Consider the following 72,089-nt stretch of genomic DNA (forward strand, 5'->3'; position numbering starts at 1 on the left):
GCATTCCCGTTAGTTTTTCCTGTTTATTGACCTTTTTGCCAGTTTATTACGAATAACTCATGCTGCTGGGGAAGAGTAAAGAATTTGAATCATTTTGATAAAAGAGGGTCTAAAACCAAATTTCTCAAGCACCACCCACAGATACCACTACTCAAGTCTGTCAAAAGCCTTTATAGCATCTAAGCTGAAAAGTGGCTGAGAACTATTTGCATTCCTGTTGCTGGCATCAATTACATGTAGGACGTGAGCCAACTATATCCCATAGCTCAAGCAGGAGCTCTGGAGGTATGCCACCAAGACCTGGATAGTTACACTTCTTCATTTAAGCTTCAGTGGATTTTAGTTTATTTAGTGTAATGGGGAATTCTAAGTGCTCTGCCTGGATAGTGGATATGGACAAGAGGTTTAAATGATCTAAGAATGAGTGTCTGTTAAGTCATCAGGGGCTTCAGATTTGTAAAGATCTTTTGTAAAAAAATATAAAATATTTAAAACCTATCAAATAAAAGACCTTTTTTACATGAGACTTATCAGAGACACTTTTGATAGCATCCACATATGCTAATCTCTCAGATTGTTTTAGTTTAAGAGCAAGAAGCTTGCTAGGCCTATCAGCCTCTCTAGATCTGAGTGATAAAAACTCATAGTACCTTATAGTAGAATTCAGCTTTTAAAGAATGTATGATAGAAACCTTGTGTAACCAAATTTGCGAATTTGCAGTGATTTTTGCTTCTAATGAAATTATTTTGTTCTCCTGCATTGTGGCAAGTGTGATGTAGCAAATGCAGTATAAACACTCTATACATCTCACAATTTAGAGAGTATGGACCGACGCACTGAATAACAATCAAGTAAATTAAGCACAAGTAAATTAAGCACACCAGAATAACTGGCAACACCCCCCCCATCCCGGCAATATAACTTAATGCAGAGTAAGAAGAAGACTGTTGAAAAGACTAAGAAAAGAACAAATAAACGTTAATGTAGATTTGATAGCTTGCTAGGAATAAATGTAAGATTTCTGCAAGCGCTAGCCAAAACACAATAGAAAAGCACATTCCTTGGAGTCCCCCCAAGATGGGGTTGCACAGCGACAGTCACTTTTACACTCCATAAATTATGATCTGTGAACAAACATTTTAGAAGTATTTTCTATCTGCATCATAAATGCTAAACTAAACTAATCTCATATAAATATTGCATATTTTCACAATCTGTAGCGATTTTCCAGGTCGAGGGCTCGGATGGGAGCTCGATCGGAAGCGACTGATGGCGCAGATGATCTGGTAGTGTGAGAGGAGAAACGAGTGAATCTGTAGACCTCCGATCGAACTCTGAAGTGATGGGCGGCTCTTCGATATTATCAAAAATGTTTGATCTTTGCAACTCAGAATGTTCAGAAGTCCTGTAGTGTGAGAAGGTCAGAGATTTACTCAATGAGTTATTCGAACAACAGCCAAGAAGAGCTAGAAGAGCAGAGAAAAAGGTGAAGAGACATGCGCGGAGACAGAGGAGCTGCGTGTAAAACACAGGCAAATAAGAACCATCATCATGTTTATAATATGTGGATCCAGCTGTCAGGTCACTCTCTTCACAATTTCAGCTCAGCTGCCACTTTGTAGTGAAATATTTCTTTAGCTCTCACTCTAATATCAGCATTTCTCCACCCCATATTAACTTTCACTTCGCGCAAAAGCACAAACAGGTCCAGTCCAGTAAGTTTGGCTTTTTTGCGTCATGTAATCTGAGGAGATCTGGGAGTTTGAGTTCTTATTCATAGCCCAAACTCATTACGTGTGTTATACTCTCTCTTTGCCTTGAGAGGCTGGGTCTGTTTTACTCCATGTGGCTGTTTTTCCGATTGAAGCTTCCAAAAATAAAGGATATTTAAACACTTCCATTTAAAAAAAAATCAAGCAGAGACATCAAGATTTTCCAAACGAAGAGCTGTTAGTCAAACATTTTGCTGCCATTGAAGCTAAACACAGCACCACTAGTGTGAGTGAGTTGGCAGACAGCCAGCACTACAGTAAAGAGATCCTCCCCTATGATTGAGATGAGGTATTTTGCAGACAAGCAAAAACAAAAGATAAGCAAAGCATGGGTCCCACTTTACCGACTCCTGGTCTAAAAGATCATGTGTGTTCTTTGTGAAATTAGTCAGTTTTCCTAAAATAGTAGAAATATTTGGTAACACTATGTAAAGGTTACTTAAATTAAATATTAAATAATGTATTTAGAAAGTAAAACTTATTGATGAACAGCTTGGAACTTGCAAGGCTGAGATAAGAGCACTATATATTCATTCTGTATATTTCTACAGGCCTTTTATGTCAATACAGTGTTAATTACTTCATAAAACATTCAAACCTAGTTTGAACTGTAGATATATAGAAAAAAATGTATAAGAAATATTCGACCAAAACACCAAGGATGTTTTGAATTTTAGTGTGAGGGAATGTTTTTGGTAGCGCTTACTTTACAGATGTAATAAGTGCATTATTATATGGTAATATAATGGCAACAAGTTGTACTAACCTAAAAAGTACATGATAATTGTGAAGTTGTTACTTAATAATAAGATAGTAATGAAAAAATGTAACACATTCTTAATAAAAATGAAAAATGATAACAGTACTACGCTGTACCAACCTACAAATGATATGCTAATTTTCTACTTTGTCAATAAGTAATAAAAAGTTAAGGTAATGTAAGATAAAGAAAGATAAACATGTTGTATAAAGATCTGTGGTGTGATTTGAATTTGTATCTATTTGGATTCTTTTGCCAGATATTAACAACTTATAATTGTTAATTAATAATATTAACAACTTCTTACTGCTACCATATTTTAACAAGCCTGACATCTGGAATATAATTTCCATTAGAATGAATATGGGAAACAATGCAGGATGAAATCATTTTTTCTGAATAATCCTCACAAAGTTAATGCTTTATTGACCAAACAGTGTCACTGTTTTGTTGCATTATTTACAGTAGAAATGGGACTGAAGAGTTTGCGTTACATGCACCATGTTTCCAGGGAATCACCGTCTAGACTTCTCAGAATGAAACCAAGGGTCGGCTAATTTAGGCACATTCTGCAAAGCATGGGTTTGACCTGGCCCTCCTACAACCACAAAACCTCACACAGCAGATCACCAGATTAGTACATTACCTATGCAGCAAAGCCACTTTTACCAGCACAAAATAAAGCCCCCCAGAATTCATTTGGACCCTGTAGTGGGGTAGTGTGTTGCTGTGAGCAGGAGAGAAAATCTGGGTTTGTGTTGACAGTTTGCACAAACACACCCAGGTGCTTTTCTTTTATTAAGTGTTCATAAATCCATCATAAAGAAAGTATTTCCTACTACTGCTCAGTCTGTCACGTTTACCCATCTGGAAGCTGAAAGGCTGCCCAGACAAATATGCACTTAGGCTCCCTCGAGCTCACTACACTCAACGTAACACCCCCCCACCCCACCCACACCCTGCCATGTCCTACTTTATACACTTAGCCCAGTCTTATTCGAGTCTGGAATAAACCAAAACAGGAAAAAGAGTTTTCCATCATTAAATTATCTACACATAATTTTTTGTTAGTAAATAAACACTGTAGTTAGTATTTACAAGGCCATGTGCTGGTTGATGTTCCTCCCCTTCCAGGATCACTGTGGCACCAACCAGCCCCTAGAAGAAGACACAAACAACTCTGCCACCATTTCTATGGAGTTATGCTAGCATACCTTTTAGCTTTTAGCTACAGGTTTCCAACCCCTTCCCTGCCCATTTTAATGTTTTTTTCTGGTTCCCAACACACCCACTTCACATCATGAATGGCTTGTTAATTAACTGATCAGTTGGATCAAGTGAGCTGGGAGCAGAGTAGGGCAGGGGTACTCCAGAACCAGGGTTGGGAACTACTGCTTTTAGCTATAGAGTCCTGCATCAATGTACTATTGACTGTCAAGTAAAGAATAATGTTGGTCATTTAATTAAAAAGTTAATTAAAAAAAACTTTTGCTTTTCCTCAGTCGGACTTCAGCTGGGCGTAAATATATAGAAAAAAGCTGACTTCAAATGATCCCTCCAACCAACCTCACTTTAGCTCTGCCTGAAAGAATACCTACGAGCAGACAAGCTAGCATTTTGTCACATGCTGCCCAGCAGAGTGTGTTTCTTTGGGATACTGCATGAGCTAGTCCAAACTAGCCAGCAAATGGTGTTATGTACTTTATTTACACTGGTCATAAAGATAAAAGGCTGCCAACTCTCATGGATTGGCCATGAGGTCACATCTCATGGTCTCACGCTACATGACATTTTCTCATGAAACTACTCCAGCTTTCACTCCAGCAGTAGTGGTCTTCTGTGAAGGAGATTACACTAAGTATTTAATCACTGCCAGTCCACATGTATTTCAGATGAATGAGGGATGTCTGCATAATGACAAATCACGTTTTCGATGAGCAAATGGAACATTTTCACAAACCTTGAAAAACCTTTGCTAAAAGCATGCCAAATGGACAAGAACTGTCTGAAAATGAAAAAGGCAAATAGCAAGACTTTGTTGTAAACTAAACATCAACAAGAAGATGAAACGAAATGATTGTAAAACCAAGAGCAATGTTCCTGGCAACACAGAGCAACATAGTTTATGATGCAAAATTAAAGCAACTCTGTTTAACTAGATATACTTACAAGCCAAACAGTAACCAATGGTAAAAGTAGGCTATCCTTACCCATTTTCGCCGTGTAGTTATTTTCTTTGAAATACAGGGCAATCAATTAAAGACTTTGAGAGTGCTGCACCAATGCTGTTAACTAACTCTCTTTATCTGGTCTATATTCAGTATTTGCCCCAATAGAGTAGGCTGACCAGGTTAGTGGAGAGCTAACAACAAATTATGTGACAGAACAGTTTGTTGAGTAGCAAGCAAAACTCAGATTATATATATTTTATCTTAATTTTATCTTTACAAGGATAACAGCTCTGAGTCTTCTCCTATAATGCTTAATGAGAGTGGAGAACACATGGTAAATGAAATGAGACCATTCCTCCAAACAGAACCGCTCTAGATCCTTGAGATTCTGGGGCCCATGCTTGTGAACTCTTCAGCTCATCCCACAAGTTTTCCACGGAGTTTAGGTCAGGGGATAGAAATAACCATGGTAAAACCTTGATTCTGTGGTCAGCCTCTTTGGTTTTATGGTGTGCTTTGGATTATTCTCCCACAGGAAGTTCCCATGACCCAGTTTAAGCTTCCTGGCTGAGGAAGTCCATGTCTCTGAACAAGTTATCTAGGGCCTTTGGAAGAAAAACAGCACCACAACATCACAGATCCACTACCACAGTGGGGATGAGTTAAGAGCTAGCTTCTTATTCGAATTTCTAGTTCCACCTTAAGCTTTGGAGCAGTGACATTCTGGTGTATTTAGGCATCAGAACATGATGAACATTTAATGTGGAGCGTGAAATTTATTGGCACCAGAATGTAACTGTTGCATTGTTTAAGGTGGAACAAAACATTTAAAAAAAGGCAGTTCTAGATCAAACACAGACATTTGAATCTGCTAAAAGTTCAAGAATTTAAAGTCAAATTCAAATTTATTAATATACATTTTACACAGGCATTATCACAAAGCAGCTTTACAGAAGATCCAGGTTCAAGCCCTGCAAGCCAAGGGCAACAGTGGCAAGGAAAAACTCCCTATGCGCAAGAGAAGAAGAACTGAGGTCAACCAATGATAACCAATGACTACTGTTAGATGCTTGTATAGAACAATTAATACCAGTCAGTGTCACCAGTAAAAACCAGTGACTGCTGTTAGGAGAGAATAACAATGAAAAAAAAAAGTGTTACAATACAATAATGATCTGTTAGTATGAAAATGAGAAAAGCTCAGAGTACTGTGAGACAGTGGAAGCCTATAATTAAGTAGTTTCTGTGGAAGGTGAAGCACTGTGGTCAGACTGCTTCAGAAGGCGGGCGAGCAGAGGAACATGATCAAAGCAGATGGAGCAACAGCATCAGACCGCACAGGATGGGCAGCCATTCAACTTGGCAAAGAAACACACAGAGTTAGTTCTGTTAAGAGAAGTGCTTACGGTATATAGTGTTACAGAGTGCAGCAGAGACTCCAGCAGGCCGAGCTATTACAACCTAACTAAAAGGGAGAGCCAGGATGTAACAGAGACATAAGGGCTCCCTGAGATGTCAGTTGAGTGAGCATGTGAAAGCAGTGGGACAACAGCACCAACACTCCCAGTTTACCATAATATTCTATCTCCATGAACCTCAGCTAACAGGAAAAAACATATTACTCACAGCTTGACTAAACAAGTAGATGTGGTCAAAGAACTGTTCCGGTCAAACTTTCTAGGTCTTGTAAGGACTCTGGCTGCAGCATTCTGGACTTACTGAAGTTTTTTAAAGCTTTTCCTGGAACATCCAGACAGCAGGGCTTTAGAGTAATCCAGGCTTGAGGTAATAAATGCATGAACTAACTTTTCTGCATCCCTTAGAGACTGTGCATTTCTTAATTTTGCAATATTGTAAAGATGCAGTAAAGCTATTCTCGTAATATTGGTTATATGTGCATCGAAGGGCAGATCGGGATCAATCATGACTCCAAGTTTTTTTTTTACAGATGTACCTGATGCAACTGAGAAAGAATTAAGTTTAATGTTAAATTAGATAGCAGCTTTTGGACCAACAGAAGAATCTCTGTTTTGTCAGAGTTGAGTAGGAGGAAATGACCTGACATCCACTCATTTGTGTCTTTTACACAGTCCTTAACCTTAAGATGGAATTTATCATCTGGTTTGGTCGATATATACAATTGTGTATCATCAGTGTAGCAGTGGAAATTTATGCCACGTTTGTTGACAATGGTACCCAGTGATAGCAAATATAATGTAAACAATAGAGATCCTAAAACAGAGCTATGTGGAATGCCGAACTTTATTTTTGTAAGAACAGGTGTTTCCCCGTTTACATTCACAAACAGATAGCCATCAGTCAGGTAAGATCTGAACCAGGAAAGAGCTTAGTTTATTGTTGTGAAAAGAGGCTTGGTAATATCTGGTAAAATTTCTAGTATGCAAGTAGAAGTTTGCGCGGAGAGGATCATTGTAATCAGCTCTGTTTGTTGAAGTAAGGTAATGGATTCTAACCACTCTGCAGTAATTACAATATACTCAAGATCTGGATTAGCTTTGTAGGGCAGCAGGTTTGTAGTGGTTAATTGTGCATTTTTATTTTTTTTTGCCTGTTTAATTTTATTATTGAAGAAATTCATAAAATCATTGCTTCCATAGGTCGATGGTACAGTATCTGGAGTTCAGTAGCTCTATTTGTCTGACAGTGACCGTCTGCTTTACAGCATGGGTATCATCATTGTACTAAGGGGCAAGGTTTTTCTGCCTTATTCTTTACTTTTACTTTAACATTTACTTATACTTTAGCCTGTGGAAATCTATGGTAGATCTGCACAGCATCTCATCACTCAAGATGTGCGTAGTTCTTGCAAAAACGCCACATAATCAGGAGAGAATCAACAGGAGAGCCACATTTATAGTGCTTTTTTTTACCATTTGACACAACAGAAGCATGTAAAAAAGTGATAGATTTATTAGGACATGGCAATTAGTTGGAAGGGCACTGTCCCATTAAATGACCTCTCTGACCTATTATTATAATACAGAGATTAGGAAATAGCTCAGTATAGTGTAAGTAAAGTGGTTATGCCACTTATACATTAAATATTTTTTTTTTATACTGTGGGACTGTAGTTTAAACTGGATTGAGCTCCTCCTCTCTTCCACTGTACTTTAGTAGCTCCAATATTTCCTATGTTTCGAGTGGTTTGAGGTTTAATGCTGTGATTATTCATGAAGTTTTTTATTACACTACCCTGTGTACTTCAAGACAACAAAGGATATGATTTTCAATGCTCCAAACTCTTCGGAATGTTTACTATGCTGACAGGAAACTGCTGTGAAGCCCTAACTGGTCAGCCTGTTGATTGACCCATCCGCAACATGGAGAATTCAGCATTAATGCACCTGTGTTTGCTCTCAGAACTTTGATATGTTGTTTCCTTTGGATAAAAATTGGACTTGGTGTAAAGTCTTCTAATCACCACACATTTCACAACCAGAACGAATGCGGTTGCATTCGTTCAGCATTGGGACACATCCAACAGAAAGATGGTAAAGATCATAAATAGGAAAGCAGAAACAGTAAAACAGTAATTAAAGTGAAATAAAGGCGGCAGAAAAGTTATAAACAAAAACAAAAATAAACAGCTTGTACTTAATGATCATTTCGACTAGAATAAAGAAAGTATTGTGTGTGCTAATTTGTTGATGGGTTAAAAGTGTGAGATAAACAATGTACACTCTTTTGAACAAAAGAAGCTTTTGGATGTTTGTGGTTGGAGGCTTACTTGTAATTGGAAGCTGTTTTATTCATCCTACAAGTCTTAACCAGTATCACTGTTGCTGTTTGGAAATGAGGCAGAAAGCCTGGTTTTATTTCAGGTCCAACCGGTTGATAAAAGTGAATTCAACCAGCCTGCTGGATGAGAAAAACCTTCCACAGCTTCTGTTTAAGAGAAAGGATGATTGCATATCAGCAAACATCAGTTTGATATAGATACAGAACAAACTGACAGCTTCTTCTAGAAGTAAACAGAGTGAGATGTTCAAAGTGGATGCAATTCAGTCAGGTTGGCTATTCAGTCCACATCAAACATAATCTTGAAAAAGCAAATACTAAACTAGTAAAACAAGTGACTGCAATGTTGGCACCCTTTTGAGACAGTGGGCCAGATTTATAAAACTTTATATTGGCATGCAAAGAGTGCATCATGGTAAAAAAGAGTCATTCATAAAGCCACTGTGATGTGATTAGCGCACCAGTGTCTTTTGGTGGGCTTTTCACCAGGGTCCTAGGCAAGAGCCAATCAGATTCCACATGTAAATGAGGTCATACTTATTAAAGATCCACCAAGTGAAGCTGCGGTCGGCTGCCAAAACAAACAAAACTAAAGAAACAATGAAAACCACAATTCTCAGAAACAGAGCCACGAATTGTAAGGAAAGAAGTTCTGACACATAGTAGTAAACTGTTTAGTAAAGATGCTTTTAACTTTACATGAAGAAACAAAGCTAAGTTGTATCTGATTATACTCTGTCAACTCCTTCAGGAGGGTAGATGTTGTAGGACTGACAAAGTTGTTTGTTTGTTTGATAGTAAACATTGCTTGCCCAAATGTGATCTGCACGGAAATGATCTGTGATCTCCTCACAAATGTTACTGTCTGAAGTAAGCAAAATAACCCACAGATGAGCCAGAGGTGTTTTTGGAAGTAAGTGCTTATGATTGATAAAAACCTGAACTCTTTGGCCACAATCACTAAAGGTATGTTTGGAGAAAAAAGAAGCAGCATTTGATGAATAGAACACCTTGCCAACTGTTAAGCACAGAGGTGGATCTATCAGGCATTGGGGTTGAGTGGCAGCTACAGGCACAGAAACACTGCATAGGTAGATGAAAGAGTCGATTATACTAAACATTCAGAAATTCTGTAAGCAAATGTGACACAGTCAGGAAACTGTAGCTGAAAAGAGGCTTGCTTCTACAACAGGACAATGAGGACAAATCCACCATGTGCTACTTCAAGTAATGCAGGCTGAAGCTTTTGGAATGACCCTTGCAGTCCCCTGTCTGATGTTAAAAACCTGTGGGCAGATCAAGGAAAACTGACACAACAGAAGCATGTACAAAATGGTAGATTTATTAGGGCATGGCAATTAGTTGGAAGGGCATTGCCCCATAAAATGACCTCTCTGACCTATTATTATAACACTGAGATTAGGAAATAGTTCAGTATGGTTATGTAAAGTCTTTGTCACTTCAACATTTTTTTTTTTTTTTCTGAGACTGTAGTTTAAACTGGATTGAGCTCCTCCTCTCTCCCACTCTCCTTTATTAGCTCCAATATTTCCCATGTTTTGAGTGGTTTGAGGTGTAATGCTGGGATTATTCACGAGGTTTATATGGGCCCACGCTTTGTATTTCTGGACAACAAAGGATATAATTTTCAAAACTCTTCAGCATTTTTTACTATACTAACAGGAAACTGCAGCAACGCCCTAATTGGTCAGCCTGTTGATTGACCCATCTGAAACATGCAGAATTCAGCATTAATGCTCCTGTGTCTGTTTTCAGAACTTTGACATGTTATTTCCTTTGGATAAAAACTGGATGTGGTGCAAAGTTTTCTAATCACCACACATTTCACAACCAGAACAAATGCAACCACAGCATTGGGACACATCCAATAGTGTGAGAAATGCTGGTAAAGATCATAAGTAGCAAAGCAGAAACAGTAAAACAGTAACAAAAATGAATAAAGATGGCAGAAAACAAACAAACAAACAAAACAAAAACAAAAATAAGTAGCTTGTGCTTAAAGATCATTTTGACTAGAAATTGAATAAAGGAAGTTCTACCAGAAAGACTCCAGAGACGAACGTGAAGGAAGGAAAAATAGTTTAATCTAATAGTATTTAACAATTCCAAAGATAACAAGATTTTGTAAGTTAAAGTCTTTGGCGCGGGCCCCGTCATCAGCCCAGGTACTTCAACGTGTAGAGCTTCGCAGATCCTGCCATACAGGGACGGCAGGGGGCGGAGCATACCCCCTGGGCAACCGAGCGGGGACCAACTGGTGGCGGCGGGGAGGAAGGAGAGGAGCGAAGAAACGTCAGCATCTGAAAGCAGCAAAGCAGGTGTGTAAGTCAAGTCATTTTAAAGACAGATGGAAGCTTGTGATTGGTCAGAGTAATGAGTGACAAGCATTGGAGTCTCCCTGGCAGAACTTGCGCTAAAGCTTTCATTACTGTATGTGCTAATTTGTTGTTGGGTTAAAAGTGTGAAATAAACAATGCATACTCTTCTTTTGAACACTAGAAGCGTTTGTGGTTAGAGGCTTACTTGTAATTGGAAGCTCTTTTTATCGTCTTTCAGGTCTTAACCATTATCATTTTGCTGTTTTGTGGAAAAAGCCTGGTTTTATTTCAGGTCCAACCGGTTACTAAAAGTGAATTCAACCAGACTGCTGCATGAGAACAACCTTCCACAGCATCTGATTACGAGAAAGGATGATTGCATATCAGCAAACATCAAGATGAAGAACAAACTGACAGCGTCTTCTAGAAGTAAACAGAGTGAGATGTTCAAAGTGGATGCAATTCAATCAGGTTGGCTAATCAGTCCACATCAAACCTAATCTTGAACCAGAAAACGTTCAGAAAAAAAAGGATGTCCAGCAAAACCACATAATATGAGTCCTTCACAAATAGACCTACCAGACTGTAGTGCACCAATCCTACAAACACGTCTAAGAAACCCTAAGAATCTCAAATACTCTTTCAAGTTTGGCAAGTTGTTAGGTTTACACAATGTCATCAGGGCCTGTGGGATGTTGTAAATAAAATATGTGTGAATAAACACATCACACTTGATTTAGCCAAGCTAGCCGAACTGCAGTTCAAGTGACCGCAATGGCATGCATGGTTAATAAAAGAGCCACGCATAAAGTCACTGTGATGATGATTAGTGCACCAGTGTGTTTTAGTGGTATTTTTACCAGTGTCGTAGGAAAGATCCAATCAGATTGCACATGTAAATGAGGTTATACACCGATCAGGCATAACTTTATGACCACCTCCTTGTTTTTATGCTCATTGTCCATTTTATCAGCTCCACTTACTATATAGGTGCCCTTTGTAGTTCTGCAATTACAGACTGTAGTCCATCTGTTTCTCTGCATACTTTGTTAGGCCCCTTTTACCCTGTTCTTCAGTGGTCAGGACCCCCATGGACCCCCACAGAGCAGGTACTATTTGGGTGGTGGATCATTCTCAGCACTGCAGTAACACTGATGTGGTGGTGGTGTGTTAGTGTGTGTTGCGCTGGTCTGAGTGGATCAGACACAGCAGTGCTGCTGGAGTTTTTAAACACCTCAGTGTCACTGCTGGACTGAGAATAGCCCACCAACCAAAAATATCCAGCCAACAGCGTCCTGGGGGCAGCGTCCTGAGACCACTGATGAAGGACTAGAGGATGACTAACACAAACTGTGCAGCAGCAGATGAGCTATCGTCTCTGACTTTACATCTACAAGGTGGACTGACAAGGAGGGTCTAATAGAGAGGACAGTGAGTGGACACAGTGTTTATGGAAATATTTGTGGAAATAAGTGCTTGTGGACTGATAAAAACCTGAACTCTTTGGCCACAATCACCAAAGGTATGTTTGGAGAAAAAAGAAGCAGCATTTGATGAATAGAACACCTTGCCAACTGTTAAGCACAGAGGTGGATCTATTAGGCATTGGGGTTGAGGGGCAGCTACAGGCACAGAAACACTGCATAGGTAGATGCATGTAGGAATTTGCCAATTTGCCATGATGATGTAGCCTAGTAAAAAGTGATGCATTATTGTGAGACAGAAGATCCAGGACTGGACTATGATTAAAGAACTCCTGCTTGGTGATACATTCCCTTGTTTCTTAACTCCAGTATAAATGTTCCTGCTTTTATGTTTTTGTTTCTTTCTGAAGCCTTGTATCAACTGCTGTGCCTTTCCCCATCTTGTTTCTTCAAAATGTTTTGCACCTGATTTTCTTTTATCTGACCTTCTTATTAAACTCATGCCTTTTATTTCTTATATTCTGTTCATGGATTCCTGTATTAGAAACATATGGACTTGATTCGATTCTACTGAAGCAATAAATAAGGTGCTAAACAGTTTTTATTCTACCTTCCAGCAATGATGTACCATGTTTCTCCAAAAGCCAAAAAAATCAAATGGTTTATCGGATTCCTCTCCGTCTACATCCTGATCCACAGCCAAATTCCTTAAAATAGGAATGAGTCAGCAGGGCTGTAGGCTGTTTAGGCTGGATCTACAACAAGGCTGGATTGGCTTCTTATTAGCTTCTTGGAATTTGTCTTTCTGCAGCATTTCAGGTGGAATGCTGGTGCTGGAATTTGATCACAAAATGAGTACGTTTTAAAGGTGACCTCATGAGTCACTAATATAGAGGTTTAAGAAAATGTTGAAACTTTCAGCATGTAGTGGGTGGCTTTTAAGTAAACTTTGGGATGGAGATTATTGTTGGACCTGGCAATCCTGCCCCTGTAGTGCCTGCTGCTTTCAGTTTATGTCATAAGACAATGCTAGTGGACTTCAGAATTTTCAGTATCATTAGCTAAAGTTTCACAATGCGAGATATGTTGCTCTTACTTGTTATGTATACATTACAGAAGCAAAAATCAGTTGATACCAATATCAAGACTCACATATTTTCATGGCATTTAAGTCAGGTTTATGGCCAGGTTTGGCCAAAGCTTTGGTGGTGAGCTAGACACTGTCTTCATACATTGTTTTCGAGTCTTTGGGAGTATATCATTGTCAGGTGAACATGTTTTCACAGTATGCCAAGAAAGGACAGTAACCAAATTTGCTGTCTATCATATCAAAGCCACATGCTATACAGGGTTGCAATGTTATGAAATTCAAGTATTCAGAATAAATATTCAGAACACAGAAATTAAGTATCTGTGTTCATCCTAAGTTACATTTTGTAAAAGCAATATTCACTTTTTACATTTTAACTTTTAGAATGCTTTTGAAATATTTACCCACTAAATAAAAAATGTAGAACAGAAAGAAACACCATAAATAGTTCTTATGAGCTATTTTAAAATTAGCGCACAGCTTGTAGCAAGCATGCTCATTAGACAAACTCTAAAGAGGACCTCAATTAACAGCTTCTTTACAAATACTGAAGTTTCTGCTAAAGCCTGAGTAGACTGATAAATTGATGTGATTGTTATTAATCTCGGTGTTACTGGGCTCACCTAAAGCCTGAGTAGACTGATAAATCAATGGTATCATCAATTATTTATCTCTTAAGTAGTGGAGATGCTTGTGAGTGATACGCCTAGCATCTGAGTTGTACTGGACTCATGCTTGTGGGATTGTTGGAGCAGCATCAAACTGAAGCAGGTGACATGAAAAAGAAAAAAAAGAGATTTCGGAACTTTTTGCTGCCTCTGGAAGCAACATCAGTACAAGAACTGTGCATTAGGAGATTCATAAAGTGGATTTCCATGGATGAGCAGCTTCACCAAACCTAAGATCACTATGCACAATGCCAAGTGTTGGCTGGCTTGGTGTAGAGCATGCCGTCACTGGACTCTATAGAAGTGGAAATGCGTTTTCTGGAGTGATGAATCACACTTCATTAACTGGATTTGGCGGATAGCTGGAGAATGCTACCTACCAGAAGGCATAGTGCCAGCCTGTTTGGGCTGTCAGTTCCAATGCAGAGTAATGTTAATGTTACGCACACAAAGACATTTGATAAAAGATAAAAGATAATTATATGCTTCCAAATTTGTGCAAACAGTTTGGGAAAAAGCCCTTTCCTGTTCCAGCATGACTGTGCCACTGTGCACAAAGCTAGGTTCCTAAAGATGTCATTCGTTGAGTTTGTTTTTTGACTGAACTGGCACAAATTTCCACAGACATACTCCAAAATCTTGGAAAGTCTTCCCAGAAGAGTGGAGGCTGTTATAACTGCAAAGAGAACAGCAACTCCATATTAATTTCATGGTTTTTGGCAGATCTTCCAAGCACCAATGGCGACTGGACACAACTTAACTATATGTGCATAGTTACAAAGAAAATAAAGGTACAATATATGTGTTCTCATCTCCACCATGAACACTTTGCAAGTCAAAGGGTTTATAAATTACAGGACTGTTTGCCTTAATAACACTTTCTCATTACTTTCAAATACTCCCTAGACATGTAAATGCTCTCTAAAATGGTCAACAACAAGCTTGTCCACTAGAAAGTACATAACACTGTCTGCTAAAAGCATGTTTTTGTATTTTGCCAGACCTGATCCATTGTCGCCTGGGTTCGATTCCCGGCCAGGTGACCTGGGATCCTTTCTGTGTGGAGTATGTTCTCCCCGTGTCTGCGTGGGTTTCCTCTGGGTGCTCCGGTTTCCTCCCACAGTCCAAAGACAAACAGTCGGGTCAATTGGACATGCTAAATTGCCCCTAGGTGTGAATGTGTATGTGTGTCTGTCTGTCTGCCCTGCGATGGACTGGCGGCCTGTCCAAGGTGTACCCTGCCTTCCACCCAATGACCGCTGGGATAGGCTCCAGCTCCCCCTGCGATCCAGAAGGATAAGCGGCTTAGAAAGTGTGTGTGTTCTCAAATGGGTTATCAAAGACTGGCAGGCCATCTGTGTACAGCCTGACAAATGAAACACTTAAACATGTTTTAACCTAGTTGAAGAATTTTGCTTGAAACTCACAAACTATTGGAGACTCATCTGTCGTTTTAATATCGATGTTGTAGATTGCTGTCTGCATGAAAGTAAACAGCTGGACCAGGGACAGGTTGAACACATAGTGGGAGTTCCCATAGTTCTGTTGCTGGTTTGGCTGCTGCTGCTCATCCAGATCCTTCTTTGTTTGTTTTATCCTTGTTGTTTGATTTATGGAATACTAAGGTCAGGACCTTAAGCTGAAATCATGGTAATCTTCAAAATGCTGCTATGGATTATACTTTCAGCCATGATATCCTCCATTGCCACTATGAATCGACTGAAATAGTCACCAGATGAACTATTCTGACTAGAAACCTCCAAGAGAACTCCAGTTCCATCAAGATATTTTTATTCAGCGTCCAAGGTATATTCACCGTGGATCCCGCTGTAACTTCAGTTTTAGTGGTGGCTATGCTGGGACTGTCTGGTCCTTCAGGTCTGCAGGTTCACAGCATCCAAAAAAGCTCTCATCAGACCATAGCGCGCTAAATCAGCTGTGAGCATGCACACAACTTGTGAAAATTTGCTCTTTACAACATCCGACCTGTCACTGTCTTTATCATTATTATTATTATTATAAACTGGATTATTTACGTTTTACGGAAAACTGTCAGCCACAGATTACAGCTAAAGCAGTTTTATCTGGATTTGTTTACATATGCAAGCCCCATTCTTCAAGTAAAGAAGGCAGCTTCGCAAGAGTGTAAAACTAATGCAATTCTCTCTACTTGATGTACTTGACAGTATGTCAGTTTTACTACCCACATTAAGGGCCATATACTTGATTTACTTTGATGCTCTGGCATTACACCAAATATTACTACTGTTGAACTCCCCATTTTGGACCATAAAGCTATGCTATTCAACACCAAGCTACTGTTTGGTAAATCAAAGGTGCACTGTATGATGTTATACTGCAATATCCGGCATGGTCATCCTGAGGATTTCATCAGTTTATTTATCTCATACCCCATTCCTGTTCCCATCCCCTCATTTATGGACCTAGTGGACTACTATAGTAATAGTTTATCCTCTGCAGTTGATACCTTAGCCCCTGGGAAAACACAGGTCGTCTCATTTGCCCATACTGCTCCTTGGTACACACCTGAATTACATCAGCTCAAGGCTTTAGGTTGATGCCTGAAGAGGCTATACAGTAAGACTAGACTTGCTGTTCATGGACAGATGTATTTTGATCATATATTTCATTACAAAAATGTCCTTCAACAGCTAAAGCACCAGCTGTATTATGGAATATCATTAGTATAGGTGAAAGGAATATTAGAACTGTTTTCTCTACAGTGAAACCAAACCATGTAAAACAAATATCACTAGTAAGCTCTCTATTGAACATTGTTCTGTTTCTCAACTCCAAAATTAGTACAATTCATGAGGGTCTGGCTTCTGATAACAGTAAGCACCAATAATCTGATCAGTAAGCACCAATAAATTGTCCCCATCTACTGCCTGAACTGAAAAAAATCTCATTTAATTTTATTATTTTTTTTTAGAATTTTTATTAAGTCTAATAACTCCTCATGCCATTTGGATTCTATCCCCTACAACCCTAATCAAAGCATGCCTGCTTTCGATTATTTCCAAGAAAATCTTAAGTATTAATTCTTCTTTAACCACTGGTACAGTTCCTTCTTAACAGAAGGTTTCTGAAATCCGACCAACTTTAAAAAAAAAGCTGGTTTAGATTCTAGTGGCCTAAGTAATTACTGGCATAGTAAGTAACAATTCCATGCCAGGAATGGCAAAAACCAGAAAATCCATCCGCACCCACAAGACATGTACAAAATAAATCCCAGGTCAAAGAAATTTCTAGGCACACCATCTTAAGAGAAGTATAAAAAGCCTTTATTGAAACATGTCAATATGTATAAATATGTGCTGATACCTTGCGGCCTAGCAATGGCATAGCAATAGAAACCACCTAATTACTGGCCTATTTCTAATTTAGCATTCATTTCTGAAATTTTTGAGAAGGTAGTTGCAGCTCAACTCCAGACCTACCTTGATAACAATAATCTTTTTGAACAATGCCAATTTGGTTTTTGTCCTGAATATACTACAGAAACAGCTCTGGTAAAGAGCACCAATACCTCCTCCATGCAGCTGATTCAGGTCTGCTTTCTATCCTCATCCTCCTTGACCTGATTGCAGCCTTTGATAGTATCATATCAGCTCCTAAGGGATCATTTGGCTAGCATCAGACTGTGCATCAGTGGTTTGCTTCCTACCTTGCACACATGACTCAATTTGTACAGATTCAGAATTATTGGTCAAAAGGCTCCACAGTTCATCATGGAGTTCCACAGAGTTCAGTCTTGGGGCCACTCCTATTCATCATTCACCTCCTCGCTCTTGGCAATATTTTCTGGCACTATGGTATCTATTTTCACTGTTATTGCATCAATATAACTGAAAAAAACTGGCTTATTTTATTTTAAAAGATGAAACGGTAACACTTTCTATGAATGTCACCTTTGTAAGCATCTATAAACACATTCATAACATGTTATAATGCATTCATAAGACATTATAAACATAGCTATAAATATTTATAAAAATGCATTATACGTTATAGCCATGTTTATTATGCATTATGAATTGTTAACATAATACATTATAAGTACTGATCATAACAAATTATAAGAGCTCATAAGTCGTATTTGTCCGCTCTAAGTAAAGTGAAGCATACTGTACTAAAGCCTCCTCCAGTGTTAAGAGTGACGCTTCAAGCTGAAGTATTTACTAAAGGATTTACTGAAACACTAAAACATTCACAATAAAGCACATTACAGGCTTCAAATGTCAGAGTTTAAACTAGAGCTGCCATCAGTGTTTTACCCAATGTGGGAAAGTCAATGTACACCACCGTTAGCCTGGTATTTGTTTTTACTTTACGCTCTCCAAGCTGGGACTGACTTCTTTGCCACTGACATTATAACATGTTATTAACACTATTTATAATGCATTATATAAACAATTCATAATGTATAATAAACATGGCTACAACGTGTAATTCAGTGTAATTCTTTTTTATAAATATTTATAACCGTGTTTATAATGCCTTATGAATTAATTATAACATGTTATAAATATGTTTATAGATGCTTACAAATGCGACATTCCTAGAAAGTGTTACCGATGAAACATACATACCTTATGAAAGTGCACCATTTTGTCTACTGCATCACTGGGGACTTATTTTGATTGCTTTCCATCCAGGTCTGTACAGGCCTGGTAATGAATGCTCGCACCTGCCCGATTAAACTGCTAATCATGTGTGCATTCTCCCGCACAATCTAGTGTGATTTTGCCCACACCCGTCCTCTTTAACCACACGCCATGATCACCCACACCTGCCTAGTTTGTGCTGTGCTGGTGATCCTCGACCACTCCCTATTGTGTTTGTTTATATCCACTCCACTTGTGCAGGATGTGTCCCGGCAAACCTTGCAACACGGCGGAGCCTCCAGACCCATCATACCTCCATACATCCAGCAGCAAAAGTAAACGTTTCAATGTTGCATAAAAAAGTTTAGATTTTGTGCATTTTTAAGTTCATCAAAGCCATGTGAAATTGTACGTGGTACCAAACAATAAGCGTTGTATCATGTGACTTCACTGTTGACAGACAAGGGCGGTGCCACAGCTGAAAAAAAGAAAACAGTGTAGCAGCTTATTTTTGCTACTAACATTATTTTTATCTATATCAGCAATATTAGATAATTACTCCATAAGACTTCAACAAGTTAGCTACAATTAAAGCCAAAACAGGGGCTTAGGTGTGCCACAATACAGGTTAAACAGCCAAAAGAGTTGTCATGGAAAGAAATCTGATTTTGAGCGAAAGTTATTTACTGGATGTGCTATAGCTTCATGTGTTTTGCTGCTTGTGATTACTAACATGTTTTTCTCTGCACCACTCTCGGAGCTAATTTGTTGCTTACTTGTTTACATCTACAAGCAGGAAATGATTGCCCATGCCCACCCACGAGCCCGCAACCTGTTGGCTGTTTACCTGCCATGAACACAGTGCTTTATATGGAATCCTGCCTACAAATTATTTAGCAGATCAAGTGGGAGACGTGGGTGAACCTGCCTTGTGCAGGCCTCTACTGTGGGTGGCAAAAAGTAGAGGAGCAGCAGAGAAGCCATGTTTCTGTTCCAGTCTGTCAGAAGGAAAAACAAGTCATTAGGATCTACTTCAAATGCACAGAGGAAATGACACTAGCTATTTGGAATATAAACCAAGTATGTCATGTAGCTTACTGGTGTCTTTATTATTTTTTGCAAGTTTCTTAGCAGCTTTTAGATGTCGTTGCAGTTTGGTTGACTGATTTGATAAACTTGAATGCCATGTTCCACTTCTCAAGCACCCTAAAGGTTGTTTCAGTGCCAAACAGCAGCAGGAAGTCTTGGTTCAGCTGTTGATTACATACACATGCAAATACATCAAGACAATGGAATGTTTTCAAGACATTTGTGGTTCTCTGTGGGTCATGCACTAGGTTCGGACAGTGTTGCAAGGTCATCTTCATCTTCTGAAACATACTTGCTTCATCAGGAAAGTGAAGAAGAAATGATATAGCCCCCCAGCAGGCACCTATGTCAAGCTGCTGAGGCACTGGCTGCTGATGTTTGTAGAGTAAAATCATCTGAACAACAATACCTCCGAACTTGCCTCTTCGAACTAAGGGTAAAAGTAAGGTTAAGAGTAAGAATTTCACAGAGTGTGATCATACATACATACATACATACATCATCTAAACCGCTTATCCTTCTGGGTCGCGGTGGGGTGCTGGAGCCTATCCCAGCTGTCATTGGGCAGAAGGCAGGATACACCCTGGACAGGTTGCCAGTCCATCGCAGGGCAGACAGACGGACATACACATTCACACACTCACACCTAGGGGCAATTTAGCATGTCCAATTGGCCTGACTGCATGTTTTTGGACTGTGGGAGGAAACCGGAGTACCCGGAGGAAACCCACGCAGACACAGGGAGAACATGCAAACTCCACACAGAAATGACCCCGGTCGCCCGGCCGGGAGTTGAACCCAGGCCATTCTTGCTGTGAGGCGACAGCGCTACCCACTGCGCCACCGTGCCGCCCCAGAGTGTGATCAGTAAAACTATATTACATTAAATTACATTCACTGCATCAGATAAAGGTCAAAAAGAGCAGTGCTGCAAAAGACAAAAAGGCAGGTAAAGCAGCAAATTGCTAAAACTTTTCATTGATAATGAGTCAGGTCAAAAGCCAAAATAAGTAGTATAGTCTGGTTTCAACTACTGACTACCTGTCAACCAAATACACTACCAGCCTTGCAGAAGAGAAGTGTCCATTCAATGTATGTAAATGGTATAATAAATGTGTTTGGAAAGAAAAGTTACATAAGACAGGGCAGCACTACAGGTAAACTCCAGGTTCATTTGTACATCCTCACTAAATGAAGTTTCCTAACTTTCTCAATCTGGCATTTATCATTCTAAATGTCCAAATACTCTATTTAGTGAAAATCTCTATTTTGTTTGAAACTTTATTGATTATGTTGTGAGTCAAATTGTAAACAATATTGTGCCAGGTACCCCTCACTTGGGCACCAATAACAGCCACAAAAGGTGGCAGGAGGAGGACATCAGTTGTGAAAAACAGCAGGAGGACCACAAGAGACGGCGGAAAGATGACGACAGTTGCGAGTGGTGTGGTAACAATGCCTGTGCTGAGAGCCCTGCCTCCTGGGCATCACCTCCTGTCCCGCAGCGAGGCCACTCTAACAGACTTGTTTGATGTTTGATCCCGGTGGCCGAGCCAAGTATGTATTCCTGCACCCTGGACCAACTCCAAATAGTAGGGATTTAACTTAGCTCTTAGCTCTAAAAGGGTGGGCGTTCTGTTACATGCTTTATCATTAGTCTAAAACAAATGTAGCAAACAGACTTAACTCTAGCAGGTCCGCACTCTTTGCAACGTTTTGTGTTTGACTTGTTTAAAACTCAGTGCTTATCTCAGTGCTATGAAATGGCTTGGCTCTCCAAAAAAATCCCAAAATGAGTCTCAAAAACAATAAGGCTAAATTAATGCTACAGAACAGAATGACTAAACTAAACTCAGGCATGCCTTGATGCCACGATATGAATAGTTTTCTATGAATTAAATATAAAACAACAATGTTGCATGAAATGACAATATTTTCTGATGTAAAAATGAGCCCTGTCTGATCTTTAAATGTGACCTTACCACCAACAAGATTAAAAACATGTCTGGGTGAAAATCGGATGGCCCGATGAACGAAAAAAGTTATGATCTCGTGAGCCCTTTGTTGACTGAGGATAATTGATCACTGAAATAATATGAAAACGGTCATTGTTTCTAATGAATATGTGAGAATAGAACCAATTATCAGCATCACTGGACCAGCTTAGACCCTCATCTATAAATTATTAATTACATTTTTATCTGAAAAAAGTGAATCTGCCAGAAACACCTTTAAGTTCGGTTGATGTAAGAGCGGAAGAGCTGGTAGAATAAGTCATTTCAGTATTCATACAAATGCATATCCACTTGACTTTTAGACAGTTAACTAAATTTCAACAGCATCATTCTGCTTTTCAATCAGCCAGCAGGAACACCGAATCTGCAACACAGTCCCAACAAACGTCTAAACAACCAATAATGGAGCATTCTGAGTCTAACTGCTCTCATCTGGGGCTATGGCCTTAATGAAAGCCAGCTGACACAGATTCGGCTATGGATGCCTTTAAAAGAAGCAGAGAGGAAAAACACAGTGAGAGAGAGGGGGATGTGCGGTAGACACAGAAGCCTGACATGCTGGAAAACGTGTGTAGCTGCAAGGGAATAAAAAGTCTAGCTTTGAAGCCACTGAAAAGTGGCCAGCTTTCGTTTTCATTTATTATTTGGTTTTGGTTTGTGCTGTCGTTTCCCCTGCCTGCCATGTCCTTCCTCCTCCTGGTGTAGCACAGGCTGTGCTACAAATATCCACTGCTGTCATAGTGCTACAAATATCCACTGGTCTCAAGTACCTCTTTTGCAGCTTCTCCCTTAGAAATCTGTGTGGTAGACTTCATGACTTCAGAGCTGAATACATTTCTGCCTGTTGAAATCGCCTGTTCTCATTGAGTGGAGAAGTCATTGCCACTTGAAGGAAGTGACATTATGTTTGTGAGGGTGCCCTGCTAGAAATATGCTATTCAGGGGTGCCACAGAGATGACTTGATAATCATTCAGGTGTTTCATCCAGTCCCATTGAGACAGGTGTATAAAATCAAGCACCTAGCCATGCAGTCTGCCTTTAAAAAACATCTGTGAAAGAATGGGTCATTTTAAAGAGCTCACTGAATTCGAGCGTAGTGTTGTGAAAAGATGCCACCATTGCAACTAGTTTGCAAAATTTCTCCTAGATATCCCACGATCAACTGCGAGTGGTGTTATTGAAAAGTGGAAGCTTTTAGGAACCACAGCAACTCAGCCACAAAGTGGCAAGCGACGTAAAGTTACAGAGTGGGGTCCCGGGGTGCATAAAAGTCACCAAAGCTCAGCTGACTCAGTGACTGCAGAGTTCCAAACCTCCTCTGGCATTAACATCAGCACAAAAACTGTGTGCCAGGAGCTTCATGGAATGGGTTTCCATGGCAGAGCACCTGCATGCAAGTCTTACATCACTAATGCCAAGCATCGGATGGAGTGGTGTAAAGCACGCCACCACTGGACTCCGGAGCAGCGGAAACATATTCTGTGGAGTGACAAATCATACTTCTCTATCTAATGGTCTCATGGGCGAGTCTGGGTTTGGCAATTGCCAGGAGAACATTACCTGCTTGACTTCATTGTGCCAGCTGTAAAGTTTGGTGGAGGAGGGATAATGCTATGAGGGTGTTTTTCAGGGGGTTGGTTTAGTTCCCTTAGTTCCAGTGAAAGAAATCTTAAAGCTTCAGCTTAACAAGACATTTTGGGGAATTGTATGCTTGTATACTATAACTATGTTTGAACAGTTTGGGGGGAGGCCCTTTTCTGTTCCAGCATGACTGAGCCCCAGTTCACAAAGCAAGGTCCATAAAGACATTGTTGGGTGAGTTTGGTGCGGAAGAGCTTGAGTGGCCTGCACCTCAACCTTATCAAACACCTTTGGGATGAACTAGAATGGAGATTGTGAGCCAGGCCCTCTCATCCAACATCAGTGTCTGACCTTACAAATGCTTTTCTGGGTGAATGGGCAAACATTCCCACAGACACACTACAGAATCTTGTAGAAAGCTTCCCAGAAGAGTGGAAGCTGTTATAGCTGCAAAGGGGGACCAACTCCATATTAATGCCTATGGATTTAGAATGGGATGTCATAAATGCTCATGTAGGCGTAATGTGTAGGTGTCCCAATACCTTTGTCCATAATGTACCTGAAGCAGGTTTAAAACTGCACATAATGAATGACTGATGAACCAATTTAACTCTAAACTAATCTAAAATTGTACATTCCTTTCACTTGTTAGAAGCAGTATTGTGATATAACAGTTTGGTCATTACAGTATACAAGACAAAAGAGTAACTTTTACATGCGAGTTGAACACTAGAAGTGCCACTAGTCGTTGGTTTAACTGCTACTGTTTCTTGCTGCAATGGCAAAAACTATTTCAAAAGTTCTCAAGTATAGAAACACATTCATTTTAAGCCAAACAACCAAGAAGCAAAAGAATTCAGATGAAGGAATTTGAAAACTGTCTCATGAAGTAACATACAAATATTCATTTTGAAATAGTTTTTCTGTGTATTTTGGATGTCAAAATAAACCAAATAGGCATGCAGCAAGAAGCACACTGCCCTGTAGTGACTAACACTGGTAATACTACTGTCAACAGTCAAAAGACAGAAATCACCACTAGTACAATAATAATATTAATACATTATTACAATCTAATGTTCCAATACACCATGCACAGCACAAAAAAGCTTGAAATAACTATGCCAAGTGAAAACTTGTGCTACACAAGATAGCTACTCACCTTTAGTGATGAATTCCAAACAGTTGAAACCTGATTGCAATCTGATGTACTTCTTGGTACTCTAGTATTTTATCTCCAGCAACATGATAACATCTTACAAAAACTGCACACAGTGGGGAAACCTAGTTTAACTTTTACAGGTGCAAGGAGTTTCAATTTCAGCCAAATTACACTAAAAAGGCTATTTCAATACTAATGTTAACCCAATGCTAGATCTGCCCTCCAACACTGGATATGTTTGACCTCACCACTATGAGCTCCAAGCTATTTTTGGTGCCAGTATGCCACTGGGTAAAAAGGGTCATCAGTGACCACTGTTTGTCAGACTCTCTAAAGATTAAAATGTCAATAAACAGCTAAATATCCGGGTCACAAAATCTTAATTTCAGTCGAACAAACTGCACTTATCTGAAAAAAATGTGGCTATTACCTATATTAACCCACTGACTTTACATCCCCTGGCTTTTTCTTCTCCATCCAGCAGCTTTGTGGAGGCAGTTAAAATAATTTGATGATGTTCGATAGCTAGCAGTTAGCTATGTTCTCTTAACCTAGCGCCAACATTTGCCTAAAACCTTAGTTAAATAATCCACCATTAGGTGAAAAAGTGATGTGTTAAGTAACTTTAGTGTTAAATTAACAAGCTAGTAATGTTACAAAGTACATTGAAACACACCATAAAAAGTTCAGCTGTACATTTAATGTTCTATGGGAGAAAAACATGCCCCTTATTAATTGACCAATGTACTGTTAACTGCTAGTTAGCTAGCTAGCATGCAAACCTAAATTAATATTAGCTAGTATTCACCAGCTTCAATGATACATCAATCGTGGCACAACCCCCGCCCCCCACTTGACGCTGACCGATAATTTAATATAACAATTAATGACCTGTAAAAGTCAATGTATTTGGTTCTTAGATTTTTTTTTCAATCATATATTCCAGAAACTTTCCTCAGCCTTCACTGTGAGTTCAAGACCGGTTAAAACCGGTTGTGTAATCTACTCAGTCAGGAGTGTATGCACTCAACTTCACCACCCCCACAGTCATTTTGGCCCAGCAGGTACTCAAATGACACCCAAATCAACACCCATCAACACAACATAATTTTCACTGGAAAATTAACACCAATACATCTACAGATGTTTGCTGTGTACTATCGCAGCCTTAATGGAATTGGGTTTGTAATTGGGTTTGTAGGACTCAAATGGCATCCCAGTTGAGGAATCTTCCTGCCAATCAATTGTAAATACCCATTTTTTTAGGACTAGCTGGGTCTGTTAGAGCTCAAGGGCTGGTGTGGGAAAGTGGACCTTCACATGTGTTTCTTATTATAAAACGTTTCATACTGAAACCGAAAGTAAAAAAAAAATTGCTTTTATTTTGTTTGTATTGAAACATCCCTATTGCATACAGTACATGTCTTTCAACAATGAAAAGTGACATTAAAAGTATAGTCATTTGAATTGGACTGGGTTGCTTCCAAGGAATGGCAATGTGTCAGTGCAAATGCAGCTGTGACAAAAGACTTACTGGTTCAACTGAGGTACTCTGGACTCAGCCCAACAGACCAAGTGAAAGGGAGTGGAATCTTCAGTCTAAATGCTCCCCTATCCCAAGGTTGGGAGGGGGGGAGGGGGTATGAGCTGGGAGGAGTTATTGTTGGGAGTAAAGCCCCTGCAAATTATACAAGCACTGCAGACTTGTACTTCAAGCTTCTGAAACGAAACACCACAGGCTGCTTCTCTCAGACTTGGTTCATTTGCCTGAGGTAAGAAGATCTTTGTGCTTGGTTTGTTGCATGTAAGGTCAAAAAAGCATCCTAACTGAGCTTGGAGACACTTTACTTGAACATTGCTACATTGTCTTTACATCATAATAGCGTTTAAACATCATGCCAGAATATGTCTAGTCAGAAAACAGTGTCATATTACCAGTACTGGGAACAGTCATGACATACATTTGTGCAAATGTCTGGGCAGCCTATGAAACATGGCACATTTTATGTACCATTGACAAAGAAAATGGCATTTGAGTGTATTTAATATGTATTTAAGTGTATTTAATATGAGACGTTGTTTACACTTTAAACATGTTCTAACACATCCTGAATGTATTAATTTGGAAAGACATACAGGAAAATGTGTTTAAATTGTACTTTGACTAAGTATATTTTAAATGCATTGTTTGCTTTATAGAGTTTAAGCTGCACTAAAGTAGATTTAAGGATGTAATTTGTGGACATTACTAATGCATTACTCAGAGAGTGAAAGTTTTACTTTAGAAATATACTGAAAAATACAGAAAAAAACATGTTTGAGGTTAAATTTCCATAAAATACCTGAAATAAAAAATTACTTTTATTATTCTTACATATACTCCAAGTGTACAATTGATGTACTTAAGTGTGCTTCTTTTTTCACATGGGATGGCATGTTTATTGGAAGATTACGTCAATGTTGTGTAGCGGGGTTTCGAGTAAAGTGTTACCCAGGGCTTTATGTCACACTAACACTGTAGATATCTCTGGGCTAAAGTTCATCTGAGGTGACTGACGCAATGTGGAAATGTGTATTGTGGTCAAGCTTTTCAATTGTTTATGGAGATAATAATCTCTGGGCTAAAGTTGTAAATGACAATCCTGATTATTACAAAAGTCTGTCATGGTATGGCGGTGGGTTAGTGTCAAAGGTAAGCTTCACATCTGTGAAAGCACCTTTATTGGTGCACTCTTAATGGTTGAGTGCTTCATACACATTTTGGAGCAACATGTACTGAAATACGGACTATATGTTTTTCAGCAAGACAATGCCAAACCACATTCTGCACATGTTACAAGAGGACATGCCTACAGTCCAGACCTGTCACTCATTAAAAAATATGTGGTGCATTATGAAGTGCAACTGAGGACAGCCTATGAGAAGCTTAAGTGTTAAATCAAGAACAATAGGATAATTACTTTGCAATCATCTGCAATAATTGTTGTCAATTCCCCAAAACAATTACTAAATATTGTTAAAAGGAAAGGTGACATAACACAGTGGCAAATATGCTTCTGTACCAACCTTTTTGGAACAAATGTATAAAATTTAATATATAAAACAACAATAAAATGTAGTAGTTGTAACATTAAATATCTTCTCTTTGTTATGTTGCAGGTCTAAAAGGACTTGCAAATCATTGCTGTTGTTTTTTCACTTGCAGTTTATTTACTGTCCCAATTTTTTTCAAATTGAAATCCTGTTAACGAATAAAATATGTGTGTAAAATATGTATTCTTTTGCTAAAGGCCAATTTGCAGTGAGCTGAAGCAAATCTGAAAATGTTCACATTTCTAAAACAAATGTGCCTGTCATGTGACTTTGCCAAAACGAAACCAGAGCAACATGATGAATTCACCTGATTTAAATGCAAATACCCTCAAATTAGAGCTGAAATTCTCACATATGCTTGATTAGAATGAAATCTGGGGAATTTGGAGGCCAGGGCAACACCTTAAACTCTGCTGAAATAGGCAGGGACAACCATTGCAATGAATATACCTTGTCCACAAAGACACTTAGGTATGTGGCATGTGTCAAACTGACGTCCAGATAAATGTCTGGACCCAGGGCTTCCCAGCAGAAATTTCCAAGAGACTCCCTCCACTGGCTTTTCTTCTTCATACAGTGCATCCCTGGTGCCATCACTTCCCCAGGTAAACGCTGCACATGTACCTGGCCATCCAAGTGGTGTAAAAGAAAACAAGACTCATCAGATCAGGCAACCTTCTGCCATTGCTCCGAGGTCCAGTTCCGATACTCGCTTACTAATTGCACACACTTTCAACAGTGAACGGGGGTTAGCATGGAAACTCTGACCAGTTTACAGTACTGTGTGATGTAACACATTCTTCCCGTAAACACCACTAAAAATGTCCGTGACTTGTGCCAAGTCTCACCAAGGAACGTTTTAGGCATTTTGCAGATTGCATGTTTACCTGAGAACTGAGATTGTGTCCAAAATGTGTTCAGCAGATGTTAGAATTTGCTTTTGTTTCCTCTTTCCATGTACCCTGTGATAACTTCTGCATAACTCTGTCATTAAGATGTAGCCTAAGTTATTCAGAGTAATTTGAGGTGTCCTGTTCAAAGAGTTTAAAGAGGATTTCCACCGATATCTCAAATGTTCTGCATTAATAAATGCCTAAGACATATAAACAAAGTTATCCAGAGTGGTTTGAAGTGTCATTCTAGAGAAATCCTTTTTAGTCAGAACTGTTCACAGTGGTGGTGATAAGAGCCAGACGTCTGAAGAGTTTTAATTCCAATGATATTCCATATGTTCTGCATGAATAAATGCTCAAGACATAATCAAAGTAATTCAGAGTGGTTTAGTGTCAAATGTTCCATTTCAGAGAAACGTACCAACTCTGAAGTGTTCACAGTAATGGTAGGAACCAGACCTCTGAAGAGTTGAATGTCTCTAAAAGCTCCCTCACATAAAGATACGGTTATTAATAAGCTACCTGTTGTCTGAGGCATTGTTGTATGATGGTTTTGAAAAGGATGTCGCATAAAACATGTCGTTCTAAAAATGCTTCCATTGGCAAAATAGTGAAAGACTTTGTTGACTGGTGTAAGCTGAACCAGCTGCAGCTAAACATCAGTAAGACTAAGGAGATGGTGCTGGACTTTAGGAAGTCCAAACCTGTGTTGTCACCAGTCACTATTGATGGAGTTGATGTGGAGGTGGTCGGGACCTACAAATATCTGGGTGTGCACTTTGACAACAAGCTGGACTGGAACTGTAACACTCTCATGGTGTACAAGAGAGGCCAAAGCCGTCTCTACTTCCTGAGGAGGCTGAGGTCTTTTGGTGTGTGCACTAAGCTCCTATGGACATTCTACCAGTCTGTTGTAGAGAGTGCTCTATTCTATGCTGTTGTGTGCTGGAGCAGCAGCATTAACAAAAGTGCTCTGGACAAAGTGAACAAACTTATTAGGAAGGCTGGCTCTGTTGTAGGAGTCAAGCTGGACTCTTTGGAGGTTGTGGCAGAACAGAGGACAACCCCTCACACTCTCTGCATGCTACACTAGATAAACAGAGAAGAACATTCAGTGGCTGGCTGTTACAGCTGCGCTGTATTAAAGAGTGCTGTGTGAGATCATTCTTACCCACTGCTATAAGGCTCTACAATGAGTCTCCTTACCACAGAGATGGTACTGATCTCTGCTATCTGAACTGTGCTGAACCATATCCCTGTATCTCCTCTCTGATTAATACACACTGTGCAATATATCACAACTATTACTGTAATGACATTTTCACTATGCACTTTACACTGTAATATTGATGCAACTCAGAGTTAGTTATGTCTATAATATGTGCTATCTACTAAAGCACATAGCATGTAAAAATCACCATTACCTGAAATAATGAATCATGCTTCACTGTGTTTGGTAGATGCCAGGAGAGTGCTACCAACTAAAATGCATAGTCCCAACAGTAAAGTTTGGTGGAGGAGGGATAATGATCAACAGCTGCTTTTGAGTGTTTGGGTCCCTTAACATTACTGTTCATTGCAACTAATGCTACAAAGACTAAAATGTCTTTGTGTGCTGTAGCATTAATATTACCATTGGAACTCTAAAATTGTCTACAATGACAATTGCATGCTTCCAACTTTATGGCAACAGTTTGGGGAAGGCCCTTGTGCAAAAACCGAGGTCAATAAAGACATGGTTTGATGAGTTTGGTGTGGAGGAACTCCAGTGGCCTGCACAGAGCCTGGACCTCAACCCCACTGAACACCTTTATGATGAATTGGTGAGCCAGGCCTTCTCGTCCAACATCTCTGTCAGACCTCACAAATGCTCTTTTGACTGAATGGGCACAGATTCCCAGAGACACACTCCCAGAGATGTTCAAAAAGCTCATACAGGTGTGACGGTCAGGTGTCCACATACTTTTGGTCATGTAGTGTATAACTTGTGCATTTTAACCATATTTTTCTGACATGCTGTTTGTATGGAAGTCCACTGGTCTCCGGCAGGAAGTGCACCAAAATAGTGCACCAAAATTTGAAGCGCATTAATTAGTGTACTATTGGGCACAGTCCAGTAGGTCAAACTGTAACTCATTATGTTGATATAATGACTTATTTTCTTGAGGTATTGATTTAGAATAATGACTAACAACTAAAGAAGAAATTATTACTTTTTGAAATAGTGTGTGATTATTTTGACAGTATGGAAAATAATATATTATTTCAACATAATAAATACAAAATTGAGACAAAAACATTTTTTTTTGGTGCCAAGTGCAATTAGCATTTGTGTGATATTGTAAAGTTCCTGTTTACTTTCACTGACAGCTTCCCACTATGTTGAGAATTATATGATTTGAACGTTTGGTAAGGTAGTAAATCTGCCCCGAGACTAATGACAGTGTTCTGGAACAGCTAAAAGACACTAATTTGTCCCACTTACATGTTTGCATTACCTTTTTCAGACTTCCCAAGATGGACTCCAATATGACAGACTACACTTATGATGAATTAGCGGGTCCGAGTGAAAGCCCTAAAGTACAGACTGTGTTCCTAAACCACATCAGGATGCAATACGTCATTGTGTACGTCATCGTTTGCACCCTCGGCGTGACTCTCAACTGTTACGTGATTATCACAGGCTGCTACATGTACCATAAGGTTCAGAAGTCCACACCCAGCGTGTGGATCCTTGCCCTGGCCGTGACCCACCTGGTCTTCTCTGCATTCCTGGTGCTGCAGTTCCTCTATGCTTGGCACCACTTCAACTGGCACTATGGAATGGCTCTGTGCAAGATCTCATCCTACATTATCTACGCCAGCATGTTCTCCACAGCTGCTCTGCTCAGCCTGTGGAGTGTCAGCAGCAGCATCGGCAGCTGCTGTATGGGGCTTTGTGGTAAATGCAGCCGACATGGCACGTCCCTGGTCCTGGTTCTGAGTTCCTGGACATTCGGGGCTGTCCTTAGCAGCCCGTCTCTGCTCTCCCGAGAGCTTCGCTATACTGAACTTGGAGAGGAGTGCATCGATGACTATGATATGGACAAACAGAAGACAACAGACTATGGCATGAAAAACTTCACCATTGTTGTTCTCAGCAGGTTCCTGCTAGGGATTTTGCTTCCAGCGTTCATGATGACCATGAGTGCCTGTCTGGCACGACGGCAGAGTCGTGATCTGGATGGGAGCCTGAAAAGGGTCACCTGTGCAATAAAGGTGGCTTACTTCATCTGCTGGATGCCCCTGCTTTTTCTGGGGCTTCTTCAGATTACTGGAAAAAAATATGAATTTTTCAAATATGGATTACCAACCGCGACTGTGCTGGCTGCAGCTCATTCTTTCATCAACCCAGTGATCTATCTTTTCCTGGGATGCAAAATGAATATGCAGTGGATGGCCCCAGGTTACACTGACCAAGAATATAACTCTGGTCAAGGCATGGCACTGAACACCACAAGGCTGGATCCGGGTATGTCATAAACAAACCTTTAGGGAAACATTTTCTGTTTCATCACAAAGAAATGGTCATACACGGACAGTCCAGCACCTGAAGAGGTCACTAGGAGACACATCCCATTTTCAGAAGCGAGTCCATAATCCAGGATATTGGGTCTGAACAGAATTCATGAACAGAATCATCTTCCTGTGGTGGCTTGTGACCAGAATTTAAAACAAAAAAAGACTTTCCGAATGACTCATTCACTTCTAGTTCAGGAGAATTCACACATAATCTCATCTTTCATCAGATGGATTCACTAGATAGAAGAGGCCACATGTGGAAGAGTCCAAAATGAATGAGCTTTTTCCTGCTTCTCACAGTTAATCACATATGTAATCACAAGTAATTACAATTACACATTTAAACCTTACTCCATATCTCAAATGTTCATGTTTGCTGTTCTAGTGTATTTTTTTTTTCTTAGTAATGGTTTCTTGATGGGTACTCATCCTTTCAGACCCACAGCACTGACTTGTCTTCACACAGTGGAAGGATGGACAGAAACACCTGTGGAGTCTTTCAGACCCGAAGCAAGAGTGGAGCTTGATTTTATTCTCTCTTAGAAAGATGAAAGCTTTAAGTGCTGTTTATCTAATGATGACAGTTTTGATGGTCTTCCATTTTCTCTGTATTTTGTAATAACTTTTTGAACTTTGCACTTATTTTCTTGAAATTTATCCTCCATTTAAATATCTTACTGTATATATACATCGTGTGCAAATACTTACATATAAGAAAGACAAAACATTAGAAACATAACAAGTGGCCTGTGCAAAAGTTATTTTGCACTAAAATCTTCAGAAAAATTACAGATTTAAATTCAAACTAACCCTGGTCATCATATATTATATTAAATGCCTCCAGCACATCATAGTACACCTCGTTTTGTATATTGAATATGACTGTTTGGGGCCTGTTGGACTGACAGTTTCAAGAATTCAGTTGGTTAGGCTTATGCTTACATGGGATTCTTCAAAAATGTGACATTCCGAGCCCACTTGAAGTTTTGGTGAATACCTGAAGGAAGTAGGGGCGACACAAACACATTTAGGTTTTGGCTAAATAATTAAAGATAGTCAGGCTAAAGTACAGCCTCCACATGGTGGAAAAAGGGGGGGGGGCACTTTTGGAAGGTTTTATGTAAATATTCATCTAAAACATACTATACATATGATGTAAATAAAATATATTTGAGTGTTATGTGGTGATTTGATTGTTTTACTTTGAACATGATTAATTTGTTACTGATCACACTTACCACATTTGTCATGAGGAATAACCCTTTCTATGAAACATGTATTTTTAAATAGTTATAAATGTGCTTATAACTGCCTGTAGGTTAGCACAGGTGGGCTAGATTGGGGTTGGAAAAAAAAATACTACAAAGTTCTCTTGGAACCATAGAAGAACAATGTTTGGTTCCCTAAAGAGCCATCTTAAAAAAGAATAGATGTGCAAGTGTGCATATATTTTCCAAGGTTTAAAAAACTTTAACAAACTGGAAAAGTTGTAACCCAAATTGAATGGTTTTTCCCAGAACCTTAACATCATGTGTTTTTTTTTAAACTTTAAAAAAAGTTCCTTACACACATCTCATTAATAAAAAAAGTTCTCTGCTTCAAGGTTTTTTAGAGAACCTAAAATGGTTCTTTGACTGCATCACATAAGGAACTTATTTTTCTCCAGGACCAGGATTGAGCACCACTGGCCTAGCAGGAAAGGTACTAATTGTACCCAGATCCAAGTTAGTCTCCACTCTTGGAAAAAAAAATACCACAAAGTTCTCTTGGAACCATAGAAGAACAATGTTTGGTTCCCTAAAGAGCCATCTTAAAAAAGAATAGATGTGCAAGTGTGCATATATTTTCCAAGGTTTAAAAAACTTTAACAAACTGGAAAAGTTGTAACCCAAATTAAATGGTTTTTCCCAGTGGAAAAATCACCAATCAGGAATTGTTTTTCTCTATGGTATCTGGGCAGATATTGCCAAGCTACCTTTCCTGTTGGTTAGAACTTCAAGAGCTGAAGAGAAATCATAACACATAGGCCTGGGTCATCAAGTTATGGGCACTTATGGGCACCAAACACAAATGTTTGGTGGGCCCCTACCTGGCTACCTTTTTGGCTGGTCCTTGATTTTGTTATCACAGAAAGTTAAAGAAGGCCTATGAAGCACCACAATGGCAGCATATTAACCACAGTTTTGGCAAATCACCATTATAAGAACGTTTTTTTTCCAGTCAAGATGAAACAGTAGCAAGATCACGCACACACTAATGAGAACCCGGGTTAACATGAACCCAACAAAATGCAACATTTACCTTATGAAGCATGCATCCATTCTTGACAAGCAAAACATGAACCCCAATGAAGACTACATAAAAATCAGGCAGCTGAAATGTGCATAAAGAAAAAAAAGTAGCAAACTTAAAAACCCAAACTGTCTAGCAGCCTAGCTAGAGCATACTGCCACAGTGGGCATGGAAATGTTTGGGGGTTATTTAGCATTTTTATCTTACCTTTGATGACACAGATAATTGCTAACAAGGACAAATCAGCTCAAGTCAGTCAAGGTACATTCACATGGAAGCTAGCTCCCTGCTAAAACCTTAAAGGTTGATAATGAGGGATAGTGTACTAAGCAGTGATTAAAGGAGAAAAGTAAACTGATGTTTAGGAAAGATGTGGAAAAGCACCAGGATTATGAGTGTAACACAAAATTATGTAACACTTTATTCATCTTACAAAAACACTTCATAACATGGCCATGAATGTTTGAATCAATGTTTATAAAGTATACTTGCTTTGCATTATTTTACTATGAACTGCTGTGTCATTTTACTGAGATATGTATTTCAAAATAGAAGTCCTCTTTTTTATTTAAAAAAAAGTATATTATTTTCTGTAAAATGCCTAATTTCTGGACAGTCAAAATAAAAATGACCTCACTTTATTCCTTTGGTCATTGAGTGCTTTGACACTGAGGCATGTTTCATGTACAATTTTCGACTTCTTTTTATTAGTTTTTTCTTAAGAATATGGACAGTAAATTACTCATAAATACGCTAAGAACAGTCATTCAACTGAATCTTAGTATGGTGGTGATGAAGGAATTTTACAGGGCGATAATACTCATCCATTCCCTGTAGATGCGAGATAGTCACATGAATTTAAGTACACTACTTTGCAGTAACACGCATTTCAGACTTTTTAGCTTTCATCACTTTTGCAGATAAGGCTAAACAGAATTTAGCAATCTTTGGGATAACAGTGCCACATTTAACCTCAAAGAGTGTCAATTAAATATGATAACCAATGCAACTACTTATATAATATATTAATACCAATAATAGTGCTAGCATTTAACCCCTTTAAACTTAGGATAAAAAAAACATTTTCCTCAAAAAATTATAGACTGTTGAATGAACCCTTTGGCACAAAAGAATTTAAAGAAGACATGGAGTAAAAAGGGGAAAGAATAATAAAGTGCAAAATGCAAATGCTTAAGAAGAAGCAAGATAATTCATTTATTTAATGTCCACATATTTTCAGTTTGTAAGTCAAACAATCTTGCAGGTTCAACTGTTTATGAGTGTAGGCAGCATATTTGTAAATGTTTTTAAATAATCACAGCGGGTACATTGGTTAAAAAAATCTGAAATCAAATACACTCGTTACATAAGTGTCAATGCCTGGTATTGATCATCATAATTTCATGCGTTGTTTGCAATGCAAAACTTCTCCCTTGTCTCGTTTCCATTTGATTAATGGTCAGATAAAATCAGAAAGAAAATAGAAACTGAAAGAAATATGTATTATTATTATTATTATTATTATTAATAATAATAATAATAATAAAGAAGAATAATAATAATAAAGAAGGCAAAGAAAAATACTAACAATTCCAATTGAGTTCCACAGCACACTTGGTGCTTGGACCCCTAATAACTTAATGTGTTTGGGAAACAAACTGAATGCATTTCATTAAAAGAATAGTGGGTTCAGTATAGGGGAACATTATAATGCCCTAGAAATGCCCTTATTCAACCTTAACAAGCCAGTAGCTGATAGTTAAGTAGTTGCTTATTACTACTTTATAAAGCAATGTAAAAATCTAAACTGAATCAAGCACTTTCCAGAGAACATTTGTTTGTATATAATTAAACATAATACTTTGCACAGAATATTATGTGTATGTTATTCTGCCCTCATTAAACCTAATAAAGCTAACAGTGGGTAACTTGTGAAGCAAATTAATATTTTATAATTTAGTGACTAGTAAATTAAACACATTCCACTTTTATTTGTATGTTAGGAGATCATAAAGAATGTATGAAACCCTTTCCCTTGGAATATGGAATGCTCTTATTAATGAACTAAAAATTACACCATGCCCTAACAGCAAGTGAGCATTCAAACATAGTATTGCCTCATAAGGCCTGCAGGCCTGAAAATTCAGTGTGTGACAAAATATAAACACACTTCAGACTCTCAAAAGAAAGCTGCTTTACTGACACAGCTGTCCAGCTGTTTAAAATACTCATGTGAATTGTTGTTAGTACTGACAAACTACTAGAATCCAGAAGTTAGCATTATCACTGAGGTGGGTTTTTTCCTCGTGTTTCAACTGTGTTTTGACATTTATAGCCCAAACTCAAGGATTGGCTCTAAGAGTCACAGTCTGTTACTAAATGCAATCATATGGCATCATCACAGTGCGACAATGGCAGCCTACCAGTGGATGTTTTTCACTTTAGAGTAGAGGAGGCAGTTTTTATTTAGAGATAATAGTTGATTTGCTATTGAGGTACTGATAAGAATCTAAATAAAACACTAAACTAGAAAAAAAGTAACTAATTAGGTAGCTCATTAATAAGCTTATTCTATAGAAACCCAAAGGAAAGTGTTGCATACAATGTTATCATGTATAATAAACAAATAAAAATGCTTAATTAACAAGTCAGTGCTTAATAAAGTACTTACTTAATTTGCTTTATATGTTACCCACTATTAGCTTTATTAGGCTTCATAAGGGCACATCAACATACACATAAAATGCTGTGCAAAGTATTATGTTTAATCATATACAAACAGATCTTCTCTGGAAAATTCTTGATTGAACTTGGATATTCCTTTATAAAGTAGTAATAAGTAGCTACTTAACTACCAGCTACTGGCTTGTTAAGGTTTAATAAAGGCTTTTCAAGTTAAATGCATTCAGTTTGTTTCCCTCACACATTTACTTATTAGGGGTCCAAGCACCAAATATGCTAAAGACCTTTATTGCAATTTCTGATATTTTTTTTCTTCTTCTTCTTCATTGTTATTATTATTATTATTATTATTATTAAATGTTTCCTTCTGTTTCTATTTTCTTTCTGATATTATCTGAACTTTAAGTCAAATGGAGACCAGACAAGGGAGAATTTTTTACATTACAAACAACACATAAAGTTATGATGATCAATATCAGTCATTGACAACTATGTAATGAGTCTATTTGATTTCGGATTTTTTAACCAATATATCCACTGTGTTTATTTACAAAACATTTTAAAATGTGCAGCCTATACTCAAAAACAGTTGAACCTGCACGACTGTTTGACTTACAAACTGAAAATATGTGGCCATTAAACAAATGAATTATGTTGCCTTTAAGTAACTGATTTTACATAAAACAGCATTGACTGATGTTTATTAATAGTTTGAAAACTATTTACAGATGTATTCTCCTCTGTCCCCTTAACACATTTCCTGGTTTTGTGTTTGCCTTGTTTCCCTCACAGTGCTATGTATTTGAGCTGCCAATGTTTTGTCCTTTTAATTGTTTTGTTCCTGATCGGAAGTGCATTGTTTATCATCTTTGTCCCATCTTGTGAGCTGGAACATTTTTTTGTTTCAGCCCTCTGGCAATGAGTAATAATAATAGTTTTATTTATCTTTTTAGCAAAAATCTTTCATGCTTTCTCTAAAACTAAAAACGTTTTTGTTTGTTTACAAGAGTTGAACAAGTGTGTATTAAAATTTTGGCAAAAATAGTAAAAAAAAAAAACTTTTTAGAAACATATAAATTTAGGTTGACCAAAACTAGTAATAACTTAATAACCTGATTTATAATTTTCACCATTATAGTCAGTGAGATTGTATGGGTTTGCCAATTTCAGAATAAACATATATTTATACAAAAAAAATTATAAGGTAAATCATTACATATGTTTTCATTCAAATACAGGTTAACATGGATTTCTAAATTACTTTGCATTTTATCTACTGTCCTGACTTTTTTTGGAATTAGGGTTTGCATATAAAAGTTGGTAACACTTTCTATGAATGTCACGTTTGTAAGCATCTATAAACACATTTATAACATGTTATAATGCCTTTATATGGCATTATAAACATGATTATAAACATTTAAAAAAATGAATTACACTGGATTACCCTTTAGATAGCACTTTCTATGAATGTCACCTTTGTAAGCATCTATAAACACATTCATAACATGTTATAATGCATTCATAAGGCATTATAAACATGGCTATAAATATTTATAAAAATGCATTACACGTTATAGCCATGCTTATTATGCATTATGAATTGTTAATATAATACATCATAAGTACTGTCCATAACACATTATAAGAGCTCATAAGTGGTATTTGTCCGCTCTAAGTAAAGTGTAGCGTACTGTACTAAAGCCTCCTCCAGTGTTAAGAGTGAGGCTTCAAGTTGAAGTATTTATTGAAGGATTTACTGAAACACTAAAACATACCTAATAAAGCACATTACAGGCTTCAAATGTCAAAGTTTAAACTAGAGCTGCAATTAGTATTTTACCCAATATGGGAAAGTCAATGTACACCACCGTTAGCCTGGCACTATAAGCATTACTGTACTGTATAGTGTTGCAGAGTGAAGGGTTCTAGCGCTTGATGTAAGAACCAGTGAGGGAACAAATTACAATGACAGCACTCTACTATCTCACCTCTCCCTCTCCAGCCCTTCACTCCACAGTGACCTCACGCTCAGTGTGATGTCAGAGGGGGTTCAGGGGAGGGGCTTGGTTTGCTGTGACGTAATGTAACATTAAGTGAGAGCTCTGGTTAAGGAAAGCACATTGTAGCAGTAATTCTAGGCTGGACAGCCTGTTTGGAGCATCTGAATATTCAGGATTGAAGCCCAGAAGATGCAGCCCAAACAGCACCAGCAGTGAAAAATAAAATACTGGAAATCTCAGGGCATAAATAAACCGTGTATTTGTCTTTACTTTAAACTCTCCAAGCCGGGACTGACTTCTTTGGCACTGACAGTATAACATGTTATTAACACTATTTATAATGCATTATATTAACAATTCATAATGTATAATAAACATGGCTATAAAGTGTAATTCAGTGTAATTCATTTTTATAAATATTTATAGCCATGTTTATAATGCCATAAAAATGCATTATAACATGTTATAAATGAGTTTATAGATGCTTACAAACATGACATTCATAGAAAATGTTACCGTTATTTCTAATAATATATTTAAGTTTGTACTTTGCTGCATAAAAGTCGTCCTGAATGCATGTTTTATATGTTGAATGTATTTAAGTGTACTTAATGATATTGAAATCTCATTGAAGTGCATTTTAGTTGCAGCATAACTCATTTTTAGGGTTTTGGGTTTTAGGGTCACTGTTAAAAAATAAAAAAATAAAAATAAATAAATAACTAAATAAATAATAATAATAATAATAATAATAATAATAATAATACATCTTGAGAATAAAGTTGTATTTCTAGAATAAAATAATAATATTTAGAGAATAAATGACTTTATTATAATTACTGTATTGTAAAAATGCAGTCGTATTAATTAGTACATCCATTAGTATACTTATATATTATGTCAACAAATTACATCTACTAAAGCCCAACTTAAAAGCACTCAAGTTCATTTAATAGACATTCAGTCATTCCTTAATTACATGAGGGCTTATATGAAGCAGTGAAGTGTCGCATCTGTACAAATCTTTCTACTTAAAATTAAACATAAACAGCTTTTAACTCATTTACAGTGAAATATCCTGATTGCCTTCAGGATCTGTCTTTCAACTATAAGTTAACATTGAAAAGTAACATTAAAAATAAAATTTCCTGTATTGGATTCGTTGCTTCTAAGGAAGGGCAATGAACCTGTGCAAACAGAGCTGGAAAGAAAATGCTGAATGGTTTTAGTGGGGTCCTCTGGACTCTGGCCAAGTGAAAGTGATGGAATTTCCAGTGTGACTTCCGTAGACCCATTGTGTGGGGAGGTGGAGTTATTTTTGGGATTGTTAGCCACTGCAGAGCTGTGGTCAGCTCCTAGAAGGATACGCCGCAGGGTATTTTTATCGCAGATTTGCTTCATTTGTCTGAGGTAAGAAGATCTTTGGGCTTTGTTTGTTGCATGTAGGGCAACAGAACTTAACCCTTAAAATGCCAGACAGACTATGTTTTATTATTCAGTTTATTATGCAGTAACTACACACAAGAAAAGCTCAACCAATGCAAACTAATTGAGCTGTTCTTAGGGTGTAGAAGTGTCTAGTAAAACTTGGGCCTGGGCCTGCCGGTGGGCTATATCCCAGTAAGGGGTCAGACACTAATTTTGGATGAAAAGGTCTGGCTCACAATCAATGCTCAAATGCTGGTTTAAGCTGGCATGAGCTGTTATGATACATTATATCCAGTAAGGAAACAGTAAAACAGCTAAAATTTGGGTCTCGCTGGTCAAATGACATGTTGTTCATTCTCTTCATGGAATACATTTCTGCATATTCTAATGAAACATTTATTTGCTGTATTTAACATATTGGGGAAATATGTTAAATGACACCATTATATTATAAGTATAATTTGTCATGACAACTCATAACTCATAACATCAGCCATGACATATTTATGGTATGGTTATGTCTACGTTATGGAAAGTTTTACCATGTGCTTTTTGTTTTAGTGTCACAAAAACAAAGTTCAGAATTTGAAGCCTATGCACTGAACAGCATTTACACCAGTGGTATACTGATATAAACACTTTATAATAACTTAATTTTAATAAACCATAGACTGATCATTAATAGCTATGAACATTACAAATGTTTATAAATAACAGGTAATGCGATTGTTAATATATGTCTTTAAGGACATTGCTTTGTGCACAGGGGCACTATGTGGCCAAAAGTATGTGGACACCTGACTATCACACCTATATGACCTAGCTGGACATCCCATTCCAAAAACACTGGCATTAATATAGAGTTGTCTACTTTGCAGCTATAATAACCTCCACTCTTCTGGGAAGTTAAAATGTTCCACTTCATCGTAAAGAAGTTCAGTTGGGTTTAGGTCAGGCCACAGTTATGGCTACTGTGCCTCCACACCAAACTCATCAAACCATATCATTATGGAGCTTGCTTTGTGCACAGGGGCACAGTTATGCTGGAACAGGAAAAGGCCTTGTCCGAACTGCAGCCACAAAGTTTGAAGCATATAATTATCTTAAATATTTTTGTATGCTGTAGCATTAACATTACCCTTCACTGGAACTAAACTGCAATGATTAATATCCTCTGTTTGTCTGTTTCTTCCCCTCTGTTGTAGCCATGTGCCTTTTTGTTTTCTTATACCATGTGCTTTTGTTGTTGTTGTTCTGTGTCTCCTCCCTGGTCCTGCCCCCGTGTTATCTGCTCCACCTGTCTGTGCTCCGCCCCTCATTAGTCCCAGGTGTTTCTTATTTTCCCTCAGTGTATTTACACCCCTGTGTTTGTTCAGTCTTTGTCTTGCACTGTGGATGTACTTGTGGAAGTTTCCTTGTCTCTTGTTTGCTTTCTTCTTGTAGTTTGTTTATTGTTTTTGTCATGGACTCATCCGTTTTTCAATCTTCTTCTACTCAGATTCTGGACTCGAACTCTAATTTGAATAAAAGCAACTCGCATTTGCATCCCGGCTCCACGTCTCCACCGTTACAATTGTAAATCCTTTATTTGAACTTTGGTCAGTTAAATAAAGATTCAGTAGAATTAACAAATCACAGATACTTTATTTTATTGCATTTTACAAAATGTCCTAACTTTTTGGAAAAGGGGTTTGTAATTCCAAAAGAATAAGCTTGTCCTTAAGTGTGCTTTTATAAAAACAGAATTGAGTGTACAATTAAATACATTAATAAACATAATGCATACTTAAAGTATATTTGACTGATGTTGTTTTAGTTTCCTACACCATTCACCCAATTTGGATGGAAATGCCTTCAGATTAATGCTGAAAGTCTGCACTTTGAGCTCACAGTCATATTTCAACTTCAACTCCAATATGCTGTCATAGACAGCTAAAATGTCAATAAGAAAGTCTAGATATTTAAAGACCTGATTGTATGAGCATGGTGATGCAATTGATAATGTACTTACAAGCATAGGAAACTAAGATGCACCTTTTTTGAAAGCTTACATAAGTGTAGAACCATTAACTAATTGATTAACAGCTTCAGCTTAAGGTTAGATTGGATATTGCAAAATAGTCTATACTTGTGGCATGTACTGTACCTTACACACACTTTTTTCACATTTCACACAAACACAGAAGAGCCAAAACTTTATGACCAACCATAATGATCCTCACCCAACACCCATCAGGTCCTTGCTTCACATCTTTATGCAACTGTTCATAATAAACACTGCCAGTTTAAGAGGAATTCCAATTGGTTCCAGTTGTTTAAATTTCTGTACATTTAAGTAGTTATGCTGTAAACAATATTGGTTGATATAAAATGCTCCATTCTAGAAAGACTTGCCATTCAGAATTGTTTACAGTAGTGGTGAGAGAAACCAGACATCTGGTTACAAGCTGCTTCATGAAGCATGAAACAGTTATAAATACATTGCCTGATGCATAAAGCATTGTTTTAGGATAGTTTTAACATAAGGTTTTGGCTTAAAATGTATATACTTTTATAGTGGATGGATGTATGTATGGTATTATAAGGCAAAATAGCTTTTTTAATATTATCAAAATTACATAATAAAACTCTCAAGATATGTATAGGTTTACTGGTGTTTTTCAATAGTAAATAAACCGGCTCTGTCTGTGTGTTATTAGTGTAGTGGGTGAAAATATAGAAGTGTGTAGTTCGGTTTGGGACGCAGACAAAATATTACTATTCTAATTTTGGCTCAAACTGTAACTCTTTAGGTCAAAATAATGAGTACTAACTAAAAAAACGTTAGAAGTTATTATGTTTTGATAAAGTGTATGATTATTTTTGGCAGGATACAAAGTAAGATATTTCAACATAACACATCAAAAATGAAGTATTAAATAATTATTTTGACTTTGTTTCAAAATACATTCATTTGGTGAGAGTTTGGTGCTGAGCACATTTAGAATTTGTGTGACGTTGTTGTAAAATCTTGTGGTAAAAATAAATAAATGAAATTAAATTATTTAGTAAATCTGCCTCTGGGACTATGACTGAACTGCAAGAGCTACAAGACATTAATTTGTCCTTCGTACATGTTTGCATTACCTTTTTCAGACTTCCCAAGATGGACTCCAATATGACAGACTACACTTATGAAAATGTTCATGTATCCGAATGAGAGCTCCAGGCTGTGTTCCTAAACCGCATCAGAATACACTACATTGTCATGTACCTCATCGTTTGCACCCTCGGCATGACTCCCAACTCTTTCGTCATCATCTCCGCTTCTACCACAAGGTTCAGAAGTCCGCAGCAAGTGTGTGGGTCCTGGCCCTGGCCGTGACCCACCTGGTTTTCTCTGCGTTCCTGGTGCTGCAGTTCCTCTATGCCTGGTATCACTTCAACTGGCACTATGGGAGAGGCTCTTTGCAAGATCTCATCCTACATTATCTACGCCAGCATGTTCTCCACAGCTGCTCTGCTTAGCCTGTGGAGCGTCAGCAGCACCATCGGAAGTTGCTTTGAAAGGCTTCGTGCTAAATGCAACAGTCGTGGCACATCCCTGGTCCTGGTTCTGAGTTCCTGGACGTTCGGGGTGATCGTGGACACCCCTGCTTGTTCCGGGGCTTCTTCAGATTACAGAAAAAAAACATGAATCTTTTAAATATGGATTACCAACAGCGACCGTGTTGGCTGCAGCTCATTCTGTCATCAACCCAGTGATCTATCTGTTGGTGGGACGAAGAATGAATACGCAGTGGATGTTCCAAGGTTACGGTGATCAAGAAAATAACTATGGTGAAGGCATGACACTGAACACCACAAGGCCAATTGGTGTACATCATAAACAAACTTTTAGGGCAACATTTTCTATTTCAGCACAAAGAAGTGGGTGTGCACAGACATTTCAATGCCTCAAGGGGTCACTCTGAGACACATTCCTTTCCCAAAAGCACAAGGAAGTGGAAGTCAGAAAGATCAGAAATCAGAAAAGATAGTAGAACTGCCGTGGTCAAGAACAGACATTAACAGAGTCATCTTCCTGTGTTACCTTCTAAACAGGATCTGGGAACAGATAAAGGCTTTCAGGATGAATCAGTATAGAAAGTGCTAATGAAAGACTTGATACGTAAATTTCTGTGTTTATGAAAATGATTAATTTCTAGTTCAGGAACACACACATGATTATCTCTTCTTTCATCAGATGGCTTCACTAGACGCTTGTGGAAGAGTCCAAATCGAATGTGCTTTTGTCTGTATAATTATGAATGTGTGTCTGCTTCTCACAGTTAATCCCACAAGTAATCACAAGTAATTCTGATTACAAATTTAGACCTCACTTCACATCTCAAGTGTTCATTTTCAGTGTTCTCGTGCAGTAAGAGCTTCTTGACAGCTACACATCCTTTCAGACTCATAGCATTGAGTTGTCTTTTCACAGTGGAAGGATGGACAGCAACACCTGTGGATTTTTCAGATCTGAAGCAGCTTGATTTTCTCCTCTCTCTCAAATATGAAAGGTTTAAGAGCTGCTAATCTGATGGGGACAGTTTTGGTGGTCTACCAGTTCTATTTTTCTGTATTTATTAAACTTACAAGACAGGAGAATAGAAATGTAAAAAACTCATATTTAAAGTTTAAAGTGCATTAAAGGTTTATTTCCAGTTTATTAGAATAAAGGTAATTAGTTCATTTACAATTGAGGTATTGTAACAGGTATTGTTTCATTATAAAAATGAAACACTAAACTAATTAGGGAGTTCATCAATAAGTGCATTCCATAAAAACCCAGGGGAGAGGGTCGTGCAACACATTATGATGTACAGCACACAAATAATGGTGCTCTCGAAAATGCTTAATTCACTAGTCAGTGCTTAACAGAGTATTCATTTAATTTGCTTCACAAGTCACCCACTGTTAGCTTTATTAGGCTTAATAAGGACATAATAACATACACATAAGATGCTGTGCTCTGGAAAATGCTTAATTCAATGTAGATATGCGTAATGTCTGATACTCTATACTGAGTGCATTATTCTCTTCATGGAATGCACTCAGTTTGTTTCCCTCACACATTTATTTATTAGGGGTCCAAGCACCAAACATGCTCTAGAACACTATTTAAATTGTTAGGATTTTTCTTCTTTTTTTTCTTCTTCTTCTTCTTCTTCTTATTATTATTAATCACAGAAATATATATTTCTTTCTGCATCTGTTTTCTATTATCTGACCATTAATTCAAATGGAGACAAGGGGAAAACCTTTGCATTACAAACAACATGTGAAGTTATGATGATAAATACCAGTCACTGACACTTGTGTAAGGAGTTTTTCATACAATATATCTACTCTGTTTACCACTGTGTTTATTTACAAAACATATAAAATTGTGCAGCCTATGCTCAAAAACAATTGAACCAGCAAGATTGTTTGACTTCCAAATTGAAAACATGTGGACCTTACATAAATGAACTGTGTTGCCTTTAAGTACCTGGGAAAATGGACAAAAATTAGTCAAAGTAAACTTCAATGGATTTATTATTGTCCAAAGAGAATTTTATTTAAATGAAACCCACATGAATTGTTTTCCAACAACCACTGAACATTATATTGAGGTAACAAACCCTGTGTATATTCACTCTGTTCTTCTTGATTAAAATGTGTGGAATAGTTAAATTAAGCTCATCCAACATCTTGAGTGTAAATATCAAATGCCAGTGATTATTAGCTTAACAGCATTGACTGACATTTAATGATAGTTTAAAATTGTTTTGCAGCTGTACCTTATTGACTCCCATTAACACATTTTCTGGCTTTTTATTTGACTTTGTGAAGCCTTGTTTCCCTTATAATGTTATGTTTTTCAGCTGTCAATATCTTGTTCTTTTAGTTGTTTTGTTCCTCATCAGAAGTTTGTTTCTCATTTCTATCCCATTGAATGAGCTGTGACAGGTTTTACTTCTAAGCTAAACTACTTAGTTTTTAGCAAAAGAATTGCGTGCTTTGTCTATAAAACCATGGTCCATGGTCAAATTTCTAAAAACAGGATGGTATTGTGAACAGAGATTAATCCAAGTGCTTCATTTATTCTCTGGATTTTTTTAACCAGCGACTGGCCTTTATATACACTACATGATCAAAAGTAGAACACCTCACCATCACACCTATATGAGATTGGTGGACATCCAATTCCAAAACCATGGGCTTTAATATGGAGTTAACCCCCCTTTTGTGGCTGTAACAATCACTCTTCTTGCAAGATTTTCCACAAGACGTTGGAGTGCGTATGTGGGAACTTGTGCCCATTCCATCAGGCACTGATCCAATGATTTTGGACAAGAAGGTCTGGCTTGCAATCCAGTTTTGAATTCATCCCAAAAATGTTGAATGGGGTTGTCGCACCAAATTCGTCAAACCGTGTCTTCATGGACCTCACATTATGCACAGTCATGCTGGAGCAGAAAAGAGTCTTCCCCAAATTGCTGACACAAGGTTGGAAGCATATCATTTCCTTAAATGGATTTGAATACTGTAGCATTAACATTAGCCTTCACTGGACCAAGCCAAACCCTGAAAAGCAGGTATTGTGCAAAAGCTCAGTATGCAGTTATTATTTTTCACCTGGCAATTGCAAGATATTTCAAATCTACAGCTGTTCTAAGTAAACTAAGTTCTATGGCTGAGTAGGGAATTTGAGGTTAGCTTTGTTTACCTTTACTAAATAATGCATTAGTAATTATAATGCTAACAACCTGGTGATAACATGGTAATAAATAAGGGTAACAAGTTGGTAATCAAATGATAATAAATATGAGAAATATATGCTAATTGTCTAGTTTTTAATAATTAATAAAAACTTTTGATAAGTTAGGATGAAGAAAGATAAACATGTATCAAGATGTTTGGTATGGTTTGAATTTTGAATTGATAGAATTGTTTGCCACATCTGTGCTTTATAACAGAGTAACAATATTTTGTTAACAGGTAACACAAGAAGGACATATGATGTATTTTCCAGCCCTGATTCTGTGTAATCACTGTATTTACCTCTTGAGTTCCTGAGTAACAACACTTGCCTATAGGTGGGCGTACGTGTAAAAGTAATAGATCAACCATGAATGATTACATTGCAGTAATCTTTATCATATGATTGCAGTCATAATTTCAGTGCAGTTCCTCTCATTGTTCTAAAGAACTGATGTGAAATGCACTAACTGAAAAACAGGATGGAAGGAAGTATTTTACAGCTCCAGTACAATTTAGTTACACTGTAATTACAGCCAGCAACTGTATCTGTACATCACACGCAGGAGACCTTTTCGAACACCTTGGAGGCCCAATCCCATTTCACCCCTTGACCCCCTACCACTTAGCCCTTACCCCTTCATTTTTGCGAGTTCACACTCAGGGGTAGGGTGTCCCAATTTTTGTTGAGATAGAGGAGTAGGGTGAAGTGTTAGGGCTAAATGGCCCTCCAAATAGAGGATTTTCAGAGGCACACTCCAAACCCAGAGTGTTACGAGGAAAAAAAGAAAAATCGTTAAAAAGTTACAATAATCATTGCATTGTGTTAGATAAATGTTGTTTTAATGTATTATGGTACTTTGTTTCATAACAAGCATAAAAAAATCACTAGTAGTATTTTGATGTCTTGGTAGCTGGCTAGCTAAATTTCTGGTTCCAGCTTAAATGGTGCAGCAGTTACATTTTGGCACCTCAGGCATCAAAACTCCTGCTCGATTTAAGGTGGAACAGGAAAATTCAAGCAAGAAGCTGTCGAGTAGCTCACTTCATATCACCAAAGAATTAGACGTGGACGATAATAAATAATTGTTGTACCCCCCCTTCTTTGAAGGCATAAGATGCCCTAGAGCTTAGCATTCAATGCGGTCTTCCCTCACAAATTCTCTGAAAAGCTTCTCCCCCTCGGACTGACCCAACATCAGCAGGGACAATACACACCCCCTACAGCGCCTCTTCACTCTTCTACCGTCAGGCAGACGCTGCAGTGGGAAGTCCAGGACAACAAGACTGAACAGATTCCATCCACAGAACCCTCCTAGACACACATGCACATATTGCTGCTGTCATTTTATTGTTATTTGCAATAAGAAACAGTGCGCCTTACGACCGCTTGTCTTCTGTCACTTTATGACCGCTGCTCTCTGCTCATTGCACAATACTGCACGTCATTTTACTGTCATGCTTTTTGCACAATACCCCACCGATAACTTTTAACTGCTAAGTTTACTTATTTGTGTCTACCTCATCTCTCAATGTTTTTTGTGAATGGAGGATTAGCAAAGTAAGAATTTCATTGTGCAGTAGCACCTGATTTACTGTGCATATGACATCTCACAATAAAACTCTTGAATCTTGAATCTTGTCCAATGTTATAAAACCCTATGATTTAAAAAAAAAGTTGATATGTTAATTCAGCAGACATTATGCTGTAAGAGTCCGACACCTTAGCTCTACAAAACCTAAAATGACTGTTTAGTGCTCACTTCTACTGTAATATCTACTAATTAAATTTTTTTCATCAGGTGGAAAATTAACACTAATTTATAGGTAATTAGTTTGCTGCCAGTATTTTTCCATCTTATTACCAACTAGTTACTAAAACAATTACTAATTCTTCTTTGTTATTAACAATTAGAAAATAAGCATGTCATTTTTAGGTTAGTATAACCTGTTGCCATTATTTCACCATTTTATTCCCAATTTGTTACCACTACAAATGTTAGCTTTTATTTATTAACAACTAGCAAATTTGAATGTCATGTTTAGGTTAGTGTGACTAGTTAGTATTTCATTAAATTGTTTTACCATTAGAATAAGAATCAGTATAATTACCAAAGTGTTACTGCTACAATTACCAACTAATTATTTAATAAGTACTAAAAAAAGGAATATTAGATTTTACATTTCTGTTTGTTTACAGACATCCACTGGACCTCATTTGGGCCCACTTTGAGCAGCCTTAGATAGTTTTTGAAAACTGATGGTTTTACTGAGTAGTGGTCAATTGAAAGGGTCAACTGTTTGTTTATGACTTTAGCCACATAGTTCTCAACTCTGGTCCTGGAGTACACCCTTCCCTAAACATTTTACTGTCTTCCTGGTTCCCAGCACTCCCATGTCAAGACATGAATGGCTGGTTAATGAACTGTTCAGTGGGAGCAGAGTAGGGCAGGGGTACTCCAAGACCAGTGTTGGGATGCCTGCTTTTAGGTATAGATGTACTATTGACTGTCAAGTAAAGAACAGTGTTGGTCATTTCATTAGAGAGATCTTGGATCGTAGTTGGAATTGAGTTGGGCATAACTATGTTGCAGACAACTGATGTCAAATGATCCCCCGAACCAACATTACTTTATAGCTGTGTTTGATCAAATACCAATGAACAAGCTAGCTAGCATTTTTAAAACGCCTCTTAACTGTTGTAAAGCCATTGTGACAGGCTGCTTCTAGTGGCTTCTTGCAGTTAAACTCACTATCTACAGCTCTATGCTGCTCAAGAGAGTGTGTTCTTTTGGTATATTCTATTAAATAGTCCAAACTAGACAACAAACAGTGCATGAATGATTTATTGCCTAGTATTGTCACCTAGCCACTAAATACTAAATTTTAGTAAAGGCAAATGATATTTGCATGATTGTTCTTGTTTTGTGTGTGTTAGCCATTAACACTCACTGTAGTTACATCTACTTGAGGACAACTTTACCCCATAAATCCGATATCTTAGACGCAAGATTTGACTTCTGCCAGAAAACAAAAGCTTAGAAAAGGCTAAAAAAGGTTGCTGATGTGGGGTTGTTTAGGTTACCATGGCTATGTTATTTCAATCATTATATAGCCTGAAATGCCCACACAATTCTGATCAGGTAGAAAATTTGACCCTTTCTATCTTAATTCCATTTCAAATCTGATTGTGGTCATTGTTATTTTTGAAAGCCCATTTAAACATCTTTCTTCAATAAAATACTTAAGCAATAGGTCACTGGCTGCAAGGAAGAGAAGAGATTATGTAACTGTCTGGTAGTCAAACTAAGAATTTCTGTTTAACTTAAATAGATGTCTACAAATGTAGCCATTGTGTCAATGGGGACTGCAGTGATTATGACACAATGGAACTTCCTTCCAAAGAAGAGTTCAGTGAAAATGACACACACTATACTGCTTTATCAGAATTTAGAGGTGTTAGAATGCCTGAGGTCACATTTGACATTCTAATTTGCCACAGTGTGTTACAATAGTGGGCTTATAGAGGCAATTAGTCACAAAGATCCACACTCTGGATTGGCAATGGTGGTCTTATATAAAGATCACACTAAGTAGTTAATTACTGCTGGTCCATATGCGTTTTAGATCAAGGAGGTACTGATTCACAAATAGAAAACCATTATTAACCTTGGAAAAGCCCCTTAAAATCCAAGGCTCAATACATACTAAACGTTATTATTCAGTAACTACAGTGACTTCAATGAAAACTGACTGAGTTATTCTTAGGTATAAAAGTGTGTAATAAAACTTTGGGCCTGCCAGTGGAACCTGGCCATTTTAGGGTCATTTAAGGGCTTAAGTAAATCTCAAACTATTTGTTTGCATATTACGTTTTGCTGTAAAAAAAAATATGTTTTTATAATACATTCAAATACTTTTTTCTTGATGTGTAAACAGATATGGATCATTCTACCAAATTGGTTCAGTCATAGTTGAAAACAGAATTTAAACTTTTAACTGACTTGGGCTTGCATTTTTGAGTGATCCTATAGCTTCATCATGTTTATTTTATTAAAATCAATGTTTGAATATTCAATTTTATAACTACCAAAACAATCACAGCCTACCCAAACTTTACCGAATGTTTCAGTAGTAATAATTTTAGCTCATTAGCTCATTTTAAGCAAAACTTTAACATTCTAGCGAGTACATGTCTAGCAAACACAGTTTTGAACAGTTGTACATGCATAAAATTATAATATTTTTCATTAAAGCACAACAAAGTTACTTAATTGAGAAAAAAACCTGTTTCAGTAGTGACAATTCTTAATGTTCCACACTGATTTTCAGACTTTGGGACACATTTACTTGAAAACAAAGGGATCTAATGGCTCACCATGAGGCTATGAGGGACAGGGATGCAGTCTAACTTCCTGCTGTAAAATGCAGGGGTGTGGCTTAAATACGGCTTCACCTATGGACTTAAAACTCTTTGTGTTTTGTCTGTGATATGAAAACATTTTTTTTATTATTCAAAAACTGAACTCAAGATGAATCTAAATATTTTAGCTTCATTTGAAAATGAATTTTAAAAAAACAATATAAAAAAAATAAAAGAAAAAGGATAATTTTCACAAATTGCAATTTAGGGGTTAGGGTTTTGAACTGCCACCTCCAAATATAAAATAGAATATAAATGCTGATTTGTATATCACTACTGTTGAAACAAAACCTTTTATGTCCAAAAAGTACAAGGAAAAATGTAATGGTAAATGAAAGTAAATGATTCCAAGTAACTTGGGACCATTTCTGTTGGTCCATTCATTACGTAATTTTAACACAACATGAAGGGAAACTTCCTCTTTCAAATTATGTCAAAAAATGAGAAACAACAAAAATGGAGATACAAGGTTTTACTGTGAGTCCATGCTTTAAACTAGTTTGAGCTCTTCCTTCTTCCCTTCTACTTCATATTTGTCCTTCAATAACATTAGCTCCATTGTTTTCCATCTTTTGAGTGGTCAGAAGTGTAATGGTGGGATTATTTATGTGGTTTCTATTGGCATAATGTGTGTACTTTCAGGCGACGTTTGAATAAAATGCATATGATATTCAACTCTTTGAAACCTTCACATCAAATTTAATGCTAACACCTGGGATTGATCAGCCTGTTGATTGATGCATCTGCAACATAGAGAATTCAGCAATAATGTTCCTGTGTTTGTTTCACAACCAGAACCAACCCAAATTAGGACATGCCCACAGTGTAAGAAATGCTGGTATAGATCATAAATAGCAAAGCAGAACCAGTAAAACAGTAATAAAGTGGAATAAAGATGGCAGAAATGAGATAGACAAAAACAAAAATGAATAACTTGTAGTTAATGACCATTTTGACTAGAAACTGAATAGCTGAATAAGAGATGATGATGATTGCATATCTGCAAACATCCAGATGGAGAACAAACTGACAGCTTCTTCCAACAGTAAAAGCAGTAGGAAGTTCAAATTGAATCCAGCTAAATGAGGTTGGCTAGTCAGTCCACATCAAACGTAATCTTAAACCAGCAAAATGTAAAACCTTTTTTTTCCAGTCAAGCCATGTAATACTGGCACTCTGCACAGAATCAATGACAAATAGATCTACCAGACTGCAGTGCACTGTATCCAATCCTACAAACATGTCTAAGAAACACTAAGAATCTGAAGTCATACTCTTTCAAAGTTGGCAAGTTGCAAGTTGTATGCAATGTCAAAAGGAGCCGGATTCATAAAACTCAGTGGTAACAGCATGCAAAATGTGTGTCACCATAAATGAGAACCTTTCATAAAGTCACTGTAGTGGTGATTAGTGTACCAGTCTCTTTTAGTGGTATTTTCACCAGTGTCCTAGGTAAGAGCCAATCAGATTCCGCATGTAAATGAGGTCATACATATTAAAGACCCTTCAAGTGAAGCTCTGATTGGCTGTAATGCTGATAAATAATAGTAAATTGTTTGGTGAAGATGTTTTTATGTTTAAGTTCTTTATCTAAAAATTATTTTACTATTTAAAAATGATGTACAAAAAGTTATGTATGAAAAACATTTTACTTTCATTTGTAGGGATTTAATAATTTAATAATAATGATGCTAATAATAATGATGCTAATTCAAGCTTTTTTTCAATGTATTATAATTACAGTAATAATTCTAACAGAAATTGAAATTATTATATTTTATTACAATAAAAAATTTAATTAACATGAAATTAAAATTACTATGACAAGGTTTTATTTCTTCTAGCTTTTTTCTTGATCTCAGGAATTCAATTCCTGTGTATGAAAATTCAATTTTATAAATCAATAAATCTGCTTTCCACACTCAGCAGAGGGATTTTTGAAACATGGAATTTGATGCAGGAAGAAGTGCCTGAAGTTAAATCTGACAGTTTGAAATCCATTTTAAGCAAGTCTTTCTTCTACCTTGTTCTGCTACCATAGCAGTAATAAGGTTTGCTGTGGTGCTCTGTCCAAACATCTCAAAGCATGTCTTTTTATACACTCAGCTGAGTGTGTGTATGTGTTATTTGTTGCGTAGGGGACCAAACATGATTGGAAACACTGCAGAAAAAATAATTTGATGCATATTGGCTTTTTACCAGGAAAATTACTGGCAGAGTTGTTGAATGTGTCAGTGCCACACTTTTTTACTCTTAATGTCATGGTTACGTCACTACATTTGAAGAATGCTAAACAACTTCTAGATAAGTCAAAGGTGGATGTGATGTGTACAGAAAGGGAAAAAAAAGAAAGAAAACAACTCTTTCACCACAGTCACCAAAAGTATGATTGCAAGGACCAAAGGAACAGCAAGAAACAAATGTGACAGGTAAGAAACTGAAGCTGAAAAGAGCTGCCTTCAGGACCCAAAACGTACCTCAAAATCCACCACAAACAAGATCAAGCAGCACAAGCTGAAGCTTTTGCCGAGGCCTTCAAACTCCCAACTTGAACATCATTGAAAATCTGCGGGTGGATGCAACATGGCCCAAGAATACCACAAATATAGAAGCAAGAATAGTAAGACTCTGAGTTGGCTACAAAAAGCATTTGTAAACTGTAATATCTGCCAAGTACTGACTTGGTAGAGTGTCCAAATCCCCCCAACCCTTCCCCATTTTGTTCTTGTAGATGTTTTGTTTCTGGTCTTACTTAGTCAGTGTTTCATGGACTCTTGAAACAAAAGCCAAAAAAAATCAAATATTTTTTCCTGCAATGATTTTCTCTCTTCTAACCTCAATGGTCAACAGCCAAACCCTAATAACAGGACTTTCTTGTGAACAGAGCTGAGTGCTGGCCAGGCTAAAGACCTCAAGCAAGCTGTGGGATTTTGGGCTGTTTAGGTTGGAACTACGATAAGGCTGAGTTTCTTATTTGAATGTTCCATCCCATCTCAAATGGTGCAGGCACAAGAATGTAACCATTAAATGGAACCACACAAGGAACACTGTAAGATTGTAGGCTAAGCAAAGGAGTATATGTAGGAGAGTTAAAGAGTCCTAGATCAACTGCAGGTGTGCAAAAGTATGGTTGGAGCTAGCGAGTGTCCACCCAGCTTGCATGCTATAGCCTGGCTCTGCTGCAGAGTTCTAAGTTGTGTTTGTTGTGTTCTTTTCTCCCTGGTTTGATGCTTGCTTTGTTTTACTGTTTTTTCACATTGCCTGCCTGTGTTTTGACCCCTGCCGTTTTTAATGAGATTTGGATTGCCCTTAATTAAGTCACTGTGTGCATGCAACCTACCTTCAAGCCCAATCTGTTACAACGCCATGAGGAAATACACTTGAATAAATGTATTTCTTAACATGCCGAAGTATATATTGACAAACATATTTAATTTTATCAGCTTAAGTGTATTAATTAGATGTATGTTTTGTGTTTCATGTCATATACACCGATCAGGCATAACATTATGACCACCTCCTTGTTTCTACGCTCATTGTCCATTTTATCAGTTCCACTTACTATATAGGTGCACTTTGTAGTTCTACAGTTACAGACTGTAGTCCATTTGTGAAAGGGTTCAGCCTGCACTGCCAGCTGCCAGCAGAGGTCAACGGCGGGAGGGCGTCCAGCCTGCACCACCAGTTGCCAGCAGAGGGCAACGGCGGCATGGGGCCATAACTTCAGGGAACTCGAATTTCCAGAAGTCCGCGGGCTGATTAGGCACAACGCGACTCACCTGCAGGCTCCTCTACTTAAGGCCATGGCAAACAGTGGTGTTTGTCACACCTTTGTAGAGGGGTGACCAGTACGATACGTGGTATTGTTAAAGAAAAGAAAAGAGGGCTGAGAAAATAAATTGCCCCAAAATTAAAAAGAAAAGAAAAGAGGCCTGAGAAAGGAAAGTGCCCCAAAATGAAAGAAAGAAGAAAAGAGGGCTACAAAGAATACTGCCCCAAAGCGGCTTAAAGCCAAAAAAAAAATAAATAAAAGGGAAAAATGAAGGGAAGGTAAACTTTGTTTGAGATGTTTGCTCTCACCAAGCCCGATGGGCGCTGTTTTTTAGCCGCTTTGATTTCCTGCTGTCTTATAGGCCAGGCTCCAAAAACACCAAGCCTGATGTTCTGTCCTGACAGTGGGCACCTCCCACTGCTCGGATCCGCTCCTCGGATTTTGGCCCCACTCCGTTGGGAGCTGGAGACTGCCATCTCGGGGAGGCCCTACGGCAGGAGGCTGATCCTGGAGGCGGTCCCCACGGTAAGCTGTACGTGCCTACTGCTGTGCGGCAATGGGTGCTGCTATGGGGGCACGCCTCCCCATTTTCAGGTCACCCAGGGATGGCTAGGACCCTGGACTTTTTGCGCAGGCAATTTTGGTGGCCTAGCATGGATAGGGACATCCGTGCCTTCCTTGCGTCTTGCGAGACGTGTGCACACTGCAAGGCACCCTGGTCATGGCCCCAAGGTCTCCTCCACCCGCTGCCAATCCCTGCGTGTCCATGGTCTCACGTCTCCCTGGACTTTGTTACAGGCCTATCCCCCTCCAAAGGCAACATGGTCATCCTGGTCCTCGTGGACCGCTTCTCCAAGGCATGTAAGTTTATGGCACTGCCCAAGCTTTCATCTGCCAAGGAGACAGCGGAGCTCCTGTTACAGCACGTGGTCAGGGTTCACGGGATGCCTAGTGATCTGGTGTCTGACCGGGGTGCCCAGTTCGCTAGCTGTTTTTGGAAGGCCTTCTGCCGGCGTCCAATGGCCAAACTGAGAGGGTCAATCAAGACCTTGCCCGGAATCTGTGTTGCTTGACCTCTGCCAACCCTCTTCATGGGTGGAGTATCTACCCTGGGCGGAATATGCCCATAACACTCTCCGGCATTCGTCCCTGGGCATTTCTCCCTTTGAATGCCAGATTGGGTTTTCTCTGCCCATCTTCACCGAAGAGGAGCGTGAGGTTGGGGTTCCTGCTGCAGAGCAGTTTGTGCAGCGTTGTCGGAGAGCATGCCGGAAGGCCCGTGCTTCCCTCCTGGTCACCACCGAGGCCAGAAAGCAGGTGGCAGACTGCAAGAGGCGCCTGGCACCCACCTTCCGGCCAGGCCAGCGGGTCTGGCTCTCGGCCAAGGATCTTCCACTCCATGTGCAGTCCAAAAAGCTGGCACCTAGATATGTGGGTATCAACCCGGTCACCTACCGGCTAAGCCTTCTGCCCTCCATGCGGATCCACCCCGCACTTCATGTGTCGTGCCTTAGGCCATTCCTTTGTTCCACCTCCTGGACTCACACCATGTGCGGGGTGGCATCCAGTACTTGGTAGACTGGGAGGGCTACGGGCCTGAGGAGCAGTCTTGGGTTCCGGCCATATCCTGGACCTGGAATTCATTAGGGAGTTCCGACAGGCACGCGCTGCTGGCCTTGGGACTTCTGGGGCCATCCCTAGGAGGGGGGTCCTGTAAGGGTTCAGCCTGCTCGCCAGCTGCCAGCAGAGGGTGACGGTGGCAGGGTGTCCAGCCTGCACCGCCAGTTGCCAGCAGAGGGAGATGGCAGTGTAACGGGTTTTGCAATTTTAATATTATTATTGCTAGAACTTTATGTGAGGCTGTGAGGTAACCCGGATTTATTTGAAGTCTACAGACCAGGGCAAGAGAGAGAAACGCTCGCACCAAGGATGCTTCAGAAAAGAGAATTTATTGGCTAAATATCAAACTACTTTTGGACTACATTCAATGATAAACAATAGAGAATAAAACAAGAAAACAAAACAAAACAAAGTGATAGTAATGAAAGACAAAATAGCTCGAGTAAGTTAGGGTGATTCGCAACTAAATGGTATGAGGCAGTGTGGTTTGGGGAGTCGCTTGGGAGAGCCTCTAGAGAATTAACCTAAGCCTGGACGGGAAGAACTATATGGCTGGATGTACCTATAAAAGTTCTCTTATTAAATAAATTGGCGTCAGGGCCCTGACTGCAAATTGATGGGTCCAGCTTACGTGGGAGTCGGGGGCTGATTTCAGGAGGGGTCGTCTCAGGGCAGACTCGATCGAAGGCTGGAGCTCATGCGGTGGTTCCTCTTCTAGCTGGCCGTGGATGCTGCGTCTCCATGCGGGCACGCGCCTTTCCGTCAGTGATTGGGCGGAGGCGTCTCGTAGCCGTCTGACGGTGGAGCTTGGGCGGCCTTTCGAGGGTCGATCTATTCACAGATCAGTGCGTGGCTCTGGGTGCGATGTTGGGTCTCCGTGGCGTCCGAACTGCTCCCACTCTGCTGGCAAGGTTCAGGTTGCAATCAGGGTTCTGAGGCTGGTGGTACCAATTTAATTAACTACCTCTCTTTAGCAGAATCGAAAGTTATGGATATATTCTCCCGGGCCAGACAAGAAATATCCACCTTCCTTCTCTGAGGGTGGTTCAAACTTAAGGTGTGTAGGCGAACAGGCAAACAAACAAAGGTTTCAGATCTGATAATTTAGCATCCTAATACTTCTGACCTGTCTTTCTGACCTAGGTTGGCACAAACTTAGAAACTTGTTGCGAACGCAGGAACTCTCTGAATTTGCGGTGCACTCTGGTTTTGCTCGGCTGGAGGCCCTACCCTTTGGAGGTGGTGCCAGAGCGCTGATAGGTTCTCTTCACATAAGGTTCTCTGATTGGTTGTGCATAGTTTGAGGAATGCCTTCCCCAAAATCACTGCCTCCTTTGTTTCAGCTAGTTTAAACAAAGAAAAAGAACATTTCTATATCATCCAATTGGTTTAACTTTCAAAATCAAGGAATGAACAATTTAGATATTCAAGCACGTTTCTAAGACAGAGTTTAACCCTAGTTACCTGATAGACAATACATGTCAAAGAACACAGGTACTACTTGCCTATCAACTCTGAACATGGCCCAATGCATGAAAAAAATAAAATCAACAATAAAAGGAAAGGAACAAAGGAAGAAAGAAAAGAAAACCACATTCAGGATACATCTTGGTCAATGGTCTAAACTCATAGCAATTAAATGGTTGGGTCTGACTGTTATCAAAGTTATACTCTACGTATTTCTAGCACTTAATGATAAAAAAAAAGATACAGGTAATATTTAGGTACTACCCAACAACAAGATTAATACCACAAGTAGTATTACTTACAGATCATGGAAACTTTGATAATCAAGGAGACAAAGCACGAATCATCAAGCAGAATCAAGCAGACAAAGCACAAAGTTTTCTTGTTTTTTTTATAAACACAAGTCCTTATGGTGGTGATGTGGTAATTTGTGGTTTCACCCCTTGGGGGTCCTGTGGGTCCATGCTTGAGATCCCTAGGGAATTTAGAAAGTTGGAATTTTGCCGTCCAAAGTCGTACAAATTCCGTTTTGGTATGTCTAGTTTAGTTAAAAAGAGTTCTAACGAATGGTTGTAGTTTGGAGGGGACAAACACCTTAGAAATGTACTTTCTGTTACTTAAGATAAGAAGTTGTCCACAGGATTTTGGAGAGCCATGCAGCTGCATTCCAGTGAAGGGTCCTGTTTTTCTCCAGGTCAAAGGAGAGGGGTGCAGCCTCTTGATTCAGCCATAAATCTGACTGAGTCTGGGGTTGGGGTATTAAGCCGACAGCTTTATGCCACAATCCCAGACTTGATGGAGCCAAAAGGCCCTTAACTTTTGGGTAAACACTCTGCTTGAGGTAGGGTTTCAGCCAGTGTTCGCTACAGCGGCATGGGGCTATAACTTCAGGGAACTCCAATTCCCAGAAGACCGAGGGCTAAGAAAAGAAATTGCCCCAAAACTAAAAAGAAAAAAGAGGGCAGAGAAAGGAAAGTGCCCCAAAACTAAAGAAAGAAGAAAAGAGGGCTACAAAGAATACTGCCCCAAAGCGACTTAAAGCCAAAAAAAATAAATTAAAAAAAAGTGTTTGCTCCACCAAGAGCAAACACCTCAAACAAAGTCTACCTTCCCTTCATTTTTACAGGGGAGGTGTATTTCATTTTCTCTTTCTTTTGTTTCACCTTTCTAGTTCAACCTTTGTTTGAGCTCGCTTTCAGTGTTTCTTTTGTATGACGTTTCCCGCCTTTTAATTTTCCCCTTCCTTTTAGGTGCTTTACCCGTTGTCACCCGTGTGTCCCGGTGGTGCAGCAGTAACGTCAATGACCGCCGATCAGAACAGTTGCAATTAGAGCCTGGCTCCGGGTCACCTCAGTCACAACGTTTTCAAACTCACTATCCAGTGCCCAAATAAATTCATTTATCCCTCTTTCTCTCTGTTTCCATTTCTGCACTTGGGTCCGCCTCCCCGCCATCCCGTAACAGTCTGTTTCTCTGCATACTTTGTTAGCCCACTTTTACCCTGTTCTTCAGTGGTCAGGACCCCATGGAACCTCATATAGCAAGTACTATTTGGGTGGTGGATCATTCTCAGCACTGCAGTAACACTGATGTGGTGGTGGTGTGTTAGTGTGTGTTGTGCTGGTTCGAGTAGATCAGACACAGCAGTGCTGCTGGAATTTTTAAACACTGTGTCCACTCACTGTCCACTATATTATACACTCCTACCGTGTCAGTCCACCTTGTAGATGTAAAGTCAGAGACGATAGCTCATCTGCTGCTGCACAGTTTGTGTTGGTCATCCTCTAGTCCTTCATCAGTGGTCACAGGACACTGCCCACAGGACGCTTTTGGCTGGATATTTTTGGTTGGTGGACTATTCTCAGTCCAGCAGTGACACTGAGGTGTTTAAAAATTCCAGCAGCACTGCTGTGGACACACTAACACACCACCACCACCACATCAGTGTTACTGCAGTGCTGAGAATGATCCACCACCCAAATACTACCTGCTCTGTGAGGGTCCATGGGGGTCTAACAAAGTATGCAGAGAAGCAGATGGACTACAGTTGGTAATTGTAGAACTACAAAGTGCACCTATATAGTAAGTGGAGCTGATAAAAATGGACAATGAGCGTAGAAACAAGGAGGTGGTCATAATGTTATGTCTAATTGGTATACATGCCCTAGTGAAACGGGAAGCCATGGCTGACCATTTAAATGTTCCTTATCACTCACATGAACTTTAACACAAAATATGAATGGGAATATACCTCAGTAAGATTTCACTTTAAGAATTTCTAGGGGTGTCAACAATTGTTGCATTCATATATTTAAGAAAAATCTTTATTTTATGACACAATTTAATTTTTTCTTTCAATCATTATGCCATTATGTAGTTTTTTTCTAATATTTTAAATTAAAGAATAAAAGAATAAGTAATTAGGATATTTTTTTTTGCAGCTCCTTTTGCTCCTGAATACCAGAGGCGCTAATATTTATGGAGATAATCCAAAGATGATGCCTGCAATATGTTCCAAAAAGATGGAACAGTTGCATGTTTACCTATGTGTTACATTGCTTTTCCTTTTAACAGCACTTAGTAATCATTTGGGGACTGAGGACACAAACTGATCTAGTTTTGAAAGTGGAATGTTTTGCCACCCTCCTGCTATAGATATCTTGAGCTGTACAACTGTACAAGGCCTTTATTGTGTATTTGAGCTTAATAAGACATGTTTTTAAAAGGAGACAGTTCTGGACTGCAGGAAGTTCATTCAAGCACCTGCACTCTCCAATTATGCAGCCATGCTTTTGTAGAGTGCAGAATGTGGCTTGGTGTTGACTTGTTGAAATAAATATGGACAAAAGACAGTGTGTGTAAAAGGCAGAATATGTTGCTCCAAAATGTAAACAACATTTATACAACAGAGTACACGTTTTCACTGAGCATCAGTCTATTTCAAATGAACTTGAGCCCAGAGAAGTTGGCAGCGTTTCTTCATGCTGTCAACATATGACATCTGTTGTGCTTAGTACAGTCATAACTTGGACAGTATTCACTGACAGCCATTCACATTTGTAGTCTTGGCTTTGTCTTTTATTTACAAAGATTTCTCCAAATACCCTGAATCTTTTGGTAATATGACGCACTATAGAGAGTGAAATACTTAAAATTTTTGCAATCCATAGATGAGGAACATTATTTTCTAACTGCTGGATTATTTACTGATGCATTTTTAGACTAGGTGATCAACCTTTAACTAAGCTTTCCTGGACGCTTAATTTATACTGAAGCTTGATTGGATCACTTGTTGATGTTTTTTGAACATTTCACAATTCTTCAAGTATTAAATTGCCCATCCCAGCTTCTTTTTGGAATATCTTGCAGGCATCAAATTCAGAACATGCATTTATTACAAAAAAACAAACAATCTAATTCATAAGGTAAAACATTACATATGTTTTTGTGCAAATACACAAAAAAAGATCAAAGATCAGGTCAAAAAGATTCATCAATCAATCAATTTTCATTTCTATTTTATCTATTGTCCCAAATTTTTTGGAATTGGGTTTAAAACTGGGTATAAAAGTTGAATTTTGTTATTTCTAATAATATACTTAAGTGTATACTTAATGATGTACTACAAAAGTAGCCTTGAATACATGTTTTATTTGTTGAATGCATTTGAATGTACTTAGTGATACTAAAATCTCATTTAAGTATATTTTAATTGCGGTCCAGCTTAAAAGCTCTGAAATGAAAGTAATATATATTGTCATAGCTTAATTAAAAATTGAATTAAATAAAATAATAAAATAAATACTTTCATGTTAAACACAGTTGTGAAAAGTAAACTTAAATGCATTTTTCTTTCACAGAGAAGGGCTGGTGTGGGAAAGTGTGGCTTCACATCAGTTCCTCAATACTTGTTGAAATCGAAAGTAAAGTAGTCTTTCTCTCATTTCATCAGGCCCATGAATTCAATGGACCTGCTTGGGGGGGGTGGGTGGGTGGAGTTATTTTAGGGAATGATAGCCAATGTGCACAACACAAGCACTTCAGAGCTTTGCTCGGCTCCTTGAAGGACACACTGCAGGCTACTTTTCTCTCAAATCTGCTTCCTTTGCCTGAGGTAAGGAGATCTTTGTGCTTTGTTTGTTGGATCTAGAGCCAGAAAAAGCCACAGAACGTAATTGTGCTTGGTGGACCATTACATGACATAAACATAACACTTCAGAGCTTTGCTCGGCTCCTTGAAGGACACACTGCAGGCTACTTTCCTCTCAAATCTGCTTCCTTTGCCTGAGGTAAGGAGATCTTTGTGCTTTGTTTGTTGTATCTAGAGCCAGAAAAAGCCACAGAACGTAATTGAGCTTGGTGGACCATTACATGACATAAACATAACAATGTGAATGGCAGATGTCCTAAGCTGTTATGACTTGTCATGAGAGATTGTGTCCAATAAGATAATTGTAAACAAATAGCAAATGTTTAGGCACCCCTGCTCAAATTACATGTTTTTGTCGATTTTATTACTGAAAAAAAGTTACCATGTCCTCTACAGACAGCACACTTCTGCACATTTTAATATACAGTTACTGGGAACATGAAATGAGGCTTGTGTAAAAGTTAAGGCACATTTGAAAAAGAAAAATAGTCCATATTTAAGGATGTTATGACATCTGCAGTGACATGTTTATGTTATGGTTATGTCTATATTATGTATAGTAAGTGTTTTCTGTTTTGATGTCACAGAAACAAGTCTACGCAAGTTTTGTGCAAATGCAGATTTTTTATTTAATTGATAAATGTTTATTGCTCCTTTGGTGCTTAAAAGCAAACCGTTTGTAGCATATATCATTACTTTCTTTAAACAAAAACCAAACTGGACAGCATTTTACAGCATTAATGTTTTACTGATGGTAACACTTCATAATAACTTTTAACTTCAATATATATAAAATGTACAAAAAAAAATATATATATATATATATATATATATATATATATATATATATATATATATATATATATAAGACAGTTTCTAGTTGTTCATATACACTATATGGCCAAAAGTATGAGCAGATATAACTGGGACATGTGCTGATAACATTCTCACTGTAGCAGCTTTGGCCCAAAAATATCAATTTGCTTGAATACTTCAAAATATATTATAGATATATATTTAAATAGCTTTTATGACAGACCCAGAAGACCACCACAGAGCAGGCAGTGGTGGTATGCTAGTGTGTGTTGTGCTGGACTGAGTGGATCAGACACAACAGTTTTGGATAGCAAATAAAATATCTATATTGTGTTGTAGACTTGCAGCTATATGCAAAAGTTTCTGTACTCCTGGTTATATGAAATGTTTTGTTGATTTTCTAAGTGAAAATGAGTGAACACATTCTGTACAGAGAACACACTTCTGCACATTTTAATATGCCATTACCGTTTGTATCCATTATGTTAAACTTAGCAAATAAATACAAACTGTGCCTTTAAATTGGCTGAAAATTTGTATATATATGTACGTTCCTTGTAAAGAATGTGATAACTTATTTTCACTTACTACAACTAGCAAAACATGTAAACTTTTTACAAACTTTTGCTATCACAACTACTGTAAAGAAATCTGGGTCATTTTCAACAGAATGAAACATTTTGCTTCAAAACCATTCAAAATGTTCTTGTTTACATCTCACTGATTGAACTACACAGAAATTTTGAAATATTGGCAGACGTTCTCACAGAGTTATGAACTGTCTTCACGCCAGGAACAAGAGGAAAACATGTAAAAACACCTAATTTAGTTGTTGTTTCATTTACCTTAAATATATCTAGCTGTCTTAAGCAGATGCACTATGTCATTAGTAGGGTTGCACTGATACTGATACTGTATTTGTATTGGTTCCGATACTGGCACTTAAGCAGAGTACCAGTATTGGCAATGGGGATACCAATACTATGAAGCAATTTCTAACACTAGCATTGTCATTAGCTTAGGAATTCACAGCCAACAGTCAACATCAGTGCATAATTTTTACATTTAAATCGTCCAAGTTGAGGTAGAACAATATATGTTGGCTTGATTTTAGCCACTGAGAATACAAGTAAAAGCTTTTTTTCCATACTTAAGATGCTCCTTTTCTATAAAAGATGATAGCATTTTCATGTACACGTTGATTCTCACAGGACTAATATAACTTCGATTTATTTCTACGGTTCCTTTTTTAGTAAATAAAAGCCGCAGGACGCTGGAGTGTGTAGTCGCTAAAAATGACTGACATGACGCATTTGGATGGGCCCAAAATAAAAAATGACATTACCCTGCCTCTTTAAGTAAAACTAATGCCATCCGAATAGTGCTTAACACTAATGACAGCGCACTAGGAATTTGCCACTCTGTCATGTTTGCATTCTGTTGACTGTTTTATATTTTTCTCTTCTTCAGACTTCCCAAGATGGCCTCCAACACAACAGACAACCATAATTATAACACCACTGACTATGAGGATTATGTTATGCCGAGTGAGATACCCAATGTGCAGTTTGTCTACCTGATCCGCATCCGCATGCTATACATCGTCATGTACCTCATCGTTTGCACCCTCGGCATGACTCTCAACTTTTTCGTCATCATCTCAGGCTGCCACTTCTACCACAAAGTTCATAAGTCCGCAGCAAGTGTGTGGGTCCTGGCCCTAGCTGTAACCCACCTGGTCTTCTCTGCGTTCCTGGTGCTGCAGTTCCTCTATGCCTGGTATCACTTCAATTGGCACTATGGAGAGGCTCTTTGCAAGATCTCATCCTACATAATCTACGCCAGCATGTTCTCCACAGCTGCTCTGCTCAGCCTGTGGAGCGTCAGCGGCACCATCGGAGGTTGCTTTGAAAGCCTTCGTGCTAAATGCAACAGTCGTGGCACGTGCCTGGTCCTGGTTCTGAGTTCCTGGACGTTTGGGGTGATCGTCAGCAGCCCGTCTCTGCTCTCCCGAGAGCTTCGCTACACAAAGCTTGGAGAGGAGTGCATCGATGACTACGATTTGAATAAAGAGAGGACAACAGACTATGGCAAGAAAAACTTCACCGCTGTTGTTCTCAGCAGGTTCCTGCTGGGGATTTTGGTTCCAGTGTTCATGATGACCATCAGTGCCTGTCTGGCACGACGGCAGGGTTGTAATCCAAATCAGAGCCTCAAGAGGGTCACCTGTGCAATAAAGGTGGCTTACTTTGTCTGCTGGACGCCCCTGCTTGTTCTGGGGCTCCTTCAAATTACAGAAAAAAAACATGAGTTTTTCAAATATCAATTACCAGCAGCGACCGTGTTGGCTGCAGCTCATTCTGTCATCAACCCAGTGATCTATCTGTTGGTGGGACGCAAAATGAACATGCAGTGGATGTTCCAAGGTTAGACTGACCAAAAAAATAACACTAGTGAAGGCATGGGACTCAACATCATGTAACAATAATGGAATATGCCTAGACATATGGCAGACATATGAACAGACATTCCAGTACTCCTAGGAAAAAATTCCTTTCTCAAAAGCACAAAAACATGGCCAGAATCAAAAGAATGAACTTCCTGTGGTGCCTCATCACCAGGATTTGAAAAAGATAAAAAAATTTCAGAACAAATTTGGGGTTTAATAGTACATACATGACTTTTTATGTATGCATATTTTAAGTTACTTGTATAAATATAAGTTTCTAAATTCATTGACTTTTTCAAAGTCTTGAAATATTCCTGAATGGAAAAATGTAAATCTGTTCCAGATAGTGGAGACCACTGAATGCATTCTTGGCCCACACAGAAGGACTAATGATTTCTGGGACAAAATAAAGTACATTTTTGTGTAATGCACACTAGTATTTAAACTTAAGTACTGTAGTGCTAGTCATTTAAAAAGAAAGGTTAAAATCTTTAAACGTCTCTTGGAAAATTGTATATTCTGGATTGGTATCTAGGTAGATTGCCAGCTGAGCTCTCCTACTGGTAAGGACTCCAGGAGCTGTCTAGAGGGCTTTATGTGTTAGATTAACTATCAACATTATTAAGAACTGACAGTGGAATCAAATTTTGAGTGGGTGGGGCCAATGACAAAAAATGTCACTCGAGTACTTCTGTACATTCTAGATACTTCACTACATGTGTAAATAAGCCATAGTCTATTTTGTACCAGCATTAGTGCTAATATATCATTAGAAATCCCATATGTGTATTAGCAGAAATTAGCATTATTGTATATTATATATTTACTACCACTGGATTCTGACTGGGCATAAAGTATGCATAATTTCTGAAGAACACTTTTTGTTCTTTGGGAAACAATGACATTACTGCTTTTGTGATATATATGTTAGTCAGTGACAATTAAAGTAAAACGTTTTATTATAGCCTATTATTCAGATCACTCTATTATAACTTGCTTCTGTCTTATAGACTACCATCTAACTGAAATTTGAAAAGATAATTTCTGTTAGACTTCTGGAGCTTCTGGATAACAGTGATGCACATGTATTATTGAGCTCATGATAACTGGATATTGAAGGGTCTGTGGTCATGAAATACTGGCCTGCTGTATCCTGCAGAACACTGATATGGAACAGGACCTGTCAAACCTGGAGTGTCCATTTAAATAAAAAATAAAATGCAATTATACGCAAATCATGTAAACCATATTTTTAAGAAAAATACTACAAAGACAACATATCAAATCGTGAAACTGAGAAATTTACCACCCAGACTCTGTTAATACAGAGCAATACTGTTGTAATGCATGCAAAATGTGGTTTGACATGGTCTTACTGAAATAATCAAGGCCTTCCCTTATCTGGATGGCAGCATATGTTGCCAAAACATGTTCAGCATTAATGGTGCCTTCACAAATGTGCACATCACCCATGCTATGTGCACTAATGCACCCCTGTACCATCATGAATACTGGCTTTTGAACTGTGCGCTGATAACAAGCTGAGTGGTCTTTATCCCGGAGGACACAGTGTCCATGATTTCCAAAAAGAATTCCAAATGTTGATTCATCAGACCACAGGACACTTTTCCACTTCCCCTCAGTCCATTTTAAATGAGCTCGGGCCCAGAGAAGGTGGCAGTATTCCTGGATCCTGTTAATATATGGTTTCTTCATTGCGTTTTAGAGTTTTAACTTGCATTTGTTTATGCAGTGACGAACTGTTTTCACAGCCAGTGTTTTTCAGAAGTGTTTCTGAGCCCATGCAGTGATTTCCTCTACAGAATCATGTCTGTTTTTAATGCAGTTCCATCTGAGAGCCTAAAGATCATGGCCAGCAAATACTGGTTTTTGGTTTTGTCCCTTGTGTACAGAGATTTTCCCAGATTCTCTTAATCTTTTAATGTTATTATGTACCATAGATGATAAAAAGTTCTTTGCTATTTTATGTTGACAAACATTATTCTTGAATTGTTGTACTATTTGCTCATGCAGTCTTTCATAGAGTGGTGAAGCCCTATAATAATGTGGAAGAAAAATTTGCCAAACCACCAATATCTAGTTAGAAACACCTGTGAGACTGACCCCAGTCTGGGTTTGGTGAATGCCAGTAGAACATTACCTGCCTGACTGCATTGTTCCAACTGTTTTTCAGGGGTTGGCCGAGGACCCTTTGCTCCAGTGGAAGGAAATCCAGACCAAGACATTTTGGACAATCATATGCTTCAAACTTTGTAACAGTTTGATAAATAACCTTTTCTGTTCCGGCATGATTGAGCCCCAGCACACAAAGCAAGGTATATATATATATACATATATATATATATATATAGGTCTCCTTGACCTGCATATGTACAGATATTTAGACGACTAATATGTACATCACACTGGCTGTTTTTTTTACTATTATTTTTTTATTTTCTATTTGACTTTTCTCTTAGTTTAATACTTGTTAATTGTCTGTGTGCTGGCTGGTCTGTTAGCAATCACTAACACAAATTCCTTGTATTTGTAACATACTTGGTGAAATAAAGTGATTCTGATTCTAAGTAACATTGATTACTTTGAATGTCTCTGTTTTTAGGTATCTTCTTTAAAGGCTTCAACTTGAAACCTGTGTTTTTTTGTACCATTATCCTGTTAACTGGTTAGCTTTCTGCTACCTGCTCAGGCTAATCTAGAGATAGCAGACTATGTCTAGATTTAAAGAGAATTTAAAGTGTAAACCAGTTAAAGTGAGTATGTTAGCAACAACCAATTCGTCACTTTGCTGTACTTTATAGGCTCAGATTTCAACACTAACATCTGTTTTCTTTCAAGGAGTCATTATGAGGCCACATTCACATGTCTGCTGATTTTATCTTGTCTGATTTTATCTTATTTTGATGTGACAGCTGCAAGCTGCACGTTGCACCAAAAATGCCTCATTTAATTCTTTGACTGTGCCAAACTGGTAATGAACGAAACGTCCATTCCCTAACTGGATATTTCAGACTCTTGAGACACAGCGGTCACGGATAAAATAAGAAGGATAGCATTTGGTTTTTACTCAGTTTCCCTGCTAACTGGAACTCTTTCAATTACACTTTACAACCAGTTTCTCCTCTTGGACCTTTAGTTATGGACAATTGTGGGATCACTGGGGATCAAACTCACAACCTCCTGATGTTGGGTTGAATTCCTAGACCATCACATGTTACTACATTACTTTTTAAAAGTTAAGACATTTTTTACACTTTATTTAACATTTAAGAACACAACAATTACGTGAGCATGCAAGTGATGCAACAGACTAAGCATTCACTCCTTCAGGAGGTTGAGTTTGAGCCCCAGTGTTGCCACAGCCATACATAACTGGGAGCCCAAGAAGAGAAAATGCCTTGTGGGATTATGACTAAGAAAAAAAAATACTTTCTACATTGTTTACTTAACTGCAGAACTAAAAATGAGAGTTTGAAGAACTTTTGACTAAACTAAGACGAGCTGTGTTAACGCTGGTGTCCTCACATTGAGTTACCTCAAGAAAAGCAACCTTATAATTTTAAGGTGAGCTGACTTTAATTTTTAACAGAGCACCAACTGAATACAATTCTAAGTAAGTACTGTGGTACATACTATGTATGGGAAAAAGTATATACCCAAAAGTTACTTTGTACATACCACATTTTTACCTATTAAATATTAGGAACTTACTGTACCATAAAATAAAGTGCTACCAAAATTATTTGTGTTAAGTTGTTTCTACCTTACTTCCCTCTTTTAACCACCAAAGCCACAAGTGGGTTTGGAACGTCACATAACTTGCATCTGGACAACTCTAACCAGACTCTAACAAGAGCCAAAACGAACTGTGTTCACACATGCCTTATTTACAGCATCTCATTAGTGGTGTTGACAACCTGGATTTCATTGGAAAAATGTCAATTTTACTTTCACTCAGCATTTATCTGCACATCTGCAGATAAATGCTGAGTGACTTGCGGTCAACTGAAAAACATCTATTTCACAAGCAGCCCTGGTCCTTCCTTCCCTTCCTGGTCCTGGAGAGCTAGCACTCTGAAGGGGTTAGATCCAACACATACACCCAGTCTAGCCTCCACTCTTAAAACAAGGTGCCATAAGGTGTTCTTTAAGCCATAGAAGAACCGTATTTAGTTCAGTAAAAAGCCCCATGTTTAACAAAGAGATCTGCGAGTGTGAAGAACCTTTCAAAGGTTTAAAGAACTTTAACATACTGCAATGGTTCAATACCAATTTACATTGAGGCTCAGTCAAGTTTAAAATTTTTATTTACAAATAGGGTTCTAAAGAACCATCATTTGAAAGGTTTTTTTTAGGAAACCCAAAATGGTTCTAAGGAACACATCTGGAAACCCAGATCACTACATGCAGTTTGATGCTGAGTCTTGGAAATTCTTACATCCTCTCTGCTGTGCCTTTCATTTTTAAGCAGTTTTAGGATATCCTGTGTTTATTTAAAGGGACTGTTCTAAGGTTGGGTGGGCCAGAGGTTAGGAAAGGCAGGAAAATAACTGTCCAATTTAAGTCCATATCTGGATGTTTTCTCTTTTTTTGTCCTGCTCTGTGCAATTTAGAAGATTTATTGGTATCACTTCAGTAAGGGGAGCAGGGGATTTATAGTGGGGGATATACTTATAATGCTCTTATAATAAACCTTAGCAAACCAGTAGCTAGTTAAATCTTTCTGTATTAAGCCATAACTAACAGTTTTCAGAGCACACAGCATGCTCTTATAAAGCTTTGTCAAGCCAGTACATTCAAATTACTGCTAGTAACGTGCTGCTCAGTACTGCTTTATTTAAGGGAGGCCTTCTAAGACCTGTGAGCTACAATACGGTGTACATGTCCAGTACTGTTGAAATATTTTGAATAAATAAAGTCTAATTACGTCACCATTTTTGTTGTGGTGTCATATAGCTGATCTCCCTCTTGTCCTTGAGTGAGGAGCAGCAAGCTACTAATGTCATTCAGCTTTTCCAACTTTCGATAGAGCCTGACCAAAGACTTTGATTGTTTCATTTTCTGTCAAATTGACCCCACTGTAACCAGAAGGGAACCGTCAAGGCCTTCTAGGCCTTCAGATAAAGACTGACAATTCTTGAGAACTAAAAAAAAAATGTCTGTACACTGTAAAAAGTAACACAACTCTTTACTTAAATAATATTAGTGAACTTTACTTATTTCATACTATCCTAGTGATTAAACCCATGTAATTTAAGTAATGTACTCATTTTATATGAAAGAGTTCTAAAACCAAATACATTTGAGTAAGTTAAACTACACTTGACACTTTCAAGCTCTGCAGTACGCATTCGGTTTATAGAGATAAACCAAATATAAATTCATGATAGGCTAATGCTAAATTTGACTAACATTAGCTAGCTAGCTGATACGCCGAACCATAGCCTACACATCCATGATTTCTCTTCTATCCAATTTTCTTGAGATTTTTTATTAAGTTAACTTTAATTTGATAGGCATAGTTTCAAAGAATGTAGCGCTTGGTGGTGAGGGTGCGCACGTAGCTAACGAGCTATTTGTGCATGCGCGTAGTAATGTGGGAGTCAGTTCTTCGACTCCAACACGATTGAGAGTCAGGGTCGATTCATGGTCAACGACATTAATAGTCCAAATGCTTGTAGTTGACTCTTCAATTCTGTCAGAGTCCGTTCTTTTTCTTTGTAGCTGGCTTGAAGGACAGTTTGACGGAGAAGTAACACAGGAAAGAGTCCAAGTTTGAGTAGTTTGTTTGTTTAATTAACGTTTAAACAATGCTGCTCGCTAGCCAATGTGTGCACAACTGTTTTGGATCCGTCCAGCACCGCAGGTCTTCATTTTCTTCATGGCTCGATTAGCAATAACAAGGATTAGAATCAGTACAAAGAACGTAAACCAAAACCATTTTTACAGAGCGTTGTGGAAAAGAGGATGAAGCTGAGATTTGCAAGCTTCTTTTTCAAATTCCCCATCCATCTTAAATGCCGCTGCGATTGCATTATGGCGCTGCCGCACCGTCAAGGTAACTGCTGCATCTCTTAAGATGGAACGTAAAAGTCGAGTAAGAAGCTGGCGTATGCGAAGCCTTTTCAAAAAATTCTGACTACAGTAGTGATTTTCTCAACATTTCACCCTGATTTTCCCCTCATTATGTGAAA

At 38.3% G+C, this 72,089-nt stretch overlaps 2 protein-coding genes and 1 pseudogene across 3 annotated transcripts; all 3 read left to right on the plus strand.

Moving 5' to 3' along the window:
• Positions 1–26,150: 26,150 nt before the first annotated feature.
• Positions 26,151–33,187, plus strand: LOC118827570 (chemokine-like receptor 1). Its single transcript, XM_036598981.1, has 2 exons — positions 26,151–26,232; positions 30,954–33,187. Exon 2 carries the CDS (start codon positions 30,964–30,966, stop codon positions 31,966–31,968), a length of 1,005 nt encoding a protein of 334 aa, XP_036454874.1. The 5' UTR covers positions 26,151–26,232; positions 30,954–30,963; the 3' UTR covers positions 31,969–33,187.
• A 10,292-nt stretch (positions 33,188–43,479) lies between these two features.
• On the plus strand, positions 43,480–44,210 carry LOC118827085 (annotated as a pseudogene).
• Positions 44,211–62,486: 18,276 nt separating this feature from the next.
• On the plus strand, positions 62,487–68,470 carry LOC118827610 (chemokine-like receptor 1). 2 transcript variants are annotated; one of them, XM_036599036.1, is made up of 3 exons: positions 62,487–62,748; positions 64,896–65,851; positions 68,069–68,470. In XM_036599036.1, the coding sequence occupies exons 2-3, from the start codon at positions 64,906–64,908 to the stop codon at positions 68,149–68,151; spliced, it is 1,029 nt and encodes a 342-aa protein (XP_036454929.1). In that variant the 5' UTR covers positions 62,487–62,748; positions 64,896–64,905; the 3' UTR covers positions 68,152–68,470. The 2 variants fall into 2 exon arrangements, with proteins under 2 accessions (XP_036454929.1, XP_036454930.1); XM_036599037.1 differs by having other exon boundaries at positions 62,513–62,573.
• The last annotated feature ends 3,619 nt before the right edge of the window (positions 68,471–72,089 follow it).

The sequence above is a fragment of the Colossoma macropomum genome, unplaced genomic scaffold (assembly GCF_904425465.1).
Source record: "Colossoma macropomum unplaced genomic scaffold, Colossoma_macropomum, whole genome shotgun sequence".
Lineage (NCBI taxonomy): Eukaryota > Metazoa > Chordata > Actinopteri > Characiformes > Serrasalmidae > Colossoma > Colossoma macropomum.

Bases quoted from the DNA above. Each gene is read 5' to 3' on its own strand.
- LOC118827570 (XM_036598981.1), top strand. From the start codon at position 30,964: ATGGACTCCAATATGACAGACTACACTTATGATGAATTAGCGGGTCCG.
- LOC118827610 (XM_036599036.1), top strand. From the start codon at position 64,906: ATGGCCTCCAACACAACAGACAACCATAATTATAACACCACTGACTAT. The intron at 65,852-68,068 runs GTTAGACTGACC...ACTGTTTTTCAG, and splicing joins CATGCAGTGGATGTTCCAAG to GGGTTGGCCGAGGACCCTTT.